The 71718-nt window shown below is 38.7% G+C and overlaps 3 protein-coding genes, 1 non-coding gene and 2 pseudogenes across 19 annotated transcripts; all 6 read left to right on the forward strand.

Annotated features, from left to right (window-relative positions):
* Positions 1–924: 924 nt before the first annotated feature.
* On the forward strand, positions 925–14926 carry LOC104611111 (O-Glycosyl hydrolases family 17 protein). Of its 15 annotated transcripts, none has more exons than XM_088898367.1 (10): positions 936–1227; positions 1381–1544; positions 4579–4679; positions 4763–4884; positions 6427–7680; positions 8287–8314; positions 8406–12337; positions 12855–12928; positions 14364–14511; positions 14608–14926. In XM_088898367.1, the coding sequence occupies exons 4-7, from the start codon at positions 4815–4817 to the stop codon at positions 8542–8544; spliced, it is 1491 nt and encodes a 496-aa protein (XP_088754493.1). In that variant the 5' UTR covers positions 936–1227; positions 1381–1544; positions 4579–4679; positions 4763–4814; the 3' UTR covers positions 8545–12337; positions 12855–12928; positions 14364–14511; positions 14608–14926. The 15 variants fall into 15 exon arrangements, with proteins under 15 accessions (XP_010276334.1, XP_010276339.1, XP_010276336.1 ...); XM_088898369.1 differs by having other exon boundaries at positions 8406–10012; positions 11757–12928; XM_088898371.1 differs by having other exon boundaries at positions 8406–10012.
* Positions 9778–14926, forward strand: LOC104611110 (constitutive photomorphogenesis protein 10). Its single transcript, XM_019200075.2, has 4 exons — positions 9778–10012; positions 12855–12928; positions 14364–14511; positions 14608–14926. Exons 1-3 carry the CDS (start codon positions 9778–9780, stop codon positions 14409–14411), a joined length of 357 nt encoding a protein of 118 aa, XP_019055620.2. The 3' UTR covers positions 14412–14511; positions 14608–14926.
* A 4293-nt stretch (positions 14927–19219) lies between these two features.
* On the forward strand, positions 19220–19890 carry LOC148802635 (pentatricopeptide repeat-containing protein At4g01570 pseudogene; annotated as a pseudogene).
* Positions 19889–20456, forward strand: LOC148802636 (pentatricopeptide repeat-containing protein At4g01570 pseudogene; annotated as a pseudogene).
* Positions 20457–25198: 4742 nt separating this feature from the next.
* TRNAQ-CUG (transfer RNA glutamine (anticodon CUG)) lies at positions 25199–25270 on the forward strand. Its single transcript has one exon. It is a non-coding gene; the product is annotated as a tRNA-Gln (tRNA).
* A 489-nt stretch (positions 25271–25759) lies between these two features.
* Positions 25760–45125, forward strand: AAE18 (acyl-activating enzyme 18). Of its 2 annotated transcripts, XM_010278028.3 has the most exons (14): positions 25762–26099; positions 29052–29181; positions 29377–29636; positions 29784–29985; positions 42305–42345; positions 42564–42692; positions 42890–42963; positions 43058–43278; positions 43381–43475; positions 43556–43772; positions 43859–43984; positions 44101–44199; positions 44296–44502; positions 44586–45125. In XM_010278028.3, exons 1-14 carry the CDS (start codon positions 25813–25815, stop codon positions 44697–44699), a joined length of 2202 nt encoding a protein of 733 aa, XP_010276330.1. In that variant the 5' UTR covers positions 25762–25812; the 3' UTR covers positions 44700–45125. The 2 variants fall into 2 exon arrangements, with proteins under 2 accessions (XP_010276331.1, XP_010276330.1); XM_010278029.3 differs by lacking the exon at positions 43859–43984 and having other exon boundaries at positions 25760–26099.
* Positions 45126–71718: the final 26593 nt, after the last annotated feature.

A 71718-nucleotide genomic window follows, 5' to 3' on the forward strand; every position in this document is an offset into this window, starting at 1 on the left:
GGTAGGAAAAACTTTACAAGGTTTTGGTTTGAAGGAAAAAGTAGGGAAAGGTAGGGAAACCTTTACAAACCTTGTATAGGTTTCCCTGCCTTTCCCTACTTTTTCCTTCAAACCAAACACAACCTAAGGGCGTAAATCGAATCAAACTTTAATTGAATAGTTTGGGTTTAAATTGGATTATACTTGATTCATTGTTGATGTTTATTGAGTTCAAATCTCAAGATGAATTCCATTATTCTTTTTTTTTTCAAATTCAACCAATCAAATGTTCAGCTTGCAAGCTCATGAGCCTAATTTGATCTAACTGAACTCAAATAGAAGAATAAATTTTGAATTTGAATTTAATTCAAATATAATAATATTTTAGTCTAATTGAATCAAGATATGCCAAAATTCGGCTCAACGCGATTTATATTGCACCCCACCAAGCAGTCAAACACAGCACAAAGCGATGGATATAAGGTCAAAAGAGTGGAGAGTCCAGATAGATAAGTACGTGATCCATATATCCGAATAAAAAAAATCCTTTGGCAGAAAACAGGTTAGGTAGGTTGGAAGAGGAAGAATCAACCCTAACATGCGAAAAACGCCCAAGTTGGTATCCAGTATTCTTTAGTCAGTTTTTTCTGGTGAACCAAATCAGGAAAATTAAATGGATTATAAGTTTTGAATATTGCCCGACCCAAACCCGGACGGCTGCTCATTCAGATTTTAGAGATCGGAACTCACCTCATTTATGGGTCGGGTCATGGATATCCAAGTCCTGACCAATCCCATGTCTTTCGTGGTCTTCAGGAGATTTAAAAATGGAAAAGAATCTGTCTGTACAAAGTTCAAACCGAAAAGAAAAAGAAATAGACTTTTGGAGTGGAAAGGGACAGAAAAAACTGCAGAGCAAAAAAGAAAAAAAAAGAAAAAAGAAAAGCAAAAATTGTTAGAAAAGGGACCCTTCAAATTCCAGTCCTGACTCCTGAGTCCTGACTGCCCAATAAAAATGGGTAGCGACAATTGATACCAAGAAGGCCAGAACTCAGAAGTCCAGTCTCCAAAGTCCAGACTCGTTTTCACATTATTTTAAGCAAAACTGCTAAACATCCCTGCTAGATTGTAGAGCACTAGAATGTGGATAAACTAATGTGAAAAATAGGGTTCTTTGTTCTTACTTCTTACCCATTTGTAATCACTAATCAGTTGTGTATGGGTTTAGAGTGGGAACACTGATGGAAGGTATGTATTTGTTTATTTACTTTCCTTCCTTGTCTTGGTTTAGTTTAACTTTGAACAGCCACTTGTTGTAATATATTCCACTAGAAAAGTGGAAAGCTTGTTTTGAGAATGAATGTGGTGATTGACGCATGTTCTTTTTTTCGGCTGCTGTAGTTCCATATTGGGTTTTAGAACAAAATCTTCGTGGGGTTTTCTTGGATTCTTGTTCTTTTGTATTCTGTGAGTTTGTGTCTGTCTGAAGTGAGTAGCTCCTTGGATGTAGAGGCCTATTACTTCAAGTGTTTTGATGGGTTTAAAAGGTCGATAACTCTGATCAGGTACATCTCTGTCTCTGTCTCTGTCTCTCTCTCTTTTCTTCGATTTTCCTTTTCTTTATTGTTATTGACATCTGTTTATGCTTTTTTATTGTAATGGCATGTAGAGTTATCTTTATTTTCTTCTCCTTCTTTTTCTCCCTTCTTTTCTCGTTTCCGGAATCCCCATAATGGCTTCCGATATCTGGGTATTTTGTTTGTAGTTCTGTTGGCTTCTTTTTCTTCTTCTTCTTCTTCTTCTTCTTCGTACCAACACTGGTTACCATATCCCTGGAACCTTTTAGTTATCAAGGTGTAAGTGGTTGTTCTGCAATTATCTCAGGTATTCTGGTAATCTTATCACCTGGGTACCTGGTGATTCAACATAATACCATGCAAAATACATTATGCAAGGGTCTGAGCTGTTTGGCAAACTTGGTCTGTGCCCTTCTTGATTTGTTTGCTTTCTCCTGAATCTGTACAGTGACCCTGAGGTGTCTGGTACATTTCCAATCTATCAACCAAGAAAAAAGAAAGTGTTCTAATTTTTAGTATTATTGATCTCTTTGTTTTGTTATATTTCATTTTTCTTCCTCATTGCTACTTTCTTGTGGTTTTCTTGATCTAACGAACTCTTAAGCTTTACTTGTTAGCTCCTCCTCCATAGTGTTACTTTGTAAGCTATTATTTTATTCTTCATTTGTCCTTTTGTTTCTTAGCTTCTTTTGTTACTTTGTTCTTTCTGTTGGCAAAGACTGTGTTACAGTTCTGTTCCTTTCACCCTTTTCTTTATTGTTTGATGGCAAACGTGGGATTACATTTTTGGTCTGATAATCTTTGTTAATGAACCTACAAACGACAGTTCAATTGCGTGCAATTTTTTGGAACTTGTAAAAGATTAAATTTGATGAGATAGATATCCTGATAGTCATTTAGAAGATTGATAGGGTTAACCCTATAATCTTGTCTTCTTCTCCCTTCAAGCATCAAGATGGGTGCTGCTGGTTAGACTGTTGGAGGCATAGTCCTGTGTGTTTTTGCTGCTTCATTTGTTGAACCTTCAACTTTAGATTGTTCTTTCCTTAGTATTAATTGTTGGTTACCGAACTTCAAAAGCACAGTAACTTATAGACAGTTCACAATTAGTTGGTACTGCGTTAGGGAATTTCAAAAGTGCGGTAACTTATAAATGATTCACAATTAGTTGGCATCAAGTCCAATGGTCCATGTAATCAGAAAATATCATCACTCATTGTTACGACAGTGACTGTATAACATTTAGTGCAATTTATCTGGAAAAGTCTTATTCAACCTCTGTATTCTGGAATTTGTTTTGGTCAGTTTGTCAAAATTTGTTCTGGTAATTGATTCACCTTATCCTCTTGCCTAGTTAATTAAAATTATTATGTTCTTTGAGAGTTTGCAATGTATAATCATGGCAAACTGATTATACCATGATTATACATTATGGCAACACAATTTTCAAACCATTTATCAAGAAGGAAAAAAAAATCATGGCAAACTGATGCCCTTCCATACTAATAAGACAAGCTGTATCATAACCTAAAGCCTATAAGTTGGGAAGCTGGATTAACCAATAAAGTTGCCTCAATATATCAATTATAAGCAATTAGTTAATCTTTCTTTTTCCTTGTGGTTTTTTAGGTATCATGTTGTCTCTGTGGATAAGGTTAGGTTCTAAGAGGACTTATTTTATGGTGATCAAAAAATTTCCTGGACTCATCCTATTTCCAACTTTTGAGGTCATCTTTTTGCTCCATTTTTTCACCTTTTATTCATTTGGTCTCTGTTGGAATCTCTGGTTCCACAAGGGTTTAAATGATCCTTAGAATAGCTAGCTTAGAATACTGCAGAGATGCTTTCATCTCCTTAGAGGGGTCTGACAGCGGGGTTCGTATTTTTAAGTCTTGTGATGTTTCCTTCATGCTTACATCTTATGCCTTCTAGATGGAGAGTTGATGAACTGCTTCTTCATCCATTACTCCAATATAAAGTGTGCCTTTTGATATGGGATCACTTTTTTGCTATCTTTTGAATCATTTACTCCTTTCCTTAGGATATGCAGAACTTCCTTTTGGAATTTAAACCAATTACCCTTCAGTACTCAAGTTGGATCATGTGGAGAATCCTCCTGCTTGGGAACAGAGAGATGGGAACCCTTCAGTACTCAAGTAGGGTCATGTGTAATCTGGTGGATATGGGAACAGAGAGATGCTTGAATATTTTCTCTGAAGTCAAGTTCACCAAGATGATGGGGTGATTGAGTGGTTTCCACTGGAGTTATATTGGATTCTGATATCAGATTCTTTCAAAGGCATGATTGTTGACTCTTTTCTTATTGAGTATCAGTCTATTGCTCACTTAACCATGAAAGGTAGTGTTATTTAATTTTGATGGTTGCTCCTTGGGCTAGCAGAGGATATCTGAGATGGAAGGAACATTTTGGAGATAGCAAATGTGTGGTGACAATCATTTTCTGGGCCAGAGAGGATTGTGATTCGGTGAGGGTTAAGTTGTCCTTCTCTATGGTCCTTGTCCATCTAGAACCTTGTACTGTTTGAACAGAGTAATTTGTCTATTTCTTGTGTGCACTTCTTTATTGATCATGTTTCATGAACCACACTTATTTTTTAGTTAATTTATCTATTTCATGAACCACTCTTTGGATTCCTTTGTGGGTCCCACCATGTCTGTAAGGCAAAGAAATCCAAGAGTAACATAAACTCATTGTTTGCTAAAATTTCTCTTTCTTCAATAACCAAAATCATGCCCTCCTATTGATGCAGTGTTAATATGTCTATCCTTCTGTTATGTAAAACATTGGTTTACACCAATGTTTGACTGGGTTGGGTGTATGAGGTGATGGTGCTTATTAATGACTTCATGGATTTTCTTCACTTCCCTTTGATCTTATCTTGGTTCTTATTGTTTGGCATAGGTGCTTATTGTTATTTTTTAGTTATCTGATGAACTTCAGTGTTGCTGATGTTTAACTTTTAAAAAACCAACCAAGTTGCATTTATATCTTTTTTGGCAGTTGACAGGTTTGTTTCTAGAGCTCAAAATTTCAGTGAAGTTTAAGAAGGTTGTGGCTATTGTTCCTCCCTCTTTATTATTTGCCTTTTCTATTACTATCAGGTTTGTTTGAACTTAAAACTTTGTACATCAGTACCTTTCTGTAACCCCTCTTTGCTGAATATCTGACTGTTACAATTTTGCAGTGGATAGAAAAATACTATTTTGAAGCTCTAGGTAGAAAACTTGCTAGGCCAGATGATGCCTGAACAATGGCTAGGAGGCAGTATGGTTTTTCTCCTACTCGTCATGTTTTTCAATGCATCAGGTATTTCAGTGTGTCTACTTTGGATACATGCCTGCCCTTCTATCTTGGCAGAATCTTATTTATTTTTGATGATTAATAACAAAATTATTAATGTATAGTTACATGTGCAGAGATAAACAGAATACTATCTTCGATTACCCAAAACATGTCCTAACTATTGTGACAATCCTATGACAAGGAATCAGCAAAGCTGTTTGCTGACATGTGGACCCATGCACACAGTTCTCTTATCATTGCTTTACTCTCCTTAAGTATATCCTTCCAATGTTAAGTTCCCTTACTGTTGTTTACCATCCACCCCACTACCATCTTTGAGTCCCCTTTCACAATTTGTGATGTTTAGCATCCTACCATCTTTGAGTCCCCTTTCACAATTTGTGATGTTTAGCATCCTATGCAACCTTATTCCTTGTAATATTGCTAGCAGTTCTACTCTTGTTGAATTTCCATTACCTGTTGGCCTTGAGAAGATGGCTTTGATATGGTCATTGCAATCTCTAATCACTCCACCAATACCTGAAGGTCCTAGGTTCCCCAAACTGCAGCCATCAAAGTTTAGCTAATGATTGTTGATACAAGTGGGTCCGTTGAGTGGACCCTTTTGACTAGTTGAGGGCTGTAAGAGGAGAGAGAAAAATACATAGCCTATAGTAGATTTAAGGCTATAACATGCTTTGATTTAACTTTTAAGGTCTGCGTGGAAACCAAGGCAAGTATCGGCATTATATAATGTACTAATGTAGATGATTCAGCCACCCTTGCCATCTTCTTAGGATGTCTTCCAATGGAAAGACCACAAAAAGCTTTGCTAATGTCCCACATCCAGCAAGAGGGTTCCCAAAATTACTTATTTAAGCCTTGATTTGTCCATGCATATTTTGTTATTCCTTTTGTCTCAAATGGACCAAAGTGTAGCCACCCTAATACATCTCCATCTCCCTCTACTTGGATCTCTGGGGTGTCAAAGTCCTTGATCAATCTTGACAGTCCTTAAGGAGTATGAGGATACAAACTAAAAATGAACTTCTATTATTTTCTTAATGATAGACTTGTTCCAGGTGAACCTTTTCTGAACATGCCACACTAGGCACAGCTTTGATCAAAATTGAGCTTGATCTGATAAGTTGTGTATTGCAAAGATTAAAAGTGTCCACTGGTATTAGCTTTATCCTATGAAGTTCTTGAGAATGCTTCCTTGGTTCTTTGTCTTTGTCGCATCTAACAAGAGTATGCTACTAAATCATGAGTCCTTTAAAGCTCCTGCTAAACTTCTTGGTTTATTTTAATGAAAGATTGCTTGTGTTTTACTCTATGCACCCACAGGGCTCTTTTATTTTTTTCATTCCATATGTACCATATAACTGGAGGTAGCAGAATTTCTTTATACATTTTATTCTTCAATTATTTGAAATCATTCACATATTTGCTAAGGGAACATCTCTGAAAAAAGATAATATCTGCCCAGATGATCAAGAAGAAAGCCAAAACTGGTTTTTTCCTTCTTAGAGAGAGTTTCTGAATTGTGTTCTATGAACTTTTTAGGTGCATTTGTGGGAATAAACATTGGCACAGCTGTCACAGACTTGCCATCAGCTGCAGATGTGGTGGCAATGCTTAAAGCTAATCAAATCACTCATGTTCGCCTCTATGATGCGGATGGTCACATGCTAAATGCCCTTGCAGGCACTGGTGTTGAAGTCATGGTGGGTGTGACGAATGAGGAGGTTCTGGGGATTGGAGAATCACCATCAGCAGCAGCAGCTTGGGTCAATAAGAATGTTGCATCTTACTTACCAGAAACCAATATCACGGCAATTGCTGTTGGTAGTGAGGTCCTGACTTCAATACCCAATGCTGCTCCTGTTCTAGTCCGAGCCATGAACTACCTTCACCATGCTCTTTTGGCTTCTAACCTCAATTTTCAGGTCAAAGTTTCAAGTCCCCAGTCAATGGACATGATCCCTAGGCCTTTTCCCCCTTCCACTGCCACCTTTAATTCCACATGGAACTCTACCATGTACCAGTTTCTCCAATTTTTGAAGAACACAGGATCATTTTACATGTTAAATGCCTACCCCTATTATGGTTACACCAGAGGAAATGGTATCTTTCCAATTGATTATGCACTTTTTCGGCCACTTTCTTTGACCAAACAGATTGTTGACCCAAACACCCTTTTCCAGTACCCCAGTATGTTTGAATCTATGGTTGATGCAACTTATTACTCCATGGGAGCTCTCAATTTTTCTGGGATTCCAATCATTGTGACAGAATCAGGTTGGCCATGGTTTGGTGGAGCCAATGAACCTGATGCAACTGCAGATAATGCACAGACCTACAACAACAACTTGATTCGTCGAGTGCTTAATGATTTGGGCCCCCCTAGCCAACCAACTATACCCATCAGGACATACGTCTATGAGCTATTCAATGAGGACAAAAGGCCTGGGTCTATATCTGAGAAAAACTGGGGTTTGTTTTTCACAAATGGAACATCTGTGTATCCTTTAAGCTTTGGTACTTCAGATCGCGTTGTGGGGAACTCTTCTGGGGTGGGGGTTTTCTGTGTGGCAAAACCGGATGCTGATTCAAGTTTATTGCAGTCCGGTCTAAACTGGGCTTGTGGGGAGGGACAAGCTAATTGCAGTGCCATTCAAGAGGGGCAGCCATGCTATGAACCTAACAATCTCCAGAGTCATGCTTCTTATGCTTACAATGATTATTTTCACAAAATGCAGAGTGCTGGGGCAACCTGTGATTTTGGTCGTACAGCCATAACTACCACTGTTGATCCCAGTAAGTTCCTGTGCCCTTATCTGATGCATTTCTTGGGGGCTTTATGTGGTAGTGAGTGGTTGATTTTTGTTACCATAAATTCTTCTCTATTGTTGAAGTAGGCGATTTTGCAGTAAAACAGATGTAGTTGGTATATTTACATAAAAAATATTATAATTTATTTTTAGAGAAAAGCTGTCTTTAACGTGATTCTTAAACATGTTTTTTTTATTGGCTCCAGAACTTTGTGTCTAGATGTGTCCCAACTGCCACACCTGTTCTGTGCTTGAATTCAGGAACAAGAGTGTCTTGGATTGCAACCCAACATCCTTGAGTTCAATCATGATCCAAGAATTTGGAACCCTTGTCCTCTCTCTCTCTCTGAGACGCATCATTAAGAGAGATCCACGTACAACTTTACAATTATTTGATAAACTTTTTTTAGCTTAAAAGTAACAAAATATATTTAATAAAATGTTCAATTTTATGCAAGTAATGCCTGCCTTTTCATTGTTCTTAAAAGATTTTCGTTCTTTCAGTACAATTAAATATTAAACTGTCCATTTTGAAGTTCCGTATCAAATGCAGTATGGTTTTCTGATTCTTTATGGGTTGTACCCTTTGCAGGCCACAGTTCATGTGTTTTCATGGGAAGGTGAGTACTTATTTTTATCTTTAACTGATGTATTTTAGATTATTTTAGTCGTTTGTTGTTCACGGCTTCATATATTAGTCTGTTGTAACAGTTCCGGTTCAAATACAAGTGGGTTATTCACGCCTCCATCAGCATTTGGACCCACAGGCCTCATGGGGTCGAGCTCCATGCTTCAAGTTCCCAGGATAGTCTTTCTGATTCCGGCAATACTTGCTATAATTGGATTTTGAAGGGAAAATCTATTCAATTTTTGCATCAGCTTGTGCAGTTTAAGGCAGTGCTATTGAGGCTGCAGTCCTGTAAAGAGTTGAAGGAGATCAATTAGTTTGACAACGCCCAACCTTGTAGAATGTTCATTAATTTCTCTTTTTCTTTTCATCCACTTGGTTCAATTTGTATACATCTTGAACCAGTTGGTAGGCTTTGTGATTTTTTTTTCTTTGATGTTGAAAATTAATATTAGAAAGCAATCTCTTGATGACTGTGGATGTAGAAACCATGAATTCATGTAGTTGGTCATCCAAATTTATATTTATTGACAGATGTTGCTCATCAGTCATCAGAAAAAAGTAGTTTGGTCTCCCTAAATTCACTCAAAAGAAAAAAGAAAAAAAATTGCAGCCTGGTTAATATCTAGTTGGAAACTGGTAAACCTCCACAATGGCCACGGATTAAAATAACAAGGGTGTTTCACTGAACTGTTGAGGTTGAGGCATGTTTAAGTAACATATCTTTAGAATGCAAAGGATATTATAGTTATTTGCAGCCTTAATACAAGAGGAATTTTAAGAAAAATGTCTCGTACAACTCTTTGGAAAAGTTGCCCCAGAGTGGAGACAAAATTGGCTATTAATTTGTGTTTGTCAATTCCACTATAAATCTCAAAAATACATTTATGATGCTAAGACCCCGTTTGGTTTGTGTGAATAGGGGTCTGGAATCGGAATTGGAATTTGGAATGGGTTATTTTGATTTTAATTGTTTGGTTGGGTGGAATCAGAATCTCATTCCCATTTTCATCCTGCTAGAATCACATTCCTTCAATTCTCTACTCCCTTAGGAATGAAATTCTATTCCTTCTGATTCCAATTCCCATTCTCATTCCTGTCTGAACCAAAACAGAGTGGGAATGGATCATACCGATTCTGATTGTGAACCAAACGGACCATTTTGAAAGTTTATGGAAAGTATAAACTATCCACGTACACTAGAGAAATGGTGGAATTTGGGTCATCAAATACGAGGCTTAGATGCTTAAACTAGGCAAATATTTAGTGGAATGCTTTGTTTTAAGATGGCTTCTCAAAACTCAAATGATGTGCTTGTTTGGGAGAGTTTTCGCGCAGCGGCTTGACCATGACCATTCAAGACCTTTTTCCAAAGCTTATAAGCCGGATATTACTTAATATCCAAAGACTCGACTCGGAGAAGACGAGGAAGAAGTGATAAAACACTAATCGGAGATGTCAAGGGGGATGAGTTACCCGAGCTCCTCGGCCGGCATTGGAGCAGCAGGGTTGGGAGGAGGAGTAGGAGGTCGGTCATGGCCGTCGACCACTTCTGTGTCGGCCTCAGGGAAGAGAATACAGAAGGAGATACAAGAATTCAACATGGACCCACCTACCGACTGTTCTGCTGGACCCAAAGGTGACAATCTCTATCAGTGGATCTCCACCTTTTCATTGGTCCTCCAGGCGGGTATCCCTTTATTTCTTTCTCCCAACTCAACTCCTCTCTCTCTCTCTCTCATACACATATAAGCTCTCAAAGTTGGAAAATTCTCTTGGTGTTCAAAGAAATGGACGATTTTGAATTATGGTTTTTTTTGGCTGCATTACATCTCCAAACAAAGTTCAGTTGCTAAGTTTGATTTTCTTGATAAATCTTCCATGTGGCTTCTCTGCTTCTTTCACTGATATAGGGCTTTCTGAAGGCAGGCGATTCTTTGCCTAGTTCACTATTTCTTCTTGATGCCATTGAACCTCTCTTTTCTGAGTAATCACGTATTCTAACGCCCTCCAGCTGCAATCTTCACTTGTTGCTCGAAGTCTGGAGTCTGCTGGTTGCTGCTTCTTTCCTACAAACTCGCTACTACTAAATAATTTAATCATTCCTGAACCTAGAGAATGTTCTGATTTATGCTTGTTTAATTTGACTAGAAGCTAAAGGAAGAGAGCGACGGAAGTGGATAGTGTAGTAATTCGGTCAATTAATTTCTCAGAAATGCTCCATGACATCCTTTTATCACCTTGTCCAGTTAAATACCCACAAATGATAATTCAAAACTTGTATTTACGTGGAAATTATAATGATATAGCGAGGAGAAAACTGACAGAATGCTTCTAAATATTTTGGTCATGTATTTCTACTTGAACTTTAGTTTTTTTCTTGAACTGTTTTCCCCCTTATTATTTGCTATTTATTCTTGAGAGGGGGATAGACTTGAGAGCAGTTTCCTCTTATCCTTTTTTCTCTGAAAGTTGATTTATTTGAGACTGAAAATCTTATATGTTTTAATCATAATGGGCCTCGGATGCAGATATTCCTGGTGAGGAATACCTTCTTTGGTCATTACAGAACTTGTTAACCTTAATACCAGGTTTTCTTATACATGTTTAATCAAATTTCAAAGCAAAGATTGCAAGTTTTTTAGCTACCTGAAATCGATGATGTGCCAAATTTATACAATATCCATCCATATTATGAAAGCAGTTAGTTTTAGGATTTTTGTTACCCTTGTGCATGTGGAAAAGAAGCAAGAAGGTGGATTTATAGTTTTAATTGGTCATATAAAAGGAAGATTTTTCTATTATATATTTTTTCATCACTAACAATTTGAATTTTGTTAAGAATTTAAATAATACAGTAAATATCATCACTCTATCAATATGAAGCAACCCTTTTTTGCATACAATGGAGCCTTCTGCTCTCCAATCCCATATCTATTTTCAAATTAGGCCCTGTCTACTGCAGGACTGCACAACCCCATATCTATTTTCAAATTAGGTCTTGTCTACTGCAAGACTGCAATATGTTTCTTCCCTGTCTACCTCTTCTCTGGTGAGGGGAGTGATTAATCAAAGGAGTTTGCTGTTCTTCTGACCCAATTGAATGAGGTATTCATAGAGTGGCCAAGAGATTAGCTTCTCTATGATGCCAGTATATTATCTCCCACCCTAATTTATCCACCCAACAATTTGGGAATCACCTTGAATCTCCAGCCTCGATGGATGAATAGAGGAGGTAAATCAAAACTTGTGTAGTAGTGATACAAATAGTGCTTTGATTGAATAGAGTGGGTGTTTAGTTAAAATGTATTTTATGCTTACTTTTATCCTGTATTTTAATGGAATAGAGTGGGTGTTTAGTTATGTTTTGACTTTGTATTTCAACATGCAAGTCTGAAACTTAACATGAAGTTTCAATCATGCATTTATTTCAGGGGACAGGATAAAAAAATGTTGGCGCTATAGTGGATATGCTCATGATATCTTCTCTAGGTCCATGAAGTGCAAACATATTTCTTTGGTGAATTTACATATAAAGCCATTAGCATGATGCAAGAGGCATCTGTGTCACTCGAACCCTTGATTTTGTTGTTTCCTGGTAGTGTTGTTTATTTTGTCAACTGTACAAATTTTGTTTCAACAAAGCTCTAGGTTAAGAAGGAGATGCAAACCCTATACAAAGGAGTATGGTCTATCAAATAATCTACAAATTTGTGGAAGAATTTAATGATTTTTGTTATGAAGAAATATTGATCAAGCACAGTTTATAGTCTCTTTTTTGGGAGTTTATGTTTTGATAGATTTTTGAATGTGATTGTGGTCAAGTAACTAAAATGGATTGACCAAGTTTAATTGGTTTTATATGTGTAGTCTACTTAATTCATGATCTGTATGAAGCATTCCCCACTGTCTTTTTTATGCACCAATTTTTCCAGTTTTTCCACTGTCTTGGAAAAAGCCTCTTTATGTGCAGGGTAAGGATGCATACATCTGTCCCTCCCCAGACCCTACATTGGTGAGGTCCTCGTGCACTGAGCTTCCATTTGTTTTCCAGTTTTTACATTAGTTCTATATATATATATATATATGCAATAATATAATATTTTTATTATCAGTAATGTAATAATAATGTAGGCATGGTACAGTTCTTGGACTTGTTACTATTTCTTACAATCTCTGCATTTTCTAAGGCTTTCTTTCATTGCTGAATGAAAGTTTTCTGCTCTTTATTTTCTTTTTGATGGCTCTGAGGGGATCTGCTTATTCATATGCACCATAAAAAGCAACTGAATGTATATAATAGTTACTGATCTATATGTGTGAAGTATTAACTTGAAATTCTGATTTTAGTTGCATGCAAGGTTTAAGAGATGACTTGGTGAGCATATTTTTCTTTTCAGTTCTTTTGCTATTTTTTGTAAGAATAACTAGTAACCTTGTAATGAAGTACATAATTTAAGCCAATTGTGCTGTGGACATGAGCCAATTGGAAATACTTCTAATTTGATTTGGCTTCATTTTCTTATTTGTAGGCACACCATATCAGGGTGGGATATTTTTTCTGGACATTACATTTCCACATGATTATCCATTCAAACCACCCAAGGTATGCTTAGTAACATTCCAAAATATTGAACATCAGTTCAGAACATATCTCACAGTATTTTGTGTTCATGAAAAAATATTTTTCCTTGTCCTATGGTGATGCTATAAATCATAGTCTTCATATTAGAAGGCATGATATATCTCCTTAAGAACAGTAAGGGTGCAAGTAGGGTACACTACATTGGTCCCAGGGCATATTCTGGTTTTAATATATGCTCAACTTGAGACCACTCATGTTGCACCCTCTAATGAATTATAATCCATAATCTATGCTTTTCAGTGCAATATGATGGCAGTTGAAATTTTGTCTTATAGTTTCCATGTGAAGGGGTATTTTGTGGTTTGTAAGAGATCATCATCATTTCAATATATGATCTACATGGGAGAAGGTTAGCTGATCCCAAATGGTTGGGGTTAAGGCTAAGTTGAGTTGAGTTGTATGTATATGGGATAAGGCACATGATCAACTAGGTGGCCAATGCAATTGGATGGTTGCATGTAACCCGTGCATTCTTTCTTGTTTTGTAATGGTCATCTTCTCTCCATGCCCTGGCATGGTAAGTTCCAGAGAAAACTAAGGAAAAGTTCCAATGTGGGCTAGCTGCTCAAATCTGGTCAGTGCTAGGGCAGGGCCTATAACCCTGTCTGTCTGGACTTAGTGGAGTGGCTTACTGATAACCCCATTAGCCCCTCCCCCTCCCCCTTCCTTCAACCCCACCAAAAAAAAAATAAAAATAAAAATAAAAAAAGAAAGAAAGAAAGAAAGAAAGAAAGAAAAACAAAGATAGTGGATTCTATACAGTTAGGTGTATTGTGTATATAATACTTAGATTGCAGATCTTATATTGTTGCATATGGATCAATTTACATAGAGGTCACTTTGCTTCTCTAACTTAAGTGTTTCCCAGAAGATACCCATGTTTTGGACCATGGCTGTCTCATGCATGTTTTCCATTTAAGTTCCAGCTTATAATGCTTGGACTTTGGATTTTACCTTATATTTTATATGGATACCTGAACCACTGTTTCTTAATAATCTAAATAATTACTAGAAAGTTTCCATGAGTTTGCTGATAAACCACTAAGTAGGATATTTACCCAATTACCCTACATCCAAATACTTGACTGTGTGGCTAAGAATAGGTGAAATGTGGTAATAATCCTGATTAACTCTTGAATGGATAAATTAACAATTGAGTTGGTTTTTCATGAACTTACCTGTGTGGGACTTGTGCAACTGTGCACCCTGCTTTCAGACCCCAATGAGCATGTTTAATGTGTATGGTAAGCAGCAGGGTGAGGGGGTGACTTTCCTCATTACAACCTTCATGTTTTCTAGGAAGGAATACTGCATAGTATATTAATGATTTTTCATCTACTGGTTCTTGTGTATGGTGTTGTTTTTTACTATTTTCTTTTCCTGTTTCTGTCCGCAGGTAGTATTCAAAACTAGGATCTACCACTGCAATGTTGGTGCTGAATGAAACTTGACTTTGGGGATCTTGAAATATGGCTGAAGTCCTGCTCTAACCATCTCAAAGGTGCTACTTGCAATCAAATCAATATTCAGAAATCCGGACCCAAGTAAGTCTTTCCATGCTCTTTGTTGCCATAGTTTTTGTTTGACATGGTCTAGGAGGTCATTCTTTCTACTGAACCTCTGAAATCTCATCCTTGTAGATACACCTCTCGTGTCTGGCATTACTCGCTTGTACTTGACTGACAGAACTAAACATGATGAAATAGCTGCAGAGTGGACAATGCGATTTGCTAGATAAAGTTTCATCAATTTGATTACAGAGCATTTAGAATTGCTGATGTCAATGTTATAAGCAAAAGGAACCATAACCCAATAGTAAACCGTGAATACTAGAAGTATTTTTTTTGTCTTTTTTGTAAATCCCAACTTTTCCCATCTGTTGATGATTCATTGGATAATTGTGGGATGACTCCATATATTTGGTATGTTTATGGCCAAAAGTATTCTTCCTTTGGATCATTGGATGTGATGATGATGATGATGTTTAAACAGGATATCAAAATACTCTTTATCAATTTGTATCAGGATGGGACTCGGCATTTCCAATGTCTACCAGAAGGTATTCTTGCTTGGATCAGTGTTCTTCAATCACCGGAAGCATCACTCTGTCTCTTTGCTGCATTATATCTTGGATGACAAAACAGTGAAAAGGGGAACAACCTGGTATATTAACAATACTATACAGGTATGATATCTGAAGGCTTGTTTCCTAGGATATCTACTTGGTGGGGTTTCTAAAATGTGGATATTATTCTCAGACCACCAGAAATACGGTTGTCACACCCTAAATATTGCTTATTTTAGGAGCCATCACTACCCATTTACGTCAAAACAATCAGTCAAAATCCTGCACTGATGTAACGACCCACCCACCAGTTAATTGCGTATTTTGAGATATGTGATTTGCAGTTCAAGGTCTCGTTGCTGTTGGGTTGAAATTTTACCTAACCACAAGAATATTGGTGGAGAGAGAAAGGTTACATTTACGAAATATGAGCCTTGAGAACAACTAACAAGTATTGAAGATAAATTCAAATTTTGGTGTTAATTTCTCTTCCCAACCATCAGATGAAATATGAGACTCTGGGCACCCAATGCCTCACAAAAAGATCAGATTTTGATGAATTAACTTAGTGGAAGATCTGAGATAATTTCATAGAGAAATAGTTGGTTGGGTTAGTGCAGAATCTGAGAAAATTTATAGTTGAGATCAATGTTCAAAATATCGACACGTATTGTTCCGAGACCCCTTCGATACACCCCTATAATGGGTGTATGGGGGACTGACTGGTTCAAGGGGTGGAGGAGCCCTAAACCGCCCCCCCGAACTGGTTTCAGAAAAAAAAAGTAAAAAAAAAGCAGTATTGATTTGCCCGATATGCCGGTTTGAACCTTGGTTGGTTGAGATTGTCATTCCAGTAGTTGAAGGTTTTGCCGAGGTTCAAGCAAAACTTACCCACCAAAAAGATAGAATGCAAGAGAAGTAGAGAAATTGGACGGTTGTGATCAATGACATGAATCTTGGTATTTGGTTCCATAGCCTGCTCAATCAATTGGCTACTACTGCGCAAGGTTGATCCTCTTTTCAATTGTGGAGGAAATGAAAGAGACATTCTACCTCTCCACTTCTTAGGAAAACCTAGAACTTACTCTGATTATTCACTAAGAAAATTCTGATGACCCCATGTTCCTTGCTAAGCAATCGGAGGTGTCTTATCTTATCTTCCTTTCCTCCAAGCATGATAAGCAAGCAGGGAAGGTGCCTTGTTGCAAGCTTGTTTGACAATGGGAAGTGAGTCCAATCTGAATAAACGCCATTATGATCTTAGCATGTCCAAGAGAACCAGAAAACCAGTAAAGCTCGAAGGATCCAATCGACAGGCCATAACAGTGCGTCATCCTGAAAAGCGGAATCATCCCACAACAGAAGTCGATGAAGAGAAGGACAATTATAAATCTCAAACAGAAAATTCTTCTTCAAGAGTTGTTGAGGAGAGGAAGAATGCCAAATGTTCTCCTACTCCAGGAGTTGATGGCAAGGAGGACACCACTGATCATAGAAGCGTCAAAGAGCTGATCAATGGTAATGGTGAGGGAGAAGTGAAGCGTGGTCAAGGTAGTCGTAGTAGTGGGAATTCACTTGGTCATCGTTTCACTTTCACAGAAGAAAAACAGCTCCAGTTGGTGACCAAACAGCAAGGAGAAGGCACGGAGGGAGTCAAAACAGGTGGGATGGTAAGTCGTTATGTTAAAGCCCTGAGCCACTTGATCAAGGTCAAGCGTGATCCCCATCTGGGTTCCCGGAAAAAGCATGTTCTCCGGCTAAAAATGTAGGCATCAAAGGGATGGGTGGAATGGAGTTCACAGGCATCGGTGGATTTTTCTCTGAAAAATACGTAATTGATCAGACCAGTGCAACATATGCAGTCAATACTTTATACATAAATAATTAAACATTAGTATAAGCTTTTTCTATTTGTGATTTTGTGTTTATCTCTACTCTATCCCCATCTCTATAGTTTACTGGTTTTAATTATGTTTTTACTGTACGAGTATTTCCTGTATTCTGCATTTGGTTATCATGGATCTGTGCCATCTATTGCATTCCTCTTGTATGAGGAAGGAGAGAGATAAGAGAATTAATGGACATAAATAGAATAACTCTTTTGATTGTGGTCGATATTAATTCTAGGAACATAATTATTTCTATTAAATCTGGTTCTAAAGATGAAATCAGATGATCATATGAATTTAAATATCATCATCATCCTGTAGCCTTGTCCCAACTATACAAGGGTTGGCTACATGAATCCTATTTTGCCATTCCCTAATGTTTAGTTAATAACCTTTTACTGCTTCAACTTATGTCCTTTTTGGCCCCTTCAACTTACAAAAAAATCACTTCTTACCGGTGCTGAAATGCATAACATTGCCAGACAGTTTTCAATGGATTCAGACATTCAGTTAACAGAGGCAAGTTTTGTCATGAATGATTTGTTAATGCATTCAGTTGTTCACTCTTTCTTTCATCAGCTATTAGATTGGGAGATCACATCAGGGCGTACCCCACAGACACATTTCTTGTACTTGTCATTGGGAAATGTTCTCAATACACGATTGGGATGTGTTGTGAGAGACTTGTGGGTCGCTGGAGGTCTAAAACAAAACTGTTCCATACATTGCTATAGGCAAATTCTTTTCTTTTTTGGTAAAAGATTAGCAAGATGATAGCATTAATAAAAAATACAGTGATAAGATACAAAACAAAAGCAGTTAAGGTCTAATTAAGTCTTGGTTGGTCAGATCTGAAATCCACTCCAGTGGATCCTGGACAAACAACCCAGACTCTACCTAGAAGCACCTGCGCTGCCGGCAGTATTATAAGATATATTTACATCGCCAAAAGAAATAGCAAATTCTTTTCCACGGTTTCCACCTCCTTTTATAAAAGTACTAATATTGAAAAATCTGTTTGGTTGTGAAAAACTAAAATTGCTAAGAAATGCTAGGTCCAATACACCAACACCAAACAATCGCCCTTGAAATAATTTATAACCTTTTATAACCGGACATTGCTCAGCGCCGAAACAACAAAATTAAAGCTTTTGATGTATTGATAGAGCCTCACCTTGGATTAGATGAAGTAACTTGGTGGGTGGCGCCACAACAATACATCTAATACATATTCTCCGTTTTAGCCCTGTCTACATTACTATCATTAGGGGTGTAAATGATCGAATTCGAATTGAATCAGACTATTCGAATTCAAATCCGATTAGAAAATCTGATATCCGATGGATATTGAAAATTAATATTCGAATTCGAATTCGATTAAATATTTGAATATTTGATTCGATTCAAATCCAATCAATTAATTATTTTAGGTAATTAATAAATATGTACAATAAATATTTTATTTATATAAAGTATATAAATATATAAATTATTTATATAATTTAATTATTTTATATATAAATTGTATAAAACATTTAAGCGTGTTGCTTGGTTAGGGGGAATAGGACCCTGGAATCGGAATCTGAATGACCCTACGGTTTGGTTGAGTGGAATGGGAATCCCATTCCCCTTCTTGCTGGAATGGGATTCCCCCATATGGGGGAATGGCCATTCCCGACCCCACCCCAAGGAATGTGATTCCCATTCCAGTCCATTTATTTATTTTTTGACAGAAAACACCCTATTCGATTCCAACCCTTACTTCATTACACTTAAAAGAAGTACTTCTTTTAAGACTTGGGGCCACGCATGAAGTGGTTTTTAAGTAGTTATGGGTGTTTGGTAAAAAAGTGGGGAAGATGTATTTTTTTTTAAAGAAGTATTTCTTTGAAAAAGTGACTTCAAGTTGGCTTTTCTTTTAAGTATTTGAAGAAGTACTTCTCCAAAATAATAGGACGAACCAGCCCCTAACAGTTTTTTATAATGACCAAAATATCCCCACGAGGTTATACCTCCCCCTTCTCCACTCATTCAAACCTCAACCCTAGCAACAATGGCGCACCGGTTGGCAGGTCCACCGACGACGATCAACGGTGAGGAACAGTGGCTGGTAGACCTATCGTTTGGCCAATTCCCTTGTTCGAGCATAGCACTAGGTCAAATCCTAATCTCTGTGTGCTCTGCTCACTGCTTCTCTAATCTCTATTGATAATCGATGTTTTGCTCAACTAGGTCAATCCTGACTTAGTTCTATCCGCTGTGACTCGTCTTTTTGCATGATGCAAAGCTATATCTGCAATGCGCCATGGTAGAACACTGTCTTCTGCTCTCCTCAGAACTTCATCCTAAATCCAAAACCTCCTCCTTGTGGCATCTGTCTCCAAAGCCCTCTTTGAGTCCGGCATTCGGAACCGCGATGGCGATTCCATCCCACTCTACAAATCTCTTGTCCTCCAAGTTCTCTGAAGAAGCTCTCTCGATCTCTGGAAGAGGATCGATTTTTTTAGATGGGCTTCTCGCAGGCCTGGCTACAAACACTCTTCTGCATTTACTCTCAAATCTTTTAGGTAGTCTGTCAAATTGGGCACCTCGACGAGCTCTGTCCTTTGTTGTCTTTGATGGAGGATGGTGTCATTGTTGATTATGCGACTTTCAAGCTCTTTCTTGATGCTTTTATCCGATCATGTAGGTTTGATTCGGCTATTAAAATATTGGATCTCATGGAAAAACAAGGAACTAGCTTGAATCCTCGCATTTATAACTGTTATTGTTGTGCTGCTTAGAAAAAACTAGTTGGGTTTTGCTCTTTCTATGTTTTACAAGCTTATTGAAGTTTTGAATGGCGACAATGGCATCGTTCTTGATGCACTCGCCTATAACGAATTGCTAGTTGCTCTGAGGAAAGCAAGCAGGAAGGTGGAATTCAAAAGGGCTTTTAGAAATTGAGATCTAAGGGGTTTGGATTGGATGCATGGGAGATGGGATTGGGCAGGTGGGATTGGTCTTCATAATCAAGGGAGGTGGGATTGGGCAGAGAGGGTCATGAAACATGTAAGGGATGTTACACTAGTGCCAAATATTATCAAATGGAGGTATAATATGGAGGCTTCAATGCAAGACCCACAAAACAGACAAAAGGATTTCACCCCAATGTTTCCATCTGAAGGCAGTATTAGTGAGATCATGAGTTTCATAGCTTCATTATCCAAGGATGCATATATTGATTCATAGATTGATTTTGAAAATGGGAGATCACAAAGTGAAGATGAAACTTCTTCTAGCATTGATCACTGGTCATCATCTCCTTATGTAGATCAACTTGCCAATGAAGTAAAGTCTACCAACTACTCTCGGTTGTTTTCAATGTCTAAGGGAAGACGGGTGCAAGAGAGAAGTAATGGTTCATTTGATATTGATAATGATCAATACATTCCTGTAAGTTTTTTTGGCCAAGGGGAAGTTGAGCTTTGCCTGCAAGTTGTTTAAGATCTTCACTGAAATGGGTGTCAATCCTGTAAGTTACACAACACCTTAAAAGTATTTTCTAGAAGTATTTTGTGAAAACTGCGCCTTAAAAGTACTTTCTGGAAGTATTTTGTGAAAATTGCGTCTTAAAAGTACTTTCTAGAAGTATTTTGTGAAAACTACACCTTAAAAGTATTTTGTGTAAACTGCACCTTGAAAGTACTTTTTGGAAGTATTTTGTGTAAACTGCGATTTGAAAGTGCTTTCTAAAAGTATTATATAAACTATACCTTGAAAGTACTTTCTGGAAGTATTTTGTGAAAACTGCAATTTAAAAGTAATTTCTGAAAGTATTTTGTGAAAACTACACCTTAAAAGTACTTTCTAGTACTATTTTATTATTTATTAATATTATTCATTATTTGTTAATATTATTTATAATAATAATAATAATAATAATAATAATAATAATAATAATAATAATAATTATTATTATTATTATTATTATTATTATTATTATTAATAGGATCCACATGGCAGTCCACATGGACTCTCAATTAAAATGTATAGTATAACATGTGAAGAGTATTGTATATATGTATGAGTGAAGTGAAGGCTAAAATTGTCATTTGCATAAATATAAGCACTTATGGGAAAAGTAGCTTACCAAACATTCTCACCCCAATAATTACTTAAAAAACATAATAAGTGATTTGAAAAGTGGGTTAGCAAACAAATAAGTAGTTCTAAGAACAAGTACTTCTTTTAACAATTACTTAATCATCAAACTGGGGTTAAAGTTTGAAGGCTGTGTAAGCAACTCCATCAACCTCCATACTACCCGCTGTGGCGCAACGACCCGTCTCTAATGAAGTAAGACAACCGTCAACCAACCCCATCTCTGGTGAGTTAAGACCGTCATCGACCATCCTTCGTCCTCTTCTTCTTCTTCTTCTTCCAAATCAGCCACCAACATTGCCGCTGCCAATCCCATCTCTTCAATTTCTGGATTTCTGTAAATATCAGAAACCAGAAAATGGAAGCATGATGTATGAACACTATGTGAGAATGGAGTTAAGGAAGTCGATGGAGCAAAGAAATTCATCAAGGAAGAGAAGTTTCAGGTCATCGATCTCAGCGACACGTCTATGGAGTCTATCCCCAATCCGTCTCTGAATCTCGCCACTATCAGCAACCTAGATATTTCTGTTATCTACAATTTTTTATTAGCCTCTTGGTTTCTATTTTGCTTAGCTCTTGGAGTTCTATTTATCTCCACATATCAAATCTAATTGCAGTAAATGAGTCTCAGATTGTATGGCTTCGTTCTTCTACTTCTTCTGAAATTATTCTTTCCTCTTGGCTTCATACACTCTACAGGTCATCCAATAATATTATTTTATTTCTTTGTTGTATTTTAATGTAAATCCAAGCCTATCTATAAACAGAAAATCTTCTAAGCATGCCTCTTCTTCAGTTATCTTGTTTTATTCATAAATTTAATTTATCTATTTTTTTCTACAATGTTAACAGAGCATTTCAATCATTAAACAATGAGACTGTTGAACATTGTCGTGTCAAGTGTTCACTCAAACCAGCTTAAAATCTCTTCCAAACTCGATTGGGTGTTTATCCAAGCTCCAAGATCTTGAATATCTCTAACAACCTTATCGAGTCCCTCAAAACTTTCGAGAATTGTAGGTGGGTCCTTTCTTCTTCTTCTTCTTTCGGATTCCTCTGTTTCTTCACCGATACCATTGAAGTTCTTTTAACAGGGTAAAAGTTGGAAATTTAAGCTGATTCCCATTCCAGCTTCTGGTTGAACCAAACAACAATGGTCGGAATTTGATTCTGATTCCTGATTGAACCAAACAAGCACTAGGAATTGGTGATTCTGATTCCGATTCCTGGAGATACCGATTCCAATTCCGATCCTGGCCACAAACCAAACAGATCCTAAATATTTCATATGTTATATATAAGAATTAAAAAAATAGGTCGAATTCGGATATTTATCGAATCGAATAAGGTCATATGCGAATCCAAATCTGATTAGCTATTCGATATGAATAGGATATCCGAATTCAACCAATTTAGGGGTGGATGCGAACCGAGCTTTTCATGAGCTATTCGAGCTTGGCTCAGCTCGATCCAGACTAAGCTTCGAACATTATGCAATTCGGTTTGTTAGGCTTGCGAGCCTATTTGAACCCTATATATGTATAATTTTTATATTTATATATAATATTCATATATAATTATATAATTTATATTTAAATTTATTGGTGTACACACACTCATATTGTGGTCCCTATTGTATTTTATATTTTCTTACTTTATCTAATGCCTGGGATGGGAGGGAAAGAAAAAACCCTTGATTGAATCTTGAAGACTTGAATTGCCGAACTCAAACTGGTTTGAGATGAAACTGCCAAACATGAAATTGCAAGTCTGCAACTGTGAGAGACGAGTAGAGACTAGAGAGCAAGTGCGATTGTGTGAGTGTGCAACAAGTGAAGATGCTGCCACTGAAGAGGACTGATTACCTACTATCTGCGACTCAGCGACCCCGGGTCTTCTTATTCTTCTTCTTATTTTGGATTTTCTTATGGATTCTATAGGGACTTTGTGATTTTGGTTCATCTTGCAAGTTGCACCCATGCCATTAAAAATGTATTTGAAATCTGTAATTTTTAATTGAAGAATAATAACATTCATTCTGATTTTCTACAAGTCATTTTTTCATTAAAAAGTTGTCTCCCAAATTAAATTATAACATGCATGGCTACTTTTTCTTTTACTTTACACTTGGTTAGGGTTATTTTGTTCTCTCATAAACTGAAGTGAAGAAAATGAATGGTTTTGATCACTGATCAGAAACTTTGATATTTTTCTATTGTGGTTTCAATGTAAAATGTTTATGGAAAACAATCATAATAAGAGGTTGTAAACACTGAGCTCGGATTTGAGCTCAAATTCAAGCTCGGGTAGGTTCGAATTCGAGCTCGGATAGGCTTGGATTCGAGTTCGAATTCGAGCTCAAGCAGGCTTGGTTCATTTCGAGCTTGAGCCGAACCGAGCTCAAATATAAATGTTTTGTTTTGAGTCGAATTTGAATTGATATTTCTAGTCCGAATCGAGCTGAAGCCCGAATTCGAGCTTGATGTTTTATTGTTGAGCTGAGCTCGAATAGTCAAATATTCGGCTCGACTTGGCTCGTATTCACCCCTAGACCAATTAGATATTCAAATTATCCGAATCCGATTCAATTATGTCGAATCTTGAATTTGAAATCAGATTTTTGAATACTGTTGACACCTCTAACTATCATGCCAAAAGTAGTGTTTTCAACCTATAGTTGACCCGACTTGTTGAACTGTTTGAACCGTCACTTAGCCAGGATTTTGGATCTAGTTCAATCAAAACCTGTTAGGTGGTAAAAAATTGTTGACTTGGTCAAGAACCGTGTGACCCATCTAGTTCAACCTGGTCACCAAGTTGGGGGTTACACACTTAATGCATGCAAATTTCTAGAGGCCATAACTTTGCACTCCGATGTCTGATTGGGGTGATCCTTTTTTTTTTTTTTTTTTTTTTTTAACTTTGAGTAGCTTTTTGAGACCTATGAGTTCCATAGGCGCTTGGCCCTGCTATTTTCGCAAAAAAAAAAACCCTTTTTGGCTTCAATTTGCAATTTTTAATATTTTATAAATAAAAAAATTAAAACTGAATTAAAAAAATAAATATAACATATCTAAAACATAATTATGCAATATTTATTTATAAATTATATATTACAAACACACATATATACACATGTGGGACGATTGAACTAGTGACCCATGACCTGGAGGCAAAAACAGTTCGAACTCTAGGTTGGTTTTTAAAACATTGACCAAAAGCGAATTCCACCATGAAAGGCCCCTATAGAAATGGCACTGAGACATGTGGAAGGTGAAAGGAAAAGAATGTTCTTTAACTAGTTTTAGGATTCTTAATTAAGTGAACTGGCTGAATATATTGGTTTGCCTTTTAGTGGTCTACTTAATTGCCTATTCACGGAAAGACAACCTAACAAGTCCAACTTAGCCATTATCAAACAATAACAACTGAAGGGGCTAATCAACGACTTATTACTTTTGTTTTAATGAATGAATCACTAGGTAGCTTGTGACCTTAGGCTGTGTTTGTTTGCAATGTAAATATAAAACTATATTGATAGAATTTAAGAACGGTAAGAATTGTCAATGTAAGAAATGAACCAGCCTTATGCTCGTTTTACACTTGTGCGTTTGGATGATCGATGTAAATGTAACTCAATCCTTCTCTCTATTTCACCAGTGACAACAATGGCCGACTTTCATTGTCGATCGATTGATTCATACCAACGATGGCTGGGTTTACATCACCGACTGACTGATTTACATCCTTCGATTCATACCGATGATGGCCAGGATTTTACCACCTGACGTAAAAACCTGACAAAAAGGTTATTTACATCGATATTCGTTATTATTTTATATTCTATAACTGAACTAGAGTGTAAAATAACAACGAATCGGGATTTACACTACCTCCAAACGCAACCTAATGGATGAACAGCATTTGAGTTAATTATTATATCCCAAGTGTCTTATTATAAGATTATTTTATTCATCAAAATACAAAAATAATAAATGATGGAATTGAGTGGTAACAATTCATTGTCCTATTTCCCTTTACGTGCAACACTTTCGATCTGGCTTATGAGGGTAATAAGGACGTGGTAAAGTCGATATAAATTATTAAATATCGAAATCTATACTGTCTCTTGGTCCCATGGTCTAGTGGTCAGGACATTGGACTCTGAATCCAGTAACCCGAGTTCAAATCTCGGTGGGACCTTTTCTTTTTTTCTTCCATATCCGATCCAACTCCATGACCTCAGTGTCAGTGATCTAAACCGTTAGATAAGGATATTTTATACGTATATGCATACATGATGGTATGATACAATCATTTCAAAAAACAACATCAACGCTAAAAACAGCGCTCAAGCAGAAAAAATGGCAAAAGAAAGTTAGAAACAACACGTCACACTGTGCCCAACTACCAAGCTTTCATCAGATCTCCATCGTTCATTTGTACAGCCATCTGATCCAAATTCGCCTGAACTTCACTCGTCAATCGTCCATTCGTCACGCTCACCCATGTGGCTATGTACATTGTACACCATATTTGTCGGGTCCGGGTTCCAACCTCCGAATAGTGGAGCTTCCGGACCCCAACTGCCAAGTACCGAATTATGGTTGCCTGCACCATCCACGTGGTCCTTCCTACCTACCCTTCTCATTCTGTGCATATACTCTCTTTTGTAGTGTTTGTATATATTTTGGGCAAACGAGAGAGAGAGAGAGAAAGAGAGAGAGAGAGAGAGAGAGAGAGAGATGGCAAAAGGAAGACGAAATCTAGGCGAACTAGGAGTGGAGGAGATGATCAGAGCCGGTTTGTCGTTGGATGAAGCTCGAGCTTTCCACGAGGCTGTCAAAGGCGCAATTGGTCGAACAGGGGGAGGGTCGTCGCCTGACCCGAAGGAGCTATGGCGCCAGCTCTCAGAGGGACGGGTTCTCAAACCTTCGCACCCACATGCTCTGCACCAGCTCGTCTATTACACCGTCTACTCCCACTGGGACGTCTCCACCCAAGGCCCTCCTCTTTACTGGTTTCCTTCTCCGTAAGTTCCCACACCCTTCTCTCTCCATCATTAACTACTACTTTGAAAACGGTTTGCCCTATCAATCACACCAGAGGAAAAGAACTTCAGAGGCCGTCTGATGATAGCTGAAGTTTCTGAACTGAACGAAGCAGCAGGATCATGGTTATCAACCTAATTCTAGCTTGAGCTCATTATTCACTAACAGCGCAATAAGTCATTTTAGCTGTAATCAAACGGCCCCGATCTGACTTTGGTTTAGCTAACGTTATCCGGGCCGTAAAGCACTAAAGCTGGCCCATAAGGGCACAGCTGAGAGCACCCGAGCAGTGTGCACAGCCCCCGCCTTTAACGGGCCAAGATGAGTGAGCCCCAAGCGGAGCCTGGTCCTATATCAGAGACTATTAGGCCACGTTTGTTTGATGTAAAACTAAAACTCATCGACGGTAATGGCTAACGTCGTCCTGCCTCTCCTCTTGACATTGACATTCCTACACCCAAGAACCGCTATTGCCGCAGTCGCTTCTCCTGCGCTATTTTCACCTGAAATGCCGTTCACTCGGCAGCAGCTCAACAATATCGTCGAAGCTCTGATTGGCACCGGTGATTTTGGTAACTGGGCGGGAGTCCTCTCCACCACTGACCCTTCAACCTTCCCAATAACAGCAACCCTCTTCGTCCCCAGCGACGAAGCCCTCTCTCGCCTCCCCAGCTCTCTCCCTCCCGACTTCTATACACGAATGCTTCTCTACCACGTCGTGCCACAACAACTAAGCTTCTCAGACCTTCAACGCTTGATCGTCGGGACACGGCTTTTAACACTCCTGTCCGGCGATTCGATTCTCGTCACCAACAACTCAAAATCGAATTACACTATCGACGACAGCCGAATCACCCACCCTGACTTGTACGCCAATGGCGCAATCTCTGTTCACGGAATCCACTCGCTTCTCAACTACTCTGTCTACGGTGGTTCTGGGCTTTTCGAATACCAAGTACCAAGATCGCCACAAGAAAGTCCAGAACCGAGGAAGTCACCGGAAGTGTCTCCTCTGCATCATTTTCCGGTTGCAGAGAATCTGGGTCATCGTCATTCTGACGCACCGTGCTCGTGTACTGAATTTCCAATTATTCTGTCGGTTATCTGTGCTTCCTCTGTACTCAAGATTCTTAGGAACCCTCTTTCTTGTTGATGAATTAATGGATTTTTTCTGGGAGACGATGAAAAGAGCTAATCATTCGAAGAAAACCATCAGAGATAAAAGACAGATGAATCTTGAATGCTCAACTTCTTTCTTGTCTGGTCATCTTCGTCTCTGTTGTCTCTATATCTCGATGGTTTCTTTTTGTTTGTTCATTTTTTCTTGTTAGATTCTTTCTTCAGTATTTGGAAATTTCTATTGATTTTCTTTTGTTATTTTTCATGTAATCAAGCTTTTCGATTCAAAAAGGGAAGAAAAGTGAGTTCTTTCTTTTCTTTCTTTGTGTTATCATCTGTTCAATTGATTGAACTGGAGTTAGTTTTCTCCTGTTGTTCGTAAGTGGAGAATTACTCCAAAATGGCGCGAAATCTATCGATTAACGGCAATAGAAGTTGGGTTGGAAATTCACACCGATTTGGATTCCGATTTCCAAACAAATAATCTCATTGAATTTACACCTTGACAATAAAAAATGAGTCGGTGTAAATTTTCAAAATCTACGGTCCCAGTTTCCATCCGGTTCACATTTCCCATCGGTATAAAACTGAATTTACACCTAAAACAAATGCCAGCCTTAGGGGCATGGTTTTGAAAAGCGGACCGGACTGGACGGTTGGTCCATTTGACCCAAGAATGGTCATGGCTCTGGATTCGGTTTTGGACCCAAAAACCATTTTGACTGGGATTCGGATTGGATGAGGTAGTTGGACCATTTGACCTGGGAACCCGTTGGTTAAAGTGGTTTTATTTTCGGGTCGGTTTTTAAAACCGACCAAACCAAACCAAAATTGGCGGTTTTGTCCGGTCTGACCTTAAAATGGTTTAGTTTGGTTTAAAAATTTCTCAAACCGTAATTTTCTCGTTTGGTTTAGTTTTCTAAATTTTAGGAACTAGACCATACCATAAACCGAATTAGTATATATATATATATATATATATATATATTTCAATTTTTAATTTCTAATTTGATGCCCAAGAGTTGTTTATGTTTGAAAAAGTGTGAATGTAATTTATATAATAGTGATAGGTGGCACTTGTTAATTTCGATTTGATATTTGAATTATATTGGTTATTTATGTAAGTATGCAAATTTCTAATTGAGTTAAGCCCAATATAATGGTCGAAAACTTGTTAAAAATCGGACCAAACAGTGATAGAATGCTTTGGTCTGATTTGGTTTTGGTACGAGAATTTCTCAATCCGTAATTTATTTTATTGGTTTTGACTGGGGATTTTCTCCAAACCTAATCAAATGAGACTGTGAACACCCCTAGAGATTATTGACTGAATTTATCTATTAGACACCTGAGATAATGCCCGCCAACTGTGGTCCTTGATGGGTAAGTAATTTTTCCACCTTAGGGGGGAAGGATGTACTGAAGCTAGCTTGACAAAATTACCCATTAAACATGTTTTTAAAACAAAAAGCTATAATGGTAAAAATGGTAACACAAAAAACTTACTTGGACAGAAAAATACAACTAAATGCACTTACCTGCTAAGTGTTACTGGGAAACACTTACCCAAAAACGAACATGGCCAGAATATAATCTTTTTCTTGAAATGGTACAGGCCCTACAGGGGTTGTTATCTAATTTTTTTATAGGTACTGCCAATTCTCATATTGGATATTTTGTCTTTTCGGCTTCAGTGCAAAACCTTGTATTTGCACTATACATATTTGTACTTGCACTCTTCCAAAACTGAGCCTTAAGGGGGAAAAATCCTTTGTCTCTTTGTCCAAATGATCTGACAGTGTTCATTATTTCAGGCTGCAGTCCAAAAGCACGAATCTGGGGCGTATGATGGAAATTCATGGTCCAAAGTTGTTGGGGACATCATATAAAGATCCTATAACAAGCTTTAGCCTCTTTCAGAAGTTCTCAGTCCAACATCCAGAAGTAAGTTGGTCATTCAAAGACAAAGTTCTTATTTAATAACTCATAGTGGGAGCAAGTAGACCTTTAGGTGGGTAGGCTGGGGAAAGACCAAGTATCATGTTAATAATGAAGCTATAGGCCTATAGTTAACATTGTAGTTGAACAGCACAACACAGCCTTTTTGGTTTAGAATTGATAATTGTCAACAACTTTCAGGTCTACTGGTCTATTGTTCTGAAAGAGCTTTCTGTTATATTTCGTGAAGACCCAAAGTGTATTCTAGATACCACTGACAAATCAAAGCATGGGGGAACATGGTTATCAGGTTCAGTTTTAAATATTGCAGAATGTTGCTTGTTACCTACAGATTGTCCACGAAAACAGAATGACAGCATTGCTGTGGTATGGAGGAATGAAGGTTCTGATGATTCTCCTATTAACAGAATGACATTAAGAGAATTTCGAGAACAAGTAATGTATGATTTCCTTATCCTATAATTCTTTTGGTACTATTTTCATAGGCTGTCTTTTTGGAGATATCAGATGACAACAAATAAAATTGCTGACTTTTTTCCTACATGTCTTCTGTGTTGATGTGTTGCAACATTGTTCAATATTCACAGGGTGGTGGCAAATGCTCTTGATACAATGTTTTCAAAAGGTGATGCAATTGCAATAGACATGCCAATGACAGTCACTGCAGTTATAATATACTTGGCAATTGTACTAGCAGGAATGGTGGTTGTATCAATAGCTGATAGCTTTGCAGCAAGGGAAATAGCAACACGCTTACGTGTGTCAAAAGCAAAGGGAATATTTACTCAGGTGATTTTCACTTTCTTCGAGCATCCAGAAACTCAGATCATCTAAATTAAAGACTGCAACATATTTTTACTGCTATGCTGAAGAATTTTTTCCACTGATAGCATCATCTAAAAGGAGCATTTTAGCTTTCAACTAACCACACCCCATTTTTTATATTTCTATGGGTGTTAAATATTCAATATGTGCCATTAAAAGGCACCCTATATGCTAATTACTACTGTTTTAAGAAAGGCATGTTTTGTAGTTTTTGATGCATTTATGATTGATAAACGAAATTATCAGTAGGTTAAGTTATCAAACATATGTTATTAGTTTTCCGCAATTTGACATTTTCCGCAAATTTGACATGAAATAGACAATATAGTTCTTGTAAACCTCTGAGGTTATTAGTTTTTTCACCAAAACTAAATTGTCTTTTAGCATGAAACCATCAATGCACTCTCTCTCTCTCTCATGCATGCATGTGCACTCGCAACTTGAACACTTGCAAGCATATACAATAACACACATAAAGGTTTCTTCCTCAATATCAAAGAACTGTTCAACCTAAAATCTTAAGCTGTTAGATGAGGTCCCTGAATCGGTTTTTATTCTTTAACACACCACTAACATGAAAGCCTATTGGGATTGAAGCACGGACAAGCACAAGCCCACCCATACTTTGTACTGAACTTTACTTAAATATAATGGGGACAATGAGGACTGAAAACTAGACCATTTGGTCAAACAGGCTCTGATACCATATCAAAGAACCATTCAACCTAAATGCTTAAGCTGTTAGGTGAGGTCCCTGAACAAGTTTTTATTCTTTAACACTCCATGATACATCAGCGAAACCTGAAAGAATGGTAGGATCCATTGTATGGACGCCAAAAGGGTTGCGGAATGGGTGGGCGAAATTCAAAACTTCCCTACCTTTCTTCCAACTGGGAATCGTATTTCCTGATTTTAGAATCAAAATTCAAGGATCCTACTTGAACCAAAACAAACCAGATTTGAACCAAAAGAGAAGGGAGGGATTATACCTGATCCAGAGAAGCAGTATCTCCCAACGTTGGTGTTCACGCCCAAAGAAGATCCCAAGATCAGCTCCCACTGAAGATGACACAGTGATGATGGAGCCGAACCAGCAGTGTTCGTCCCACGAACCAGGTTCTTCTGAAGAACTCGATAGAAGACTGAGAGCACCACACGAACAATTAAGAACCTTTCTTGATCTTCTCTAACTGAGAACTCAAACTGGCAGAAAAGGTGGCAGCGACTGCTGGAGGAGAATGCTAGAGAAGAAGGTGGCGAACTGCTATTTTCTTTTCTAGGGTTATCTGAGATCCTATCTCAAGAATGCAGAGAGTGTTCTGCTAAAACCCCTAGGGTTCGAATTCAAGTAATTCGAAAAATTAGGGTTTCCTCCACTTCTTGGTGATTAAGAAACCTCCTAATCATATTAGGAGTTGCCCTTATCCAAATTTGTATTTGGATTAGGATTCCTCTTAATCCTATCTGCAAATTAGATAAACTTTTGGGCTTAACGTAATCTCAGATCCGCCCCTTTAAGTGACTGATCAAATCAGCCCAGATCGAAATGGGCTTTAGGCCCAATATGTATTAAGTGCTCAGTAGTCTTCCAAACTGCTGCCCAGTTGGGCTTCTTTGTATGGCGTGGGACCCAAGTATTGATCTACACATCAGCCACATGGGTTCGGCCCAACCTCTGTTACAAGGCCTAGCCGAATTCACCGGAAAGCCCAGCGAACCCCTTGAGTCCATCACATGGACCCTATGGGCCCAACACTTACACTAAGTGGTCCCTGGGTCAAGCCATCTTATAAAAACCTAGGGACTATGGGCAGATGCAAGATTAGCCCATCAGGTATTATCCAAAATGGCTTTACACTTAACCTCTCAGCCCATAATGATCAAGCACTGCCCGACAAGAGAGGACCTCTCCCTCGGCTGCAAGGAACAGTGTTGCACTCTCTACTCACATGGATCCCGGGAATTAAAACCATTTGCAAACATTTTGAAACCATATATATAAATTTTGTAAAACAAAATTCCAACGATTGAAATCAACTGCCGGTAGTTTGGTTTCCATCAAAGAGAGTGCATCCCCGATCATTACCTTTGTCCGACAAAGGGGCTGATCCCGTCACTATGATCACCCATTCAGATGAATTCTCAGACTGTCCCAACATACCCAGGTTTTGACCCCCGCTAAGGATCTCACTGATTGGCATATCAAAGACAGCCCAATCCGACACCCAGTGCAGTACCATAATCGGGTCTAGGGGTCAGGTGTAACTTTCCAGTTTTGCCCATCAATCTCCAAGGTCTAAGGCAATACTGGAAATCTGGTTCGGTTCAAGGGTTCAAGTAATCCTACATTGCGTGTGCCTTGGGTCTCACCTTGGCGGCTGAGACGAGCCACCCCAACATTTGGCAGCACACCAGTGTCAGCCTTGGCAGGATAAATCTCCCCAGACTTATCCAACGGTTGTGAACATTTAAAACTAACACAAGTCTCATTAAGTGTTCAGTTTTAGGGTCTTACACAGAAGCTTACCACACAACATGAATCAAACATGTTCTTTATTTATTTACACTAAATATCAAAAGTACATCAAAACTGATTGGAGCTAAGGGCATACAAAAACTGTCCAACAGCTCCCACTTGCACTTAGGTCCAATCTAGTACAAGCCGGAGTCCCATACTTTCCACGTGTTTCTCAAACACATTCTGTGTGAGTGGCTTAGTTAATGGGTCTGCCTCATTATTCGCTGATGCTACCATCTGAATCAGGACGTCCCCTCTACCAACGATCTCCCGTAGTACATGGTACTTCCTCTCGATGTGCTTTGACTTCGAGTGGGCCCGAGGCTCTTTAGCCTCGGCGATCGCTCCATTGTTGTCACACAACAACAGGATGGGTGATGTGCTGGACGGAATCACTCCTAATTCGTAAACGAACTTCTTCATCCACACGGCTTCCTTGGCAGCTTCACTTGCGGCAATGTACTCGGCTTCGGTTGTAGAGTCTGCCGTGAACCCTTGTTTGTTGCTTTTCCAACAAACAACAAACGATCCCATCGTGAAAGCATACCCAGATGTAGACTTTCTATCATCTGGATCCGATTGGAAATTGGCATCAGTATACCCTAGAATTTGTAGTGAACTACCATCGAATACCAGACAAAACTCTTTTGTCCTTCGAAGGTATTTGAGTATGTTCTTCACAGCAGTCCAATGCTCCTGCCCTGGGTTGGCCTGGAATCTGCTTACCACACTCACCGCCTAAGCAATGTCAGGGCGAGTGCACAGCATGGCATACATGATGCTCCCCACGGCTGAGGCATAGGGAACGTCTTTCATGCCCTCAATCTCCTCAGAAGTCTTGGGAGACATCTTCTTGGAGAGAGTGACTCCGTGCCTAAAAGGAACGTTTCCTTTCTTGGAGTTCTCCATGCTGTACCTTTTGACTATTTTGTCAATGTAAGCAGCCTGGGATAATCCAATTGTCCGCTTCAATCTATCTCTATAGAGTCGAAGACCCAGTATATAGGATGCTTCTCCAAGATCTTTCATGGAGAATTGCTGCGAAAGCCATACCTTGACCGAAGTCAACATTCCTACATCATTCCCAATGAGTAGGATATCGTCCACATACAACACGAAAAAGGTGACCTTATTCCCACTGGACTTCCTGTAAACACAGGGCTCATCCGGATTCTGCTCAAAGTCAAACAATTTGATGGCAGAGTCAAAACGGATGTTCTAACTCCTATAAGCCTGCTTAAGTCCATATTATGGATCTATTAAGTTTACATACCATGTGTTCCTGACCAGCAGCAATGAAGCCTTGCGGCTGCTGCATGTAGATATCTTTACTAAGATCACCATTCAGGAACGTGGTTTTGACATCCATTTGCTAAATCGCGTAGTCATGGTATGCTGCTATAGCTAGCAGGATCCTAATGGATTTAAGCATGGCCACGGGCGAAAATGTTTCCTCATAGTCGATGCCTTCTTTTTGAGTATACCCTTTCGCCACCAAACGAGCTTTGTAGGTCTCAATCTTGCCATCTGGGCCCTTCTTCCTCTTATAGATCCATTTGCAACCAATTGCTTTTACCCCGGAGGGCGGATCTACTAGAGTCCAGCCTCCATTGGCCTCCATCGAGTCCATCTCAGCTCTCATGGCCTCCACCCACTTCTGGGATTCTATGTCCAACATAGCTTCCGCGTAAGTCACGAGATCCTCCTCACTAGTCAAGGCTTCCACCAGGTAACTATCCTGGTCATAACCGTAACGGATTGGTGGCCTGGATACCCAGGTGGATCTTCTAGGTTGGTCACTACCTGGAACTTGTGGGACATCTCCCACTGCTCCTGAGCTCTCCTCATCAAGAACTATTTCCTGACGATGGGTGTCCAGGATGTAATCAGTCTCTAAGAACTAGGCATTTCGGCTGCAGAACACTTTCTGCTCACTTGGGTCATAGAAAAGATAGCCCACTGAATCCTTTGGGTAGCCTACAAATAGGCAACGGCTGGTCTTGGATTCCAACATGTCCGCACTCGTTCTTTTAACGTGCGCAGGACAACCCCAAATCTTCAAGTGTCTGACACTTGGTTTCTTTTCGGTCCAAAGTTCGTATGGAGTTTTCGGAACCGATTTGGTTGGAACCCGATTAAGCACATAGAGAGCAACCTCTAATGCATATCCCGAAAAGGATGTGGGTAATTCCGAGCGTGTGAGAAGTGACCGGACCATGTCTAACAATGTCCTATTCCTCCTCTCTGAAATACCGTTAAGCTGCGGTGTTGTAGGAGGAGCCAACTGTGATATTATTCCGTTGGCCTTAGTAGTCCCTGAATTCGTCAGAGAGATACTCGCCACCTCGATCCGATCAAAGGGCCTTAATTTCTCTCCCTAACCGTTTCTCGACTTCTTGTCTGAACTCCTTGAACTTTTCAAAGGATTCGGACTTCTGTTTCATCAGGTACACGTAACCATATCGTGAGTAATCATCGGTGAAGGTGATGAAATACACGTGTTGGTTACGAGTCCTAACACTCAGGGGACCACATACATCAGTATGTATAAGGTCAAGTGTGCCTGTACATCTTTCGGGTTTACCGTTAAATGGCCGTTTTGTCATCTTGCCTCGGAGGCAAGGCTCACAAGTGGGAAGATCTTCTACGGTTAGAAAATCCAAAGGACCATCCTTTACCAGTCTTGTGATTCGGTCAAAACCAATATGGCCAAGTCGGTAATGCCACAGGCACGTGGGACTAACTATATCACGAGTCCTTTTCTTGGGGATTTCGACCGACGTAGTTTCGGTTAAGTTAGTTTCTAGAGAAGGATGTAGAACATAGAGACCGTTCTCCAGTTCCCCGCATGCGATGAATTTATTATTCCGTTTAACAGTAATCACATTACTAAAATAAACAGTATATCCATCAGCACACAGTTTAGAAACAGAAATCAAATTTCTTCTTAAGTTCTGTACATAAAGACAATCTTTAAGTACAAGAATTCCTTCTCTAAAAACTAGTTCTATGGTTCCAATTGCCGCAACTGCAACACTTGCAGTCGTTCCCAAGAAAAACGTCACTTCCCCTTCACTCAGCCTTCTGCTTACTTTGAACCCCTGCAGTGAATTACACGCATGAGTTGAAGCCCCGGAGTCAACACACTAGGACACAGAAGTGACTAACAAATTAGTCTCAATGACACAAGTTTCGAAAGTACCTTTCTTAGATTCCAGGTAGGCAGGACAGTTTCTTTTCCAGTGCCTGGCCTACTTGCAGAAGTGACAGGCATCGGATGCCTTGTCTTTCTTTTGTTTCTTAGACTTAGTGGCCTTTTTCTGGGGTTTCCTCTTTGCCCTCCTCTTCTTGCCAGATTTGCCAGTTTCAACAAGCATGGCTATCGGCTCATCCTTTCTGATCAGTTCCTCAGCCCGTTGCAACATATTGCTGAGCTCTTGAACGCTGGCATTCAACTTGTTCATATTGTAGTTCATTATGAATGGATTGAAGGACGGAGGCAAGGAGTTAAGAATGGCGTCTATCTGTGTGACCAGATCTAGCCCGGACCCAATGGCCTCCAGCTCGTTAATGTAACCCATCATCCGGAGACAATGGTCATGAACTTGCTGCTCCTTGGTCATGAACTGCTTCAGGACCTTTTGGCAAGTAGAACGGTTCTGCTCTTTGTACATAGTTTTTAGACTATCCAATATGTCTTTGGCAAGTTCGATCTGATCGAACTGCCTCTGTATCGGATTATCCAAAGAGGATATGATATAGCAGCAGGCTAAGGAGTTTTCTCCTCCCATTCTTGGTATTCCCTCCTGCGGGCTTCTAAAGCCCTGTCTCCCGGAGGATCCGGTGCAGGATTCTTTGCCACTTTATCCAGTTTCTCTGAAGTCAGGACCAACATAAGGTTTCTGTACCAGTCAGCATAGTTTGGGCCCTTAAGTTTGTTGTCGTCAAGCAACTTAGCAGATTTTCCGTTTGCCATTTTCTGATAAAACAGCAAAACGTCAGTCCACAACCTTAGTTTGATTCATGTTACCTACATAGATATGGCTTTTAATCTATGTTCCATTTCCATTTGTTCATCTATGAGATTTCCCTCCTATCTCAGTGATGGAGACGGCAAAATGTCTCTGGAAATGTGGGAAATCACATAGGGTGCGTGGGGCCAACTGTTTCAGCTGCATAACCCCACCACCTTTTTGTGATGGATCATATCCACTCATCATATGAGTTACTCTTTGGCCTCTGTCAGACAAGGTTCAGAGCCGTTTTCAGGTAAACCTTTCTATCCAGTGAGTGTTCACCCATCATATTCAGGTTACGCCAAGGTACCGTGAGAGAACTCCCATTTTCTGGTGAAGCCCCTCCCACATCGGTCTATGATGCCCCTATCATCTTATGAAACACTCTGACAGATCCAACAGCAAATGGATAACCCAATTTTATGGTGCGTTTCCTTATTATTGAAGGATCCATCATCGTGCTAATGACGAAAGGCCTTTAGAGAGTCCATCAAATGAATCTCCCTATCACGTGCACTCATATTTGCTGGAGGGAACAAAATTACACCCTAGTTAATTTAGGTCAAACCAGAGTGGCTCCCCCTAACTTTCATAAAGTCAGATTTATGGTGGCCCAATTCGGCTAGGGTTTCCGCATACGTCCCTTTTCAGGGTTGTGGGGCCCACCATGACAGGAAGGGGTCATCCAATGATCGTAAGAGACACCATGGCAATGATGTGCATTCAGCCATGGTGTGCGCAAGAGCCACTAACGAATCATCATGGGCTAAGTGCTTATGGCTCATGGTCGCAGCACATCAAACATCCACACATCACATGATATGGAAGAATTGATCCAATCAATTACTCACTGTAAAGCCCATTAAACAGCCCGTTTAAAAACCACAACATTAACAAGTAACATCATCTAGGTATATGGGCTGAATCGCAGTTAGCAGTTCGGCCCATATAGCTTTTATGTAAACTGGGCTTTACAGGTTGGGCCGAATTGGTTCTTCCAATTAAAAATTGATTTCAGACTTGAAAGTGGGAAGAACAGGGCTGAGAACAGCCCCTTTTGAACCCTAGATTCGGTCCAAACAGCTTTGGTCCAATCTGGTCTGAAATGGTCCAAAAACCAATCTTTAATTCAAGAAACAATTCAAGAAAGATCTGAAATTAATATTCTGATTTTAGACAAACACAAATCAGTTATGGACTGTTCACACCACTTGCAAAACAGATGTGAGTAACCAAGGTTGCAGTTTCACAAACTGCAAAACACAGAGTGCGAAGTCAACATCTGCAAAATGCAGAAGGCGATATAACGATCTACAAATCTCCAGCGCCGCCGCCTTCTCCAATCAAGAAAATAAAAAACAAAAATCCTATTTCTATTAAATAATTACATTCTTGATTGAATCCTATACATTCAGTCTAGAAAAATAAAAAAAAAATATTTTACAGACCGAATAGAATAGAAAATGCAATAAAGATTGTGCAGACAATCTGCGCCAATTCTGCACTTTGATCTCCAGGTACGAACAATCCATTAAATCAAGAAATAAATTAAGAACAGTTCTAAATAAATTTCAGATTTAACAAAATTAATTTCAGATCAATCGCCCACACCAAGAAACAATTTCTTGAAACAAAACTGCAATCTACGCAATATCCGGATAGAACAACTTTTACCGAATTGCGAAGGTTCAGATCTGATCTTTTGGTTCAAGATTCGAACATGTGGCTCTGATACCACTGAAAGAATGGTAGGATCCATCGTATGGACGCCAAAAGGGTTGTGGAATGGGTGGGCGAATTTCAAAAATTTCCTACCTTTCTTCCAACTGGGAATCGTATTCCCTGATTTTAGAATCAAAATTCAAGGATCCTACTTGAACCAAAACAAACCAGATTTGAACCAAAAGAAAATGGAGGGATTATACCTGATCCGGAGAAGTAGTATCTCCCAACGTTGGTGTTCACGCGCAAAGAAGATCCCAAGATCAGCTCCCACTAAATATGACACAGTGATGATGGAGCCGAACCATCAGTGTTCGTCCCACGAACCAGGTTCTTCTGAAGAACTTGATGGAAGACTGAGAGCACCACACGAATAATCAAGAACCTTTCTTGATCTTCTCTAACTGAGAATTCAAACAGGCATAAAAGGTGGCGGCAGCTGCTGGAGGAGAATGGTAGAGAAGAAGGTGGCGAACTGCTATTTTCTTCTCTAGGGTTATTTGAGATCCTATCTCAAGAATGCAGAGAGTGTTCTGCTAAAACCCCTAGGGTTCAAATTCAAGTAATTCGAAAAATTAGGGTTTCCTCCACTTCTTGGTGATTAAGAAACCTCCTAATCATATTAGGAGTTGCCCTTATCCAAATCTGTATTTGGATTAGGATTCCTCTTAATCCTATTTGCAGATTAGATCAACTCTTGGGCTTAACCTAATCTCAGATCTGCCCCTTTAAGTGACTGATCAAACCAACCCAGATCGAAATGGGCTTTAGGCCCAATATGTATTAAGTGCTCAGTAGTCTTCCAAACTGCTGCCCAGTTGGGCTTCTTTGTATGGCGTGGGACCCAAGCATTGATCTACACATCAGCCACATGGGTTCGGCCCAGCCTCTGTTACAAGGCCTAGCCGAATTCACCGGAAAGCCCAGCGAACCCCTTGAGCCCATCACATGGACCCTATGGGCCCAACACTTACACTAAGTGGTCCTTGGGCCAAGCCATCTTATAAAAACCTAGGGACTGTGGGCAAATGCAAGATTATCCCATCAGGTATTATCCTAAATGGCCTTACACTTAACCTCTTAGCCCATAATGATCAAGCACTGCCCGACAAGAGAGGACCTCTCCCTCGGCTGCAAGGAACAGTGTTGCACTCTCTACTCACATGGATCCCTGGAATTAAAACCATTTGCAAACATTTTGAAACCATATATATATATATATATATAATATCTATATATCATATATATAAATTTTGCAAAACAAAATTCCAACGATTGAAATCAACTACCGGTAGTTTGGTTTCCATCAGAGAGAGTGCATCCCCAATCATTACCTTTGTCCGACAAAGGGGCTGATCCCGTCACTATGATCACCCACTCAGATGAATTCTCAGACTATCACAACATACCCAGGTTTTGACCCCCGCTAAGGATCTCACTGATTGGCATATCAAAGACAGCCCAATCCGACACCCAGTGCAGTACCATAATCGGGTCTAGGGGTCAGGTGTAACTTTCCAGTTTTGCCCATCAATCTCCAAGGTCCAAGGCAATACTGGAAATCTGGTCCGGTTCAAGGGTTCAAGTAATCCTACACTGCGTGTGCCTTGGGTCTCACCTTAGCGGCTGAGACAAGCCACCCCAACATTTGACAGCACACCAGCGTCAGCCTTGGCAGGATAAATCTCCCCAGACTTATCCAACGGCTGTGAACATTTAAAACTAACACAATTCTCATTAAGTGTCCAGTTTTAGGGTCTTACACAGAAGCTTACCACACAACATGAATCAAACATGTTCTTTATTTATTTACACTAAATATCAGAAGTACATCAAAACTGATTGGAGCTAAGGGCATACAAAAACTGTCCAACAAAACCTTCATTTCTTTGCTCTATATTTTGTTTCAACCAAAACTATATTTTGGTTTCTGTACTGTAACTGAATGTTTAGGGTAATTCATTCCCAATCAAACTCAGATGACACTCCGAAGAATTTGAATTGTTCTGAAGATAACAGAATTAGCACCTCCAATTCTATCATTTTCAGATTTTATTCAGCATACATTTTGGATCCAACGACAATCTGGAAAGTTGTAGAATCAGAGGCCCAATTTCCTCCAACCTATTGCATTTCTGCAATAACTGAAAGCATATCCATATTGATTGAAGTAACCCACCTGATAGAAAATTATTAATTTTTCAACCAAGGCCATGGAAGCTAGGAAAACATCACCATCTTTAAAATGTAGATATTTCTTTAGCCCTCAGCTTGAATATAGGCAACAATCATGGACACTAGGTTGCAACTATGCATAGTAAGTTGCAAAAGAAAAGGCCCAACCTTTGCATCTCCCCAAACTGGTGTTTCCTTTGCAAAGCAAATGGAGAGAGCTGTTTCTATCTTCTAATTTCATGCCCTTTTGTTGTTAATCTTTGGGAAAAAAATTTTGGTCTGTGGAATATGCCACTGCAAATTGGGGGGCTTTTTGACCCTACAAATTTCAGGTGGCCTAAGAGAAGAGGTAGAGTGTTACAGAAATGTGTAAGGGCTGCTTTAGTGTGGACAGTATGGGAAGAAAGAACTAACAGGATTTTTAATGATGATAAAAGTGATGTAGCTACTGTTTGGGAATGTGCTATTAACCGAGCTAAAACTCTGGAGCTGTTCTCACTTTTATCCTTTGATGACATATGGAGAAGTTGGGAATCGGTGGCAAACTCCTCCTCAGCTAAGGACAAACCTGTAGTTGACTGGAAACCCCCAGAAGAAGGCTTCATAAAACTCAACTTTGACAGAACAGCCTTGGCAATCCTGGACCTTCTGGTATAGGGGGTGTGTTTAGGATTGAAGAGGGACAGATACTTGCCTTATAATCTGGCCCAAATGGTGTGGGGGATGCGGTTACTGCAGAGATGCAAGCTGCTATACAGGGTACACAAATTGCTAAAGAGTTGAACTTTGAGAGATTGATCATTGAAGGTGACTCTAAAGTGGCAACTGGGTGGCTAAAAGAACCAGAGACAGCAGCTTGGTCTTTTAGGGGAGAGATAAGGAGATTTAAGTGGCTTACATCCAATCTCACATTGAGAGTTCAGTGGGAAAGGAGGTCGGCATATGGGCTGGCAGACTTACTAGCTAAGCAAGGGGTGAACAGGGATCACTTGTTCTGGGATCAATTTTAATTGTAATTGTAATTTTATTTTGATTTTCTGTGCTTTGGAAGGCAGCAACTTGTGCCTTCCGGGAGAACTCTGGATTGTATCCACTTGTCAGTTTACTTTATTTTCATTCTAATAAAATTATTCATGATTCATCAAAAAAAACTATGCATAGTAAGTTGATGGTTGCATCAACTTGCAGATATTTTGATTTATTTTAAAGTGTATTTAACATTTTATGGATAAGTTGTCCAAGTAAGGAAACAATTTGGTTCCCTTGCATAAATATTTTCACCATGTTCTGTTATTGATAAATAGATAATTCTTGTTTAGTATGCACATCTACTGAAAATGAACTTCCTTTTGAAATTTCAACTGTCTCATATTAGTATCCAATTATCTTGGTCTTCATTTTCTGTAGGCATTATTAATTATGCCTAGCAAATATATCTATGATCCTGAAATTATTACTTGATATAGATTGTTTCATCACTCACCTATTCTTTGATATTCACTACTGAGCTTTAACATCTAATAATAACCAAGAATTTGCATTATGCATTTGAAATGTCTATACATGATTAGATTCATCAAAAAAAAATGTCTATACATGATTATTTATTTGTTCAGTTTTGTAAATAATTAATGTTTCCTTAAGCTGTGTATGATTTGATAGAAAATAACACTCTCCTATCAAACCAAATAGCCTTAAAAATGTTGGTAGCAAAATTAGATGACCAGGCCATACTTATTTAACCATATTTCCATATGGAACAATTGTTTCTACCATGGGATTGTTTTGTAGTTTTACTCCGTTATTATGGTTCTAATTTCTTAAATGATGATCACAATTACCTTGTATGCAGGATTTTATCGTAAGAGGAGGAAGAAAATTTCCGTTGTACAGGTAAAGATTATTTTAGGACAATATAAACCGTATTACAATGTAGTTAAGCTTTTTTTAAGTTTTAATATACATCCATGTCTCTGTCCATGAATGGCTCTCCTTAGGTTACTCTATCATAGCTCTCCTTCACATACCTGCACTTTCATTTCTCATGAGGACCAGACATTGCAGAAATATTAAATATTTCACTTTCAGTTTTATTCTTTTTATTATTGCAGTCGTGTTTTAGAAGCCAATCCATGCAAAGCTATTGTGGTACCTTCTATTGGAAATGATGTGGGAGTTCAATTAAGAAAGCATGATTTGTCATGGCAAGATTTTCTTTCTCGTGTTGCTCACCTTCCAAGGTACAATAATATCTTGGTATCTTACTGTTTTTTGCCCACTTCATATTTATCAACCCTCACTTAACTATCTCTCTTAATTCATATTTTCTTGCTAGTTAGTTCTTAAGTTATGTAGTGTTTAATTGATTATATTTGTGTTCCTTCTATTTTTAAAAGTCTTATACTTGATCTATTGATTCAACAACCTAATTTTGCAGATCAAGTTACTATGTTCCATTTTATCAACCAATGGAATCTGTAACTAATATACTCTTTTCATCTGGAACCACAGGTATATGGATTCAGACCTCCATAGTTTTTTAATTACCTCTATAATGCCATTTTCTTAAAAATTCTCATATATCCATATCTCTGAGTTCTTACAGGAGATCCAAAAGCTATTCCATGGACGCAACTTTCTCCAATTCGAAGTGCAGCTGATGGATGGGCACACGTTAATATCCAACCTGGAGATGTTTACTGTTGGCCCACAAATCTAGGGTGGGTGATGGGGCCAATTTTACTATATTCGTGCTTTTTAACTGGTGCTACTCTAGCTCTGTATCATGGATCTCCTCTTAGTCGTGGATTTGGAAAATTTGTTCAGGTAATGACCACAAAAACCATTACTCCTATATTATTCACTTGGAAGGCATTTGTTTCTTTTTTTTTGGTCATTCCTTTGTTTTTCTTGTTACATTATATTCAGGATGCAGGAGTGACTCATTTGGGCACAGTACCAAGCATTGTTAAAGCCTGGAAGACTACACGTTGTATGGACGGTCTAGATTGGACAAATATAAAGTAATGTTGGCTTTGAACTTCAGCTGTTAGTACGTGCACATAACCCTCCAAGTAGAAAACTTATTTGTGTTTCCATGCAGGTCATTTGCTTCGACTGGGGAAGCTTCCAATGTTGATGATGACTTATGGCTTTCTTCACGAGCTTTCTACAAGCCTGTTATTGAATGTTGTGGGGGTACAGAGCTTGCATCTTCATACATTCAAGGAAGTCCTCTGCAACCGCAAGCTTTTGGAGCATTCAGTACAGCTTCAATGACAACTGGTTTTGTCATTCTTGATGATCGGGGAGTTCCTTTGGTGAGAGTTATTATTCTGCCTAGTTCTTATTTGATTTTGTTAAGCATGTTCTATGTAAAAGCCTAAATCTATTACCTACATGATAGCCAAATGATCAACCTTGTGTGGGAGAAGTGGGATTGTTTCCTCTTTATATGGGAGCAACTGATAGATTACTCAATGCTGATCATGAGGATGTTTACTTCAAGGGAATGCCGATATATGAAGGATGGGTATGGCGTCCTACATGCAAGTCAACCATTCTGTTAAGAATTATTCATGTTGATTATTGACATAAAGATTCTATGATTACATTGCAAGTGTTTTAAATGACAATATCTGTTTCCAGCATCTCAGAAGGCATGGTGATATAATTAAGAGAACAGTTGGAGGATATTTTGTTGTACAGGGCAGGGCTGATGACACCATGAATCTTGGTGGCATCAAGGTATTGTGCTTTCTGATATCTCTTTCAGCAATATGGTAGTAACAGATTTAAGTCCCAGAATGAACCTAAAGTTTCAATGTATTTCTTGATGTACAGACTAGTTCAGTTGAAATTGAGCGTGCCTGCGATAGAGCTGATGAAAATATATTGGAGACCGCTGCAGTAAGTGTGTCACCAGTAACTGGTGGACCAGAACAACTGGTTATATTTGTAGTACTAAAGAAAGGATCTATCTGCAATGCTGACCAGTTGAAGATGAAATTCTCAAGAGCCATTCAGAGAGATCTCAATCCCCTGTTTAAGGTATTGCCTCTTGAAGTTTTTTTCTTGGATATTTGCTTTATTTATATATAGTTAACTTCTCCATGTTTTCTGACGTTAAACAGGTGAGCCTTGTTAAGATTGTGCCAGAGTTCCCTCGCACAGCATCAAACAAGTTACTGAGGAGGGTTCTGAGAGATCAAATAAAGCATCAACTTTCTATGCCAAGTAGACTTTAGAGGCTGTTTAGTTCCATTGCCATTTATATTTAATAAACGCTTTGTACGGCATTTATTGTGGTACTGGTAAGGGGGCGCTCTTTTTCTGGATATTGAGAGGGGGGAAAGTTGGTCAATGGGATTTTGATTTCCATTGACTAAAAATCCCATGTTCTTTTTTCAGATTTATGTGGGGACCAAGGAAAGTTTATTTTCCCAAGTACCAGGTACCACTTACCTAGGTAAGTGTGATGCCCATCTCCTAGGTGGGTAAATAATTTTCTCACCTTAGAGGAAATTTGTCAATACTTGAATAGGACAAAAATGCCCTTTGTAATAATGGATTTTTATGGCTAAAATGGTCATTGTCTTGTTTGCATGGGAAATAAAAGAACATGAGTAAATGTACTTACCCAGGTAAACAGGGCATAAGACATTGCACTTGAATCCATTAGTCCAAGTTCAAATTTTGTTGGTTCCTCTTTTTTCTTTTGTTGTTTTCTCCCCCATATCCAATCCAACTCCAGGTCGTGCAAAAGTCCCTAATGCCCGAATCTTTTTCACATCAGTGATCTAAACCGTTAGATGAGAATATTTTATATGTATGTGCGTACATGATGGTAGGATACAACCAATTCATAATACAACACACTTTAAAACACCAGGAATAAATGCTAAGAAAGGAGTCCAAATCTCCTGTCAACACAAACTCTGCCCACGTCTATCCACATTACTTCTTGCATGGTATTATGCAGGAGGAGATGTTCCCAATTTACAGGGATAGTGTGTTGTGGGTAGACGTAAGCAGAGTACTCGTGCACATGTGATCTAGAATCCTAAGAAACAACAGCTTTGACCACATCTCCATCGTTCATTACTAAAGGGCTGCAAATGGCATCCCATTATCCGAATTTGATCCATTTATAATTGGATCAAATATGAATTTATCCCTATTCAATTCGATATAATCCAATTCAATTTGATTTAAATATATATGTTCATATATACTTAAAATTTTTATTATATCTATCATTGGAGGTTTTTTATAATCTATCATTGGAATTGATTGAATGTTGTATTTTTACTAAATTGTCATAGGTTCAAGTTTTATATAAGTAATTTTTAATTCATTTTAATAATAACATACAATATTTTGATCACTTTTAGATATAATTCGATTTGAATTTGGTTGAATGTTGTATTAATAATTGAACTTGGTTGAATGCTATATTAATAATTTATTCATATAATTCAATTCGAATTCAAATATAAACAAATTAAATTCCGATCTAATTACATTTGTATTGCAAGAAAATCACATCTTCTGTCTATCATGCCTTAACCCCTAACTACTAATCCTTCCTAAACTTCAATCATGGCTCCCTATACAGGCATCATGCCTTAACCCCTAACTACTTTAAACATTTATTGGATATGCTGTTTGGTTGGATGTTTCAAGTAACACCCTATACAGTTATTTGCCACCTAAGCTTACAACAAACCTTTTCATTTTTGTGTGTTTGTTTGGGCGTTTCAAGCAACACCCTATAAACGATCTAGTGTGACACTGTTGCGCTATGTTGGAGTACCATCAAGTTCATCTAATGGTCCAGATTGCTATACATGTTTACAGTGGCTGAAATTGTGATCCAACGGGTCGATTTTGCATGCAAATCACATTTAACGGCTCATAACATTTGATGAACACATCTATCCTATAAAATCTAATAAAAATATAGGTAATACATACTTACCTTTTACTTGGTCCATCAAAATTTGACAAAGTGGGAAATATTATTTTGAACGTGAAGAGCCATTTATTAACGATGGTGGCCACTCAAAGTTATAGGAACCACTAGGAGAGATATAAATCAACAAAACCTATTTTCAAACCTACGTAATAGAGCTTTAATACCCAAATAGTTGGGGAAATTCATCATGAAGTAGAACCAAATTAACCAATTGGAACCACTCAAACATGTACATAACTAATGCTATTACATTCTATCATTGAAACATCTGAATATTCACATAAATGTTCATAACAAGTGTATAAATTAGTTAGTACTTGACCAATGTTGTCATAAGAGTTTATACATATTCAAAAGTGCAACCGAAAGAGTATTGTTAGATAATTCACATTCAACACTTCAGAAATCTACTTCATAATCTTGAATATCAACATAATTACAACCATAACAAGCAACCAAAGCAATGTTACTATTGCTATGTTGTGGTTGCACATTAGATGATGAACTGTGCTGGCTTGGGCCAATCCTATGTGATATTGGGTATGTCCTGAGGTATTGGTCTTCCCATATAAAAGATCCTTTGTGATCCTCTCTCGTTGGATAATGGAAAAACTATCGTCAATAGTTTATTTTGGTCTTACCCATGTGTGTAATGTCATTTCCCCCTTTTTGCATGAGCATGTTAACAAAAAAAATTCCCTTCACCATTAGAAGGGAATTGTAATTGCATAATCAGGTAATATAATGCAACTAAATGACAATTTGAAATAGGGCAAATTTTTTAAATTACCCCTACTATTTAGCTAATTAACAAACAATATCCTTATTATTTAATTATTGTCTTAAACCATCCCTACTGTTTTTGACAATTACCATCATTGTTAAATTGTAATGGAACATATGAAATGTCCATTTTGCCTTTAAGTCAAAAACCCGTAGATTGTTGCTACAACTTCCAATCAGTGGTGTGGCAACTAGAAATAGTGTTTCTTCAACATTTTTTATTGTAAAAATGCTATTCACACATTTTTTACATTTTTAGTTGGGTTTAACAGTAATGGGTAGCTGCAACAAGTTGCTACCGCCACAGGTTAGAGTTGCGACAGCGGTGGCAGAATAGGGGAGGGAAGACTGAATCATCTTCACCGCTTTTTTTACATTCTCTCTTTCCTTCTCTCTCATTCCCTCTCATAGTGGTCACTTCCCATATCTCATACTCTTCTCTTTCCCTACTCCTGCTTTATGCGACCGATCTGTATCGCCTCCCCCCTTTCCTTTAGTCTCTCTCTCTCTTGTCTAGTTACTTTTTCTCTCTCTAATTTGGATTCTTGTAATAACTAGGCAGCTCTGGTGCTGATTTTGGAGAAAGCAAGGGCAAGTATCTTGGTCCAATCTTTTTGAAAATTCGAGAAGTGCATGTTAATCAAGAAAGAAGTTCCATACTTCCATTCTCACAAAACAAACCAGTAGAGAATGCAAAAAACTCAATGAGGCAAACAAGGAAGGTCGGTAACTCTATAAATCCCATCAACGGCATTCCAACAATCCTTGTTTATTCCCTATATTCTACAGAAATTGTACAGAGGATATGACATACCTTAGCTTGCAACTCAACAAACAACATAAAGCCTCAAAAGATAAACTCAATTACTAAATGCTACCAATTCATAAAAAGAAAGCAAGAACATTGACCTCCATAGATGAGAAGCACAGTCCATTAAGATTGTTGTAGAAGTTGATGAGGGCGGATTTGGCCCTCCAATGAAATTGTGACACCTGACACCTCATGCAAACCAAGTGCAGTCTCTTGACGACTAGGCAGCTCGGGCAGCTCGGCATAGGCAGCTCGCCACTCTACAGTCAGCCTGGCGTCTTACGAAGAGCTCGCCACTTAGGGACAACTCGACACTTACAGGTAGCTCGGCATAGGCAGCTTGCCACAGGCAGCTGGCCACTTTGCAGGCAGCCTGGCGTCTTACGAAGAGCCTGCCACTTAAGGGCAGCTCAGCATAGGTAGCTCGGCACTTAGGGGCAGCTTGGCGTATCGCAGGAAGATCTCGTGCCCGACAACCGTACCTGACAGATCCGAAGACCTGCGCCCACGTCTCTTGCTAGGCGGCGCCGTGCCTGCCAGTCCTGAGAGCTATCCCTTGACTGGTAGAGCCTAATCTGCAGCAGCCACCTGCATCCGCCACCTCAGCTCTGACAGTAATGGTTGCGGTAGAGAGACAGAGGCGGTTACGCCTGACTTGACAGAGGCTGTTTTTCCTGATTTGACAGGACACCACTATATAAGGACTCCGACCCCCAAAGACAAGGGGGAGAGAATGAAAAAATGGAGGTAATCCTTGCTCTCTAGCTCTCTCATTTCTCTCCAAGCTCCCTACAATCAGAATGCTAACTTAGGCATCGGAGAGTCCCCGCCGGGAAAATACCCTCGGGTCCTCTGATTCAATTCTCGCAGGTCCCTCAGCTCCCGCCGCTGGCAAAGGAGAGGAGATCACCTCATGCAAAGGGAAGCCAGGTAGCTCTCCACCAGGGAGCTCGTCACCAGGTAGCTCTCCACCAGGGAGCTCGTCACCAGGTAGCTCAACACTAGGGAGCTCGTCACCAGGTAGCTCTCCACCAGGGAGCTCGTCACCAGGTAGCTCTCCACTAGGGAGCTTGTCACCAAGTAGCTCTCCACCAGGGAGCTCATCACCAGGTAGCTCTCCACCAGGGAGTTCGTCACCATGCAGTTCGCCACTAGGGAGCTCCATCATCCTCTGAGTCATAGGCCACCTGGGAGCAAGTCAAATGACGAGGTACTTGGCCCAAAAACTGGTACATAACAAAAAATATTGGTATGTGACTAGAAACGGTTACATCAATTGGCGCCGTCTGTGGGAACACGCTACAGAAAGCTAAGTTCTCATCCTACAAAAGCTAAGTTCTCATCTTACAAAAACTAAGTCCTCTTCTCACAGAAAGATAAGTCCTCACTTTTTAGAAATTAAAGCTCTCGCTCTATAGTTTACATTTTTTATGAACTCAAAGACTATGCAGGGAGCTAACAGACTATGTAACTTTACTTTCAATTCGGATAAAGCCTCATCAGTCCTCTCCCGTAAGGTTCCCCCTACAAAGATGAGCTCTTCGTGGCTTCCGCGGGAGTTGGCGGCCAATGGACTACATAGGCACCCTTACCGGTCGAGCCTTCCAAGGCTCCCGTGTGAGCTGGCGACCTAAAGTTAGTAGTGCTGCCCCCGAAGGTCGAGCTCCTAGTAGCTTCTTGTAGGAGTGGGTGACCGGCATTACAAAGCTGATGCAGTGCAATCATAGCTCTAAGGCACCCACCTGGTCGGTTCGGCACCTTACAGGTAGCTCGACACCTGGTCAGCTTGGCACCTCACTGGTAGCTTGACACCTGGTTAGCTCGGAACCTCGCAGGTAGCTCGACACCTGGTCAGCTCAGCACCTCACTGGTAGCTCGGCACCTGGTCATCTCGGCACCTCACTGGTAGCTCGGCACCTCACAGGCAGCTCAACACCTAGTTAGTTCGGCACCACACAGGCAAAGCCTACGGGCCACATTACTACTTAAGACCCAGTCGCCTCTTCGGCATGGGCAAAGTCAAAGAAGAGTGGACTACGAGTCGCTCCCAAAGCCTACGGGCCACAATACTGCTTAAGACCCAGTCACCTCTTCGGCATGGGCAAAGTCAAGAAGAGTGGACTATGAGTCGCTCCCAAAGCCTACGGGCCACACTATTGCTAAATACCAGTCGCTTCCTCAGCATGAGCAAAATCAGCAAAAGTGAACTATAAGTTGCCCCCAGAGCCTAAGGGCTACACTACTGAACTAGAGGAGACCTCCTCACCTTACAGGCAACTTGCCACATACAGGCAACTCCCAAAGCCCAAGGAATTGGATCAGCACTTTCTAGCTCGTCGACTTATGGGCCAAAAGAAGAAATCTACTTCCTTTGCTGAGTTACTCTCAGCTCGGGAGTGGGGGGCAAATGATGAGGGCGGAATTGGCCCTCTAGTGAAATTGTGACACCTGGCACCTCATGCAAACCAAGTGCAACCTCTTGACGATTGGGCAGCTCGGGCAGCTTGGCATAGGCAGCTCGGTATAGCTAGGGCAGCTCGACATAGGCAGCTCGCCACAGGTAGCTGGCCACTCCGCAGGCAGCTTGGCGTCTTATGAAGAGTTCGCCACTTAGGGGCAGCTCGACACTTACAGGTAGCTCGGCATAGGCAGCTCGCCACTCCGCAAGAAGCCAGGCGTCTTACGAAGAGTCTGCCACTTAGGGGCAGCTCAGCACTTACAGGCAGCTCGGCATAGATAGCTCGGCACTTAGGGGCAGCTTGGCATATCGCAGGAAGATCTCCTACCTGACAACCGTACCTGACAGATCTGGAGACCTAGGCCCACGTCTCTCGCTAGGCGGCGCCGTGCCTGCTAGTCCGGAGAGCTATCCCTTGATTGGTAGAGTCGTACTCTGCAGCAGCTGCCTGCAGCCGCCTGTAGCCGCCACCTCAGCTTTGACAGTAATGGCTGTGGCAGAGAGACAGAGGCGGTTAGGCCTGACTTGACAGAGGCTGTTATGCCTGATTTGACAGGACACCACTATATAAGGACTCCGACCCCCAAAGGCAAGGGGGAGAGAATGAAAAAATGGAGGTAATCCTTGCTCTCTAGCTCTCTCATTTCTCTCCAAGCGCCCTACAATCAGAATGCTAACTTAGGCATCGGAGAGTCCCCCCCGGGTCCTCTAATTCAGTTCTCTCAGGTCCCTCAGCTCCCGCCGCCGGCAAAGGAGAGGAGTTCACCTCATGCAAAGGGAAGCCAGGTAGCTCTCCACCAGGGAGCTCGTCACCAGGTAGCTCTCCACCAGGGAGCTCGTCGTCACCAGGTAGCTCTCCACCAGGGAGCTCGTCACCAGTTAGCTCTCCACCAGGGAGCTCGTCACCAAATAGCTCTCCACCAAGGAGCTCATCACCAAGTAGCTCTCCACCAGGGAGCTCATCACCAGGTAGCTCTCCACCAGGGAGCTCGTCACCAAGTAGTTCTCCACCAAGGAGCTCATCACCAGGTAGCTCTCCACCAAGGAGCTCGTCACCAGGCAGTTCGCCACCAAGGAGCTCCATCATCCTCTGAGTCACAAGCTGAATGCCTTCAATTCAATCATTTATGACAAGTAAATCAAGATTAAAAGAGAAGGTCGAGTGGCTGAATGCCTTCAATTCAATGCTGATGCTGAACAACCAAGAGAAAAGATTGTGCACGTCTACCTGATGAGAAGCATCTCCATGAGGCTATCGATGTAAGAACCACAGAAGCGAATAAAATCATCAGAAGACAAGTGATTTGGAACTGCAACAACGAAAGGCTCGATGGTGCTTTGAATGTCAGGGTTTGGTGAGAGGGAAGTTGAATGGTGGGAAACACTATGAAAAAGGTGGATGATGCCTTGGCATTCTTGAATGTTATGGTTAGGGTTTACGGAAGTAGAGTCGATGGGAGCACAACTCTATTCGCTGACGAATTCAGTGAGTGGATGGTTGGTATCCATAGAATGAATTTGGATACTAAACATGGCGATCGGTGGACTAGAATCGTTAGAAATGGTATCATTCTATTGGGGTCCAAGATTTTGACTACTACTATCCTTCACAAAGAAATGAAATGATAAAGGGCAAATTTTAAAAAACTCCTGAAGGGGGATGAGGGTAATATTGGGTTTTAAAAAAATTAAACATCGTGTAGTGTTACATGTGTATGGATTTTGACAGAATATTAACAAACGCTAACAGGGATAGAGCTAGTCAATTGTCAGAAACAGTAGGGGTGGTTTAAGACAATAGTTAAATAGTAAGGGTACAATTTGTCAATTATCTAAATGGTAGGGATAGTTTAAGAAACCTGCCATTTAAAATAAAAAATAAACCACTACAAAATATGTCTAACATCATATACTTGAGTCATTTAAATGAGCAACAATAGTGCACTTTAGTTGCATTTAAAAAATGTTTTATGTACATTGAACACAAATCACCTTGAACCATTTATAACACTAGTCTATCATTTAGTATCTCTCCCACAACTCCTTAGTAACCTGATATCGTAATGTATTGACCTGTGAATTGCTAATTGAACCACTTGTACCATCCTAGCCACTATCCCCTCCATTACTTCAATCTCTTCATCGACCCATAAGTTTAGATGTGTGCCTTTGTGTGCCTTTCTTTTAATGAAGTTATAAGTAATGAATCATGCCATAACTATGAATGGTTGCAAGGATAGATCATAGGATGGCATGTTCTTTAAGATTGGGAATTCATCCTTCAGTACACTTAAATATTGCTCTATTATATTTTATAGAGATGAATGTATAAAACTGAATAGGTCATCATTGCTTTTAAACTTACCTTGATGCCCATGGAACACACTTAAGTGGTATGACCGATTGGGTAAAGAGTGAGATAGCCAGGTGCATTAGCAAAACTAGAGTCAACAAGGTAGTATTTCCCTACATGTCTTATTAATTGTGAGAATATATCATGAAAATGAAGTTGAAGAGATACTGTAGTAATGTTGATATTTGTTCCCACTTAGAGGGGGTACTGGAAGGTAGGTATTTGGCTTAGCAGTGGATTTTGTAAGGATCTTAGAATCATAAGCATAATTCTCCCACTTGGTGCATACAAATTTGAACATCATGTCAGAAGCCGCACATCACCAAAACATTAGTTGTACAAACCTTATTCATTCGTCTATAGAGAATTTACTTTTCATGTGGTTCACATGCTGAGACATGGGTGCCATCTGTAGCCCCCACACAATCCTAATGATAGATAGAGATCATTGTTATTTTAATGTATTATTATTATTATTATTATTATTATTATTGACAAATTTCTGACTATCTAACACTCAGCTCTATACAACGGGCTAAATATAATGCTCTTAATTAACAAATTTTGTTTCTAATATATTGATGTTAATTAAAGCTAAATATAATGGGCCAACCCTTGAAGAAATGAGATTACTATTTTCTGAAAGCATGTACAAGTGAAAGAATCGGACCAACCCAACTCGAATCCCAATCTGAACCAACCTAGTATTCACCTTCAGGTTGGATTGGGTTGGGTTAAGGTTCATTACATTGTGTTGAATGTTGTGTTGGGGGGGTTCAAGTACCTTCGTTTTAGAGAATTAAAACTCTAGGAAACTGTAAATAGTTTTAATTAGTTATTAGCAGAAGTACATCGAAAATATCATCAATATCTGAATCGTTCCATTGATAATCATGAGTGATGTTCTTGCTTCGACGTTCGACCACCATCGCCGAGGCTCAATCAACAACCTCTCGAGAGCACCATCTTCAATTCTAAAAGAAAAGAAAGAAAGCTGAAGCTGAAGCTGAAGCGGAGATTGATTGATTGATGGAGGGGTTTCAGACTTTCATTCTCTGCTGGTGCTAAGGTAGCTCCGGAAGGGAAGCCAGCCAGGTTTGAGGAGGTGGGGTTACAGTGCAGTAAAAGCAAAACTAGTCACGAATGGCGTGGGCGTGCCAGCAGAGTAAGATGGTGATGCAACGACGTAGGATGTAGAACCGCGTCCTCTGCTGCTTCCCCATCGTCATGCACCGTCTTCCCAATCTCCTCGAAGCCTTCCCTATGCTGCTGCTGCTGCTGCTCGAAGAGGAAGAAGAAAAGCTCGAGCTTTGGAGATCGCCCATCATCTCTTTCATCACTTCCTGACGATCGATGTCTGTCTAATGTCTACAGCTGAGGATGAGGACGAGGATTGAGGAGTAGTGGTTGTGGTTCGGTCAGTGGATTGCTCTGTGTTCTCTCTTCTCTGTACAAGAGCAAATATTGTTCTTCTGTTCTTCTGTTCTTATTGGCTCTTTAATATAATAAGCGATTTTGTGGTTTCCGGTTCCGAATCGGAGTCTGGGACTGGTAGGAGTATGACAGGAGGCGGCAGACTTAAGTGGACTACTGGTTTGTTTGGGTTTCTAGATTCTAGAAGTCCGTTTTTTTTTGGAATATTTCTAGAAGCCAGAAAACCGTTTTGTTTTTTTGTTGTTAGCATCTGTTGGCAGACCCTGAAATTTCTTCCCTGTTTGTCATCTATGGTGGGTATTTACTTTTTGGTTGTCTAGAAGGTGTGTAATGTGTGTGAGAGAATAGAACAAAACTTAATTAATTAATTAATACAAAAAACAATTATTTGGCTGGTCTAAGACATTTGGATTTGAATTTAAAAGAAAAAAAAAATTGAGTAATTTTATCTCACAAAAATTATGAAAAAATTTGATGCACAGTGGAACAATATGCCCTATATCTCGTATCTTTGCTCAACGATATGCCTAATTCAAGGTATTTTTAGCTCTTTTCTTGGTGATTTATAATAACATAAAAATGATTCTTGATATTTTGTAAAAACACTAAAAAAAATGAAGAAATGCAAGTTCAGGGTATCAATACACCCACTTCAGGTTTATCGGGGTGTATCAATCCCTGTTTTAAAACTTGGAGGAGGGATTTATAGTCAACCCAGGCCTAATGTCCGAGTCCAAGATCAAGCCTGATCTTCCCAATTCAAGTCCAACCTATACTGTAATTTGATTCTTTTGGGTTGGGTTCAGCCTTGGGTAGGGCTTTAGTTGGTCAATGAATTCATTCTAAAATTATATATGTAATATGCATTTATGCAAATATATATGCATATATGTATATATAAATGTGTATAATTGAGCTGGACTTTGGTTAGAATAAGGTTATGTCGGGTTCAAGCTACCAAAGGGATAGATCCAGACCCGGCTTGAAAAATAAAAGGTCCAAAATTTTGGGCCTGAGGACAAAAAATTCAAGCCCAACCCATATAAAGTTTCAGGTTGGGTTGGTGTGAGCTCCAGTTGGGGCCGCCCAAGTTGCACCCCTATTATTTTATCCTTTTATCTATATTTATTTCATATGATACATTTCTCAAATACCTTTTATGAAAATTCTAGAATATTTCAAACATTTCAAAATACTTTGTTTTTTTTTTTTTAAGTTTTGGAAAGTTGGCTTTTGATGGCTTTAAGTGCTGAACTGAAATGCTTATCGTTTTGTCTTTTAGTGCATAAGATGGCTTTTGATGGCCCGTTAGCATTCCTCTTGTATTGAAGAAATGATACTTTCAACAACAGCTAAGCTTACATGAGAGAATGATACACTATGAACCATCGATCTTAATGCTAGAATGAAGCCGGCCCTAAGTCCCTATCTTCTTAGTTGAGAAACCATTTCAAGATTTGCAAAGGCATTGGGCCAGCAACCAAATTTTGATAAATCATCGATTACATTCTCTAGCAATGTTCATAGAAGAGGGGATCGCAGACATGGAAAGTGCCAAATGTTGCCACTTAGCAAAACTTGGTTAGAGGACTTTAACAAGTGAAAAGAACTTATTGGTAGAAGTCATAAGAACAAAATATATCAAGAATATGTTGGTTGGGAACTCAAACCGCCTTGGGCGAGTGTTAGCATCCAATTTTTGCTGAATCCCTTTATCAAACATTTTTATACCTTATTTTGAGACCCCAAAACTTGAAAACATAACCAAGTCAGCCTAAGACTTACTGGAACATAAAATTTTCTATTTTCAATACAATCTACATGTCAAACATCCGAATAAAATAAATTAATAAATTTAACCTTTGATTAACGAGAACATTAAGATCAATATCTAACACCACATAAACTTTAGTACTTTAATCAAACATAATCCCTAGACTCACAAAACTAGAACTTAGTTGCCCGTTGAATTTCATAACCAAACTCCAATGATCCACTATTTATTATACCAACTTTCTTTTCAACGGTCTCGATCTATGTAATATTCAGACATTGACCTCACAAAAATAAATCCAGCACATTCAACCTCCAAATTTCACATCAAATCTATGACGATTAATCATAAAAATGCCAAGATTCCATTTCGATAACCTTGGATGAATAAAACTAAATAACCAAGATCAACAAAATTATTTCTCAAATTTGGACCTTCCACCCGACTCCTTATCTTAGTTGATGCCACATGACAAATTTCAATTCAAAATTTCTTTGTTTAGCTGTTTGATCAACAAATATTTTAATTTGATGTTTATGATTAAAATACACAAGAAATTATAACTCAAGCAACCAAAACCCTCTCATTAAGTTCAAAATCCTCAAAATAACACATCAAACCAATTCTAACATTAAATTCCTTCATTTCCTTCCAAAATAAGTAAGATTTTGTTTTAAGCATTTTCATTGGTTGACGAGTCATAAGCTAAAACCTTAATTTGAACAAAATCTTTCAAACCACATCATTGATTAAAGATTCGTAAATTCCGTTAGATTTAGGACATTCAAAAATGCCAACCCACCAAATTAATTTTAAGGATAATATCATATAAGGGCAACTTTTGGGGTTTAATATCAATAAAAGTAATATTTAAAAAAATAAAAAATAGGTTAACTTTTTAAAAATAATATCAATAAAGGGTAAAAACACTGTTCATCATCTTCTTCTTGCCATTTGTTCACCAGCACCGCTGTCCGCCGCCGCCTGCCACCACCCGCCACCGTCACCGCAATCCTCTGCCACCCGCCGCCACCTCCACCTCCACTTCCGCCTCCGGCAACCTTGCCGGAGGCAGAGGCGGAGATAGGTAGAGGCAGCGGCGGGAGGCAATAAACAGTGGTGGCGGGCGGCGTTGGATAGTAGCATTGGTGAACAAATGGCAAGAAGAAAATGATGTACAATGTTTTTGCCCTTTGTTGATATTATTTTTAAAAAGTTAATCTATTTTTGAAAATATTACTTTTATTGATATTAAACCCCAAAAGTTGCCATTATATGCTATTACCCCTTAATTTTATCCTAAGATTCCCTCATTTCATTTAATATCAAGCCAAGATTCTATTTTAGCAAATCTCATTGGTTAGACCTTATCAACCATAAATATCTATCATCCAAACCTCCTTTGACCAATTAGACCTTACCACCAAGTATAGAGACCCAAAAAACCTAGTATGCCAAATATTATAACCTAATTCACTTATTTGATTGTTAAACAAGAAAAATTTCATTTTAATGCACCAAATTAAATCACCCTATCATTTGTCCAAACCTTAGACCTCAAGAGGGTGTGTTCTAATGTCTTCTATATACTTGATCCTAGTAAACTTAAAAAACCTCGAAACCTAAATATACCCCCACTTAAAACTAAAAATATAGAATGACATTTATGGTTAATTCAAATTTACATTTATGCTATTGGAAGCTCCAAAGGTAAGCTTTTGGATATCAACAATCAAGGCTGCATCCAAGGCCCTGTTCATTTACAAATTTCTCACTTACTCGAGTAAGTGTACTTATTTAGGTAAATGTTTCCTAGGTAATACTTACATGGGTAAGTTCACTTACTCATATTCTTTTGATTTCTAGGTAAGTAATATAATGACCGTTTGACCTATAAAAAGCTAATGTTAAAATGGACAAATTTATCCTGTTATGTTTTATAAACTTTTTCCTAGGTAAGTTTTACCTAGGTGAATGAAGCTTTCTTTATTGTAGGGCCCATTACTTATTACAAAAAAAAAAACATTGTAAACAACTTCCCCCCTTATTTATTGATAACAAATGTGGCCTAAAAGGTACATTTCTCAACTTGTCTAAAAGGTACATCATCTCAGACCATGCCTTAAATTTGGTAATCTTTTCCTAAGATGCTACAATAACTTAGAGAGAGGGGGTACCTAACATCTTCCCTCTCATAATCCATTTGAATCCAAGATCTCTTGGTAAAATGTCTTTTTCATGAAGAAATGGAATTACTTTTAAGAAAATAATATCAAATTTCAAAGTTGAAATGAGGGCCCATTTCCTCTAAAAAATGAGACTCTTTTTTCTTGAGTCAACCTTGAACTTCCTAGAGCTCACAATGTGGAAATGTATCATGTGATTTATGGATTTCTAAAAAAAAAGGATTGTGCTAAGAGTTGGGGTTAGGAGAAAGTATTCACCTCTTGAAAGAGCCCTGGTTAAGCTCGGGGTCAATCATTGATAAGCTTCTTTAGGATGCAATAAAAGAGAATTGATTGAACTTTTTAGTTAGAGATTATAGTAGATGTTAATATGGGATTGTGTTACCTAAAATTGATAAATCAGAAATTGCCACATGACCCACATTAAAGGGCAAAATAGGAAATTCATTGAGGTATCAACCACAACAAGCTAGCTTAATAACAATGACACATTAATACCAAACTAATGACCATGTAGTGATGAAATAATGACTAAGTAATAAGGGATATATAAGGGCTTTAATGCGACTGTTATGAGTGAGGAATCCAGACCCACCTCGGGAGTTGTTGCTCTCATGACCAAGGGCTCCTCCTTTATAAGTAAAGTATGCACCTCAAAGGTTCAAGCTCTGTACACACTCTCTACTCTTTAATGCTCATTTCTCATCTTGTCATGTATATTTAGGCTATGCTTGGTTTGAAAGAAAAGGTAAGGAAAGGAAGTGAAATCTTGTATAGGTATCCTTACCTTTTCCTTCATTTCCTTCATTTCTCTACTCTCTCTCTTTCTCCTAACTGACTTCAGCATTGTAGGAATGTCTTAATCTCTAGATCACCTTCCCATTTTATCCTTGTTGTCGAACCGAGTAGCAATAGATTGGATTCCTGAGCAAATAAGAGAGGAGATCAAGGTTATTCCAATTTCGAGAAGTTAGGTTGAAGATGAAATGAAATGGAAGTTTAAACTCGAAAATTACTCACATTGGGCTTGTGATGGTATATTTTCTCAAAAGGCGATGATTCTTTCCCTAGTCATGGAGGTATTCGATTAATGACATAACAAGCAGACTGAATAGCTATTGCCCACAACTCTCTTTGAAGTTTCTTTGCGTGTAACCATGACAAACACAGAGATGTAAGGTGTGCCAACTTGCGTTCAGCGACTCCGTTTTGCTATGGGGTTTCTAGACAAGTCATTTGTCTTTGAATCCCATGATCAAGGAGTTCCCTAATCATGTATGCCGACTTAAGAAGGCTTTGTATGGACTCAAGCAGGCTCCACGAGCATGGTATGGTAAGATCACTCAGTATCTTGATTTCTGTGGTTTTAAATATTCAAATGCAGACCCAAGCTTATTTGTCAAGAAAACATCCACGATATGCACAATGCTTCTTCTTTACGTGGATGATATGATCATTACGGGAGACAACAATATTGAAATGACTCGTCTACGGGATGACTTGTCTATTCGTTTTGAAATGAAGAGTTTGGGTGAAGCAAGTTGTTTTCTTGGCTTAGAAGTTGAAGAATCAAATGGCTACTGTCTCTCAAAAAGGGTATGCAGCAAGTTTAAATCATTTTGGAATGGGGGAGTCAAAAGCAATGACTACTCCTATGGAATCTTGCTTGAAGTTAACTAAAGATGAAGGAAGACCTCTAAAAGATGCAACACTTTTCCGACAACTTGTTGATAGTTTATTCTATTTAACTATCACAAGACCTGACATTGCATATTCCGTTGGAGTTATTTCTCAGTTTATGGAGAAACAATGTGAGGGTCATTTAATTGCAACAAAGAAAATTCTCCGTTATGTAAAAGGCACTCTACAGTTTGGATTGATGTACAAACATCATATACCATTTTCTTTGAATGGTTTTGTAGATGCAGATTGGGCTGGTGACGTGAATGATAGGCGCTCTACAACAGGCTATTGTTTCAATACAGGATCAACTGCAATCTCATGGTGCAACAAAAAGCAAACAATTGTTGCTCTTTCAAGTTGTGAAGCTGAATACATAGCAGCTACTATGGCTACTCAAGGGTGTCTTTGGCTTAAAAGGCTCATTCAAGAAAATTTTTCTACCTTCAACTATTCAGTTCCCATATTTTGCAACAATGAAAGTGCAATAAAACTTGTTAGAAATCCAGTATTCCATGCACGTACCAAGCATATTGAAACTCATTATCATTTTGTTCGCGAACAAGTGTTAACTCAAGACATTGAGCTGCAGAAAATACGAAGTGAAGACCAAGTTGTTGATATCTTTACCAAAGCACTTGCCAAAGCCAAGTTTGAAGCATTTTGAGGAGCTCTTGGTATTGTTGACAGAAAGTTTGCACTAAGGGGGAGTGTTACAAATTAGTGCAACTTACTGTTGTCATTTATTCTTTGTTGAATCAGTCCACAAGTTTGTTTTAGTCTTCAGTTTATTTAGGAGTTTGTTATTTGATCTCTATGGTCTTTGGTTGTTGAATAAATTTATGAGCACTTTGAGTGTTTAGTTGAGAAAGTTTAGGGAAAGTCCAGTATAAATTGGAGTCTATACTCCTTAACTGTACGTCATATTTTTTCAGCACTTCAGTTTCTTTCTTTGTTTAAATTCCTGTTCATTGAGTAATAAAAGATTCTTCTTCTCATAAATTGTTAGCTAAAGATGATGAACAAGTTATGTGAAGAAGAATCTTTTATTACTCAATGAACAAGAATTTAAACAAAGAAAGAAACTGAAGTGCTGAAAAAATATGACGTACAGTTAAGGAATATAGACTCCAATTTATACTGGACTTTCACTAAAATTTCTCAACTAAACACTCAAAGTGCTCCTAATTTTATTCAACAACCAAAGACCATAGAGAACAAATAACAAACTCCTAAATAAACTGAAGACTAAAACAAACTTGTGGACTGATTCAATAAAGAATAAATGACAGTAGTAAGTTGCACTAATTTGTAACACTCCCCCTTAGTGTAAACTTTTTGTCAACAATACCAAGAGCTCCTCGAAATGCGTCAAACTTGGCTTTGGCAAGTGCTTTGGTAAAGATATTAGCAAATTGGTCTTCACTTCGTATTTTTTGCAGCTCAATGTCTTGAGTTAACACTTTTTCGCGAACAAAATGATAATGAGTTTCAATATGCTTGGTACGTGCATGGAATACTGGATTTCCAGCAAGTTTTATTGCACTTTCATTGTCGCAAAATATGGGAACTGAATAGTTGAAGGTAGAAAAAATTTTCTTGAATGAGCCTTTTAAGCCAAAGACACCCTTGAGTAGCCATAGTAGCTGCTATGTATTCAGCTTCACAACTTGAAAGAGCAACAATTGTTTGCTTTTTGTTGCACCATGAGATTGCAGTTGATCCTATATTGAAATAATAGCCTGTTGTAGAGTGCCTATCATTCACGTCACCAGCCCAATCTGCATCTACAAAACCATTCAAAGAAAATGGTATATGCTGTTTGTACATCAATCCAAATTGTAGAGTGCCTTTTACATAACGGAGAATTCTCTTTGTTGCAATTAAATGACCCTCACATGGTTTCTCCATAAACTGAGAAATAACTCCAACGGAATATGCAATGTCAGGTCTTGTGATAGTTAAATAGAATAAACTATCAACAAGTTGCCGGAAAAGTGTTGCATCTTTTAGAGGTCTTCCTTCATTTTTAGTTAACTTCAAGCAAGATTCCATAGGAGTAGTCATTGTTTTTGACTCCCCCATTCCAAAACGATTTAACAAACCTGCTGCATACCCTTTTTGAGAGATAAAGTAGTCATTTGATTCTTCAACTTCTAAGCCAAGAAAACAACTTGCTTCACCCAAACTCTTCATTTCAAAACGAATAGACAAGTCATCCCGTAGACGAGTCATTTCAGTATTGTTGTTTCCCATAATGATCATATCATCCACGTAAAGAAGAAGCATTGTGCATATCGTGGATGTTTTCTTGACAAATAGGCTTGGGTTTGCATTTGAAGATTTAAAACCACAGAAATCAAGATACTGAGTGATCTTACCATACCATGCTCGTGGAGCCTGTTTGAGGCCATACAAAGCCTTCTTAAGTCGACACACATGATCAGGGAACTCCTTGGAAATAAATCCATGTGGCTGCTCCAAAAAAATGTCACGATCTAACTCCCTATAGAGGAATGCATTTTTCACGTCAAGTTGCCATAGTTTCCAGCCTTTGTGTGCAGCCAAAGAAATGATGGTTTTAATTGTTACCATTTAGGAACAAGGATGAAAGTCTCATCGTAATCTAGGCCATATTGTTGAGAGAAACCACGTGCAACAAGACGAGCTTTATGTTTGTCAACAGTGCCATCAGCCTTTTCCTTTAACTTGTAAACCCATTTACAAGTAACTACATCAGCATTTTCCGATTTTGGAACAAGTTCCCACGTGCAATTTTTGTTTAAGGCTGAAATTTCTTTTTGCATTCCTTCTTCCCACTCAGGTCTACCTTTTGCTTCATTATAAGATCTTGGCTCATTTTCACATGAATCTGCCATAAGAAAACAAGTCAGAACAGAACAATGATTTAACTGAACTTCATAGTCAGCCAAATAGTCAGGTTGCTTTCTTTGTCTAGATGACTTTCTAATCATAGGCTCAACACTTTCAGCTTGTTGAATGTCTTCTCTAGGTAGATGAATATTGATTTCCCTTTCATTGGATGCAGCATCATCAAAGAGAGGTGCAAGAATACCTGATCTTTTTCCTTCTTTTGCATCAGACTCATAAGATGACACTTCATCAAAAACCACATCACGAGAAACAATATTCTTCTTTGTTTCTGGATCCATACACCTCCGTCCTTTCCTGCAAGTATCATAACCAACAAAAATACAATGCCTTGCCCTTGGGTCAAGTTTAGATCTATTATTTTTGGATACATGAACATAACAAACAGATCCAAAAACTCGAAAATTACACACATTGGGCTTGTGATGGTATAATTTTTCAAAAGGCGATGATTCTTTCCCTGGCCGTGGAGGTAATCGATTAATGACATAACAAGCAGACTAAATAGCTGCTGCCCACAACTCTCTTGGAAGTTTCTTTGCGTGTAACCATGACAAACACATAGATGTAAGGTATGCCAACTTGCGTTCAGCGACCCCGTTTTGCTGTGGGGTTTCTGGACAAGTCATTTGTCTTTGAATCCCATGTTCTCTACAGTAATGAAGGAATTGACTGGACATGTATTCTCCTCCATTGTCGGTGCGTAAGCACTTTATTTTAAGCCCAAATTCTTTTTCCACAAGCTGCTTGAACTGAATAAATTTGGAAAAGGCTTCACTCTTATGTTCCAGGAAATATACCCAAGTGAATTGCGAAAAATCATTTACAAAAATCATCACATACTGAAGACTGCTGTAGCTTGGTGTTTTTGTGGGCCCCATGAGGTCTGAATGGATTAGTTGTAACATAGTAGAGGCTCTATTCTTTGAATTTGAAAAGGGTTAATGCTGTGATTTCCCATATCGACAACCAGAACAAACCATATCATGATGAAAATCTTTAAAAATGGGAATGCCATCAAGAAGTTTTTGTGAGGAAATTTTCTGAAGCAGTTGATAACCAACATGGCCTAACCGAGCATGCCAAAGTGCTGCATTTGCATTCTGACCTGTCTTTTCAACATATGCATCACTTGCAGATAGTACATACAACGATTCTTTCCTTTTTCTAGTAAATAAAATATCAGCTTCAATGTGTTTAACATTTGAAAGAATTTGAACATTATTTGGTCCAAATAACACATACCTTCCAGAATCAGTTATTTGGGAAACTGAAGCAAGATTCTTCTTTAATCCTGGAACATGATAAACATCTTTAAGAGAAAGGCCTTCATCAATTGAACTATTTTCTATGACGTTGAAAATTCCTTCTTTCACCACAGGATGTAGTGAATTATCAGCTATTACAATAGTTCTTTTCCCACAATGTGGATGGACATCCGATAGTAGAGAAGCATTTCCTGTTGCGTGATGAGAACAACCAGAATCAACAATCCATTCCTTGTTGAAGTCTATGACAGCATTAACATCTGTAAGTGCATTGGTCTTATGCACAACATAAGTCACATTCACCGGTTGATCAATATCTTCAATGAATAGGCATTGTTCCCATTCATATTCACTATTTTCATGTGTAACATTTGCTCCTTCTTCATTGAGATTAACACGACAATTTCGTTGAATATGGCCTGGTTTCTCGCATCGGTTACACACCACTTTCACTCGACAGTCACGTCTGATGTAGCCTGGTTTTCTGCACCTGTAACAAGCTTTAGAATTTCCCTTTGACTGCCCCTCAATTATGGTCTGTTCACTGTCATTATGCTTGGAGGAAAAATTCTTTTTCCTTTGGTCATCAATGTGAAGAGCATCTTCTACTTTGGAAAGAGAATTGTTGGTCATCTGTTTCACCAACGCTTCCTAATTAGAGAGTAAATTCTCTAACTCAATAATAGAAGGTTGTTTTGCCCATCCTTGTATTGAAGAGATAAAAGGCATAAACTCTTTTCGTAGACCACGAATAAGGTAGCGACGCAGACGTGCATCGCTCACAGGCTCCTCTGTATCTTGTTCTGAAATTTCAGAGCACAAAGTTTTAATCTTCAAAAAATATTCCGGAATAGAAAGATTACCTTGAATCATTCCAGCAAGTTCATTTTCCAAAAACTGCAACCGCATTGTATTCTTTTGAGTGAACAATCTTTCAAGTGTCTCCCACAGTTGCTTTGGTGATTGTAAATCACGAACATGCTCTATGTACTCTTTACTTATTGACGTTCGCAAAGCAAATAGAGCTTTGCCACACTTGATCTTTCATTTCCGCCGTAACTCAACATTTTGGGGGTTATCCGCTGGAATTACTGCTTCATCACCAGCAATAAGATCCCACAAGTCTTGCCCTTGGAGATAAGCGTCCATGCAAAGCTTCCAGTAACTATAATTGTTACCAACAAGTTTATCTACGCAGATATTGGAGACAACACTTCCACCATTCATGTTCACTGAGTAATAAAATCAAACACCTGGTAGGCAACCTGGCTCTGATACCATGAAAAAAATTGTTAGCTAAAGATGATGAACAATTTATGAGAAGAAGAATCTTTTATTACTCAATGAACAGGAATTTAAACAAAGAAAAAAACTGAAGTGCTGAAAAAATACGACGTACAGTTAAGAGAGTATAGACTCCAATTTATACTGGATTTTCCCTAAACTTTCTCAACTAAACACTCAAAGTGCTCCTAAATTTATTCAACAACCAAAGACCATAGAGAACAAATAACAAACTCCTAAATAAATTAAAGACTAAAACAAACTTGTAGACTGATTCAGCAAAGAATAAATAACAGCAGTAAGTTGCACTAATTTGTAACAAGTATGTAGGGGGCCACCCAATTGATATCTTGGTTGCATGGCTGTCAAGGTGTAGTTTATTTAATTATAAATACATATTTTGTGGATAATAAAGACAGTGAATGAGAAGCAGTGAGAAGGTTCCAGGTAGTTGTGTTGGTTTTTTCTTGTGTGTAATGTAGGATGGATATGGAATTTATGGATCATGGATCACGACAATTCCGTGAAGCAGAGGATCACTGAACCAGGGCGGAGCAGTCCCCACTCAAACCCTAAACTTAATACTTTGAACCCTCATTTGACAAATAACAGAAAGCTAGGCTGACCTTGCTGCACCATTAGCATGCGAACAACAGTCCTAGTCACCAAGGAAAGAGATAGCCATAAGGAAATAAAGCTAAAAGATTGCTAGTCTGCATCAAAGTTTATATAATAAAATTCTTGTTTGGAAAAAGAGAATGATCTCACCTTAATTAAATCCTTCCACTCATCACTGTAATCAGTATGGAACCAGTATGTTTCTTATGAGCCAAGAATATAATACAAATTAATTGTACATAGGATGATCTTGCATAACCTGATGTAATACAGATTATATTTCTATTTTTTCCAAAAAAGGCTTCAACCTGTAAGATTATTAAGGATTATTAGATATTTATAGGCAAATTTTTAGTATTTGACTCCATCTTCAGCAGTAATACCAAAGACATCCTTCCAGCCCCCAACAGGTGCAGAAGTTAGTAGGGTGGGATAGGGGCCTAAGTCCTAACCCACCCAAGCTCTGCCTATGTAATATTTACCATAGGCCTAAACCTCTAAATGCCCAAAGGAAGCCAAGTGACTGCAGAACAGCTCTTTATTGGACCACCTGATTGTGTTAACTAAATTTTTTTAACTAAAAAGATGTCCTTTTTACCTAAATGCAAGACTAACTTGGATTCCTAGGGATCTAAATCACATAGCAGATGGTTTAGCCAAATAGGGTGTATTTCTGGAAGAACTTTATAGTGATAGAATCCCTCCTCTGTAAGCTTTGGGGTTCTACCCCTGCCATTCTTGCTTAAATGAAATTTGGGGATACATGTACTGTTTAATAACTTTTACACTTTCAATCCTTGCAATGCTGCTGATACCTCCCTTATTGAGTCATGTGCTTGTGGCCAACTGGTCCTGAAAATAACACTACTATGATGCCATGTGCATCTCTAAACAGTCCACCTATTCCTGAAGGGATTACCAATACAGCGACCATCAAACTTGAGCTTTATAATATGATCCCTACTAGGATTACATTGGACTCATCCCAGATTTCTTGCTGTTGAGAGGCCAGTCACCTATTACCAAGTATAGTAATATATTTTGGAGTTGCTGTTGCCATTCCCCTTTTGTTGGCTAGTGTGAGAAAACAGGTTTGAGTCTGACAGCGGCCATTTTGTGCAAAAAATGCCAAAAGTTAGGACTGAATCCAGTCTTCCCTTCCCAAGACCCAAAATAGTTGGACCTACACTGGGTAATGGCCTTTTTATTCTAAATATCATACATGTAACCTACAATACAGTAAATTATCTATTGAAACATTAAATTCAAGGTAGATGTATCAAAACATAACAGTCTTCCCCAAGAGAGATATTCTCCTTTACATTTCAAAATTAATTGGAACTTAAGAATATATACTGCACCAAGAGAGATATTCTAGTTATAAAAGAACTATACAGTTTTAACTTTTTGGCCATATTAAGTGGCATGTGTCTTACCTCAGACCAGATACAGAAGTCCAAGCCATTACAGGTTTGTTCCCCTTTAGGTGGATTTGACTATCTGAACTTCAGTAATGAGAAAGCATTAACTTCTGAAAACTTTGAAAACCATTGTTCTGTGAAGCATTACAAGTTTTCAGACTTTGTTGATGTTAAGACTGCAAAGGATACGAATTTGAATATGGTGCTTCCAAGTGGCTTCAAAGATACAGTGGTTTCCTAGCGAGATCTTGTGATTATAGATGGAGAAAGGAAGCATGAAGATCCTTCAGTCGGCTTGCCTTGGCTTAGAGGAAAACCAACTTGCAATGGCATGACCCCCAAAGCAAGGGGAAATTCAGGGAGAATGGGATTGGATTTCTTACAAGTCAATCATCAACACTTTTCTGACAAAGTTGAAACTGGAAATGGCCCCGGTTTGCATTGTGTACATGATACTGAGCCTAAGAGTGTTAAGGTGGCTGACAGACTCAGTGATAAAAAGATCCTTGGTGTTCCCATTTTTGAAAAGCCATGTGCTTCCAACAACCATTCTTTTCAGTTGTCCCCTGCCAAGATTAACAATTACCCATCTAATCTGTTCAAATTTATTTTAATTTTGATTGGTTTCAACCCAAACCTTGATCTGTCTAAATTGATTTTGGACTAAACAGGTCCAATCCAAAACCGGTCCATTGACACCCTTACATATAAGAATACTCTTTCCGGGGGCTAACTTCTCTAATACTGATGAATCGGGAACCATGAACTCGAACCAAGCAAACCATTGAATGGATAAGTACAGGTACTACTAAGTACCCTAGGTTCCCCTGATCTCAAACGAAGCATGGGCCAGGTGTCTCTTTGATAATTCCAAATGTTGGGGCTAGGCTTACATAGAGTTGGTTGAAAGATGGGCCCAAAATGGGAAAGTACTGCCCAATAGCATGCGTTGTCAAAAAAGTTTTGGCCCACAAAATTCTCAGGCTTGTCTTGATTTCTGTTAATAAATTTTCTTTTGGTCTACTAAACTCCAAAGTTTCTCTTCGTATCTCATAATATATTTGTTATCAAAAGTTGTATTGTCTTGATCTAAAATACATGATACCAAACCATGAGCATCAAAGGAGAGTTTCTCATGGTGATTGAATCCATATTGTTATCAAAAGCTGTATTTCTGTTAATAAATATTGAATAGACAGGTCTGCTTCCTCTACTGAAATGCTGTGTGATGCACTCTCAAAGGAGAGTTTCTCATGGTGATTGAATCCATATTGGCCCATAAAACCTAAGTTTTGCATCTCGAATTAATCAATGACTATAATACGAAATGGCTTTTCCTTTTTTTTTTAATTTTGCATACAACTTACATGGAAAGAAACTTTATTATTCTAGTTTAGCAGAATATGTAAAATTATCACAGAAATAAATGTTTTTTTGTGTTATTTTCTCAAACTTGTATATTTCCAGCTATTTTTGTTTTCTATCTGCTTTTGAAATTTAACATAATCCACCATGGCAGCATGACCGATTTACTAATTTTTTTCTAAATACAGAAGGCTTTAGTTGTTTACAGTGCAATTTAATTTGCACCAATACAAATGCATGAGAGTGCAAATAAGAAAAGCACAAACAAACAAAGAACCTGATAATATGTAACCTCTAAGAAAACAAATTAGGATTTGCTTCTCAATAAGAGGTTAGCACATCTTCTTCTTCTTCTCTCTCTCTCTCTCTTACAGGTCCAAATATTGCTTGGTAGGGTTTAATGAGTACATATGCAAGCCATGTGAGGTTTAGAATTCTATGAATCTATGCTTCTCATTCACTATTTGTGGCTTCTGAATTTTCTAATATCTTAATATCTTACCAAGTTGTATGAATTTCTTGGATCATTCATATAAGAAAATTGAAATGTTAAGTTTCTTTCAATTTTTTTTTTTTTAAATAAATAGTTTTGGCCCAGTCCATGGCTCAGTCCACAGCACGGCACGGGCCTACACAGACTTGGGCCGTGGGACGTGCCAGGCCAACCCCTAAGTTATCCCAGGGGAGGGTGGCACGACACAATCTGCACTTTATGTGGACCCAACACGGCACATTTTACACCTCTAACCCTTATATTATTATTTTGATTGATAAAAAAATGAATGAGAATGAAATTTGTAACCAAACAGGTTAAAATTTTACTCTCATTCTTGCCGTAAAAAAAAAAAATCATTTTTTGGGAAAAAAACATTTAGTTCGTAACAATATTTTATCATTCTTCCCATTTTTACTCATTTTTTTCCATCTTAGAATTTTATCTTAGGTAAGAATGAGAATTAAACCAAACATGGCCTAAATCTTTGCTTGAAGAAAGAGGTGTAGCAATTGATAAAGAATGTGTTGTTCGTAGATTTGTTGATGAAAACAAGTATGGTGGATTGTTGTGAAACAATTCAAACTCTAACAGATGATGGCAGAATCATCTTGAGGAAAATAAAATTTACAAAGTCTGGCCTTTTACTAGGAAAATTTTGTTTTCTCACTATGGTATGTATGGAAGAACAAATGTAAAAAGAAAAATCATTAGTCTCGAGGGAACTATTAAAATTAACTTTGATGCTTCTTCAAAAGTGAATGGTTTTTATTCTTTGAACGTGACTCCAAATTGATGATTGACGTATTCTTGAAAGAGATCAATCACCATGGAGTTGTAAAGCCCCTTAATCGGAGAGTATCAAAGACTAGTTAAAGTCAATCACAATCACATTGCTTACTCGTATTTGTGGAGAGAAGAAAATCAAGCAGCCAATTGGCCTGTTAGCAAGTTTGCATTAGATGGTGAATTTGGATTTAGTTTACAATTTCCCTTGGGAAACTAATATTTTCTCAAAGCAATTAATTATAAAATTTCACTCCCCCGTCTAAATAAACCTTTGCTTTTGAACTTTTCTCTGTGAAAAACCCAAGTATACTCCGCTCCCCCGTCAAAACACAGACATTGCCTTGGGATATGATGCCAAAGCACCCATTCGAGCCCTATAATTCAGCATGCATATCAATCAAAGAACTTCTAAACCCCAAAATACAAAGCCCATTCTACACACACATACATACAAAATCAAAGAAAGGTTTTGAACTATTTTCACTAATGGGCAAAACTGGCACACCAGTCATCTGATGCTACGTGGATATCTAATGCCACTTTGGCTACCTCAGGATCTTAAGGAACATCAAGTTGGGGTTCACTCGTCAATAGGACAGACTCGTGCAGCCTAGGCACTCGATCAGTTCTCCGACTTCACAAAGCTGACCTGCTTCATCCGACTGTGGAATACTTTACAGACCATTTAATGCCTCCGAGATCGTCGTAGGCATGCCACGCATCTCGGATGTGCTCTGATCACTCCCCGGAGCCTATAAAAGGTAGCCCTTCACCTCCGCAAGGTATGCTTTTTCAGGTACAAAACTTCTCATCTTGCTCTCTCTGCTCTGAGTTCATCTTCAGCTTGAATGCCTGAGCACTAACTTGATAGTTGGAGCTTTCACGCTTGGGCTTACAATCCGGGCACTCTGACATCATCTCCTTTGCAGTCTTAAGTTAAGCATCCGGGCATATTGAGTGACATCAATATTAAAAAAAGCTTCGTAGAAAAGCCATTTTTGGGCTAAAGCTTTTCAATTTTTTTTGTTTTTTTACCAAACATTATTTGTAGACTGTAGTCTATGTGAGTGGGGTCCATCTCATAAAGCCAAAAAGTACCGCTGAAAATTCTCCCAAACAGTCATTAAAATTGGAATCCGGATTTGCTCCTCAGAAACTCCTTACACCAACTTCACAGCACATAACGTAATTGTACGTTGTTATTCAGAGTTTACATTGACGTCCCACAATGCCTCACATCAGATGCACATCTCAGCATGTATTGGGAGCATCTCCCATAGTTGTCATTGGGAGATATTGCATCGCTGATATGTGCTGCTGTGGGGGCCATGAAACACACCTTATGGGTGCAAATGTAAATTTTGTCATTCATGTACAGTGAATGTGCTGTGAGGTTAGTGTGTGGAGTAAATTTCAATTCCTTGAATTGAGTTGCAGCTGCGAGAGATGTAAGGTGTATGTAAAGACCAAATTTGTGATGAATAAATCCACTTTCAACCCCAAAACCCAAAGCCACAAGAATTGGGATTTATTATTATTCCGATGTCAAAGCACATCCCACCAAGCATTAAGAACATCTCTCCATCAATAACAATATATGTTCATATTTATATGCTTTTATTCATTGGAGTAGGCTGTAAAAGCTTTAAGGACCAATTTTATGAAGAGGAAACCCAAAAT

Source organism: Nelumbo nucifera, chromosome 2 (genome assembly GCF_055504915.1).
Source record: "Nelumbo nucifera cultivar China Antique chromosome 2, China Antique-T2T, whole genome shotgun sequence".
Classification (NCBI taxonomy): domain Eukaryota; kingdom Viridiplantae; phylum Streptophyta; class Magnoliopsida; order Proteales; family Nelumbonaceae; genus Nelumbo; species Nelumbo nucifera.

What these genes read in the sequence shown, in the direction of transcription:
- LOC104611111 (XM_010278032.3), top strand. Translation starts at nt 4,815, where the DNA reads ATGATGCCTGAACAATGGCTAGGAGGCAGTATGGTTTTTCTCCTACTC. An exon ending in AACTACCACTGTTGATCCCA is followed by an intron (nt 7,681 to 8,286) that starts GTAAGTTCCTGT and finishes TACCCTTTGCAG; the next exon opens with GCCACAGTTCATGTGTTTTC. An exon ending in TCATGTGTTTTCATGGGAAG is followed by an intron (nt 8,315 to 8,405) that starts GTGAGTACTTAT and finishes CTGTTGTAACAG; the next exon opens with TTCCGGTTCAAATACAAGTG.
- LOC104611110 (XM_019200075.2), top strand. Translation starts at nt 9,778, where the DNA reads ATGTCAAGGGGGATGAGTTACCCGAGCTCCTCGGCCGGCATTGGAGCA. An exon ending in TTCATTGGTCCTCCAGGCGG is followed by an intron (nt 10,013 to 12,854) that starts GTATCCCTTTAT and finishes TCTTATTTGTAG; the next exon opens with GCACACCATATCAGGGTGGG. An exon ending in ATCCATTCAAACCACCCAAG is followed by an intron (nt 12,929 to 14,363) that starts GTATGCTTAGTA and finishes TTCTGTCCGCAG; the next exon opens with GTAGTATTCAAAACTAGGAT.
- AAE18 (XM_010278028.3), top strand. Translation starts at nt 25,813, where the DNA reads ATGGCAAAAGGAAGACGAAATCTAGGCGAACTAGGAGTGGAGGAGATG. An exon ending in GAATTTCGAGAACAAGTAAT is followed by an intron (nt 29,637 to 29,783) that starts GTATGATTTCCT and finishes CAATATTCACAG; the next exon opens with GGTGGTGGCAAATGCTCTTG. An exon ending in AGAAAATTTCCGTTGTACAG is followed by an intron (nt 42,346 to 42,563) that starts GTAAAGATTATT and finishes TTATTATTGCAG; the next exon opens with TCGTGTTTTAGAAGCCAATC.